This window comes from Chiloscyllium plagiosum, unplaced genomic scaffold (assembly GCF_037043375.1).
Source record: "Chiloscyllium plagiosum isolate Xiang-an unplaced genomic scaffold, Cpla_swu_hap1 HiC_scaffold_29, whole genome shotgun sequence".
Lineage (NCBI taxonomy): Eukaryota > Metazoa > Chordata > Chondrichthyes > Orectolobiformes > Hemiscylliidae > Chiloscyllium > Chiloscyllium plagiosum.
In genome coordinates, this window is record NW_028270167.1 from 46,213,087 (window position 1) to 46,285,175 (window position 72,089).

Here is a 72,089-nt window from a genome sequence, read left to right on the forward strand (position 1 = left end):
TTAGCTGCTTCATTCACTGAGTCAGAAACACAAATCTGCAAAGGATATCCCTGCATTCCTCAAACCCAGTAATGTGCAGTAATGTTAATGTTCAGGCCAAGTTACTTGTGATAGGATCCAGTTCACAAGATGGAGCCACCACACATGCTAGGACCCGCTTTTATTACCCATCCCTACTTGCCCTCTTAAGGCAGTTAAGAGTCAACCAGATCACTACAGTTAAGGTATACATTATAGAGACATACAGCACAGAAACAGACCCTTTGATCCAACTCAGCCATACCAAACAGGTTTCCTAAACTGAACGAGTCCCCTTTGCCTACAATTGACCCAAATTCCTCTAAACCTTTCCTATTCATGTATCTGTCCAAATGTCTTTTAAATATTGTAATTGTACCTGCCTCCACCAGCTCTTCTGGCATCCTATCATCTAGGGAAAAATGTCCCAGCCCATCCAGCCTCCCCTGATAAACATCCATCCTAGAGCAGGGTAAAATTGTATGGAGTATTCTAAAGAGGCTCTTACCAATATCTTGTAAAGCCTCAGCATGACGTCCCAACACCTGTACTCAGTGTCGTGACTGATGGAGGCAAACACATCAAATGCCTTCTTCACCATCCTGTCTACCTGCAACACCACTTTCAAGGAACCGGGCACCTGCACCTCTCGGTCTCTCTGATCATCAATGTTCCCCGGGGCCCTACAATAAGCTGCATAACTCCTGCCCTGACTTGCCTTGACATAATGCAATACCTCGCATTTATCTAAATTAAACGTCATCTATCACACACTGGTCCAATGGCTCATCTGATCAAGATCCCATTGCACTCTTAGAAAACCTTCTTCACTGTCCATGACACCATATCTCCGATATTCTTATCTAAACCATTTATATAAATAGTGAAGAACAGTAGAGGATGTTTTGCATGTTTTTTTTTTGTTCAGCAACATATAACTTCCAGTGACTTCAATCTTACTTTGTTCAGTTGCTCCATTAGCTACCATTCATCTACTTCTCTGTGCTATAAGAGGTGGGAACAGCGTCTCTTATGGCACAACATCTTGAGTCCGCCGCACCACTCAACAGGACTGTGGTTGATTCCACATTCCTCACATCCACTTTCCCTTGATTCCCTTGAATCTTATCTATTTTGGCCTTCAATATACAAAAGAACTCTGCCCCCACACAGACATCTCTATGGCAAGAAGTTCCAATAACTTACAACTCTCTGAGAGAAGAAATTCCTCCTCATCTCAGTCTGAAATTAGCACTCCTTTGTTCTGAGACTTCTTCAAAAATTCATTGACAGGATGTAGGCATCATTGGCCAGGACAGCGTTTATTACCCATTGCCCAGAGGGGAGTTAAGTGTCAGTTACAGTTGTGAGTCTGGAGTCACTCATAGGCCAGACCAGGTAAGGATGGCAACTTCCATCCCTGAAGGGTATTAATGATGGTTTTTATCTGACAATCGATTCATGGTCATTGATAGAAAATTCCAGATATTGACTGAATTCAAATTCAACAATCTGCCGTAGCAGGATGTGACCCCAGGTTCTCTGAACATTACCAGGGTCTCTGGATTAATAGTCTGGCAATAATACTAGTAGGCTGACAACTCCCCTTGTGTGTCTTCTAGTCCTAGACTCACCCATGAGGGGAAAGCATCACATCAGCATTGAACATGTCAAGCCCCTATATGTTTCAATGAGATCTCATTCTTTCGAAGCCCAGTGAGTAGAGTCCCAACCTCGAGCCATACAGCACGGAAACAGAACCTTCGATCCAACCCGTCTGACCAGAACATAACCCCAAGCTAAACCAGTCCCACCTGCCTGGTCCTAAACCTTTCCTATTTATGTATCCATCCAAATGTCTTTTAAACATTGTAATTATACCCGCATCCACCATTGTCAGGCAGTTCATTCCACACGCGAAACATCTTCTGTTTAAAATATTTTCTTCTCATGTCTTTTTAAAATCTGTCTCCTCTCACCTTAAAAACTTGCCCCCTCATGTTGAAATTCCCCATTAGGGAAAAGCCAACTACCATCAACTCCCTCTATCCTGTCATTATTTTATAAACTTCTATTAGGTCACCTCTCAACTCCTACACTCCGATGAAATAGGTCCCGGCCTATCCAACCTTTCTTTATAACTCAAACCTTTCATACCCGGCAACATTCTGATAAAACTCTTCCGAACCCTCTCCAGGTTGATAATATCCTTCCTATACCTGGGTGACTGGAATTGGGAGTAGCATTCTGGAAGAGGCCTCACCAATGTCCTGTACAACCTCGACATAACATCCCAACTCCCATACACAAAGGACTGAGCAATGAAGGCAACGCTGCCAAATGCCTTTCCAACCATCCTGTCTATATGTGATGCAAACTTTAAATTGATGTACCTGAACCTCTCGGCTCCCCCGGTTCTATAACAGTACCCAAGGCCCTGTCATTAATTAAATAAGCTCTACCTTTGTTTATTGTAACATAATGCAATGCCTTGCACTTATCCAAAACAAACTTCATCTCCCATTTTCCAGCCCATTGACCCATTTGATCAAGAACCTTTTGTCATCTTGAAAATCCTTCTTCACTGAATACTATGGCAACAATTTTGGTGTCATCCATAAACTTACTAATCATACCTTCTATGTTCTCAGCCAAATCATTTCTATAAATGATAGACAAAGAGGACCCAGAGCTGATCCGTGTGGAACCCTACTCCAGTCTGAAGGCCTCCAGTCTGAAAAGCATCCCTCTGCCATCACACTCTGTCTCTGGCAATTAAGCCAATTATTTATCCAGTTTGCAAACTCCCCTGAATCCCATGTGACCTAACTTTATCAATTAGCCTACTTTGTAAAACCTTGTCAAAGGCTTTACGAAAATCCAAATAAACAGCGTTTACTGCTCTGCCATAAAAACCTCCTCAATCAAGTTTGTGAGACAGTTTTCCTCACACAAAACCATGCTGACTATCCCTAATCAATTTTTGCCTCTCTAAATGTCCTATCTCTTATAATCACCTCCAACAATTTACCAACAACCAAAGTCAGACTCATAGATCCACATTCCCCGGTATCTCCTTACAGTCTTTCTTAAACAAAGGTATAACATTAGCCACACCCTCCAGTCATTAGGCACCTCATTGATGATGCAAATGTTTCTTAAGGGGTCTTGTATTTTCCTCCTTTACTTCCGACAACGTTCTGGGATACATTAGATCAGGTCCCGAACATTTATCCACCTTTATATTCTCCAAGGTCTCCTGAACTTCCTCTTCTGTCATGTGAACTGTTTTTAAAACATCAAATCTTATTTTCTGCATTCTCTACATTTAATTTCCTTCTCTGCAGTAAAAACTCTTGCAAAATATTGATTTAGTATCTCTCCCATCTCCTGGGATTCTACACAAAGACTCTTCAACACAACGAGGCCCTACCCTCTTGCTCAAGACAATCCTTCCATCTTGGAGACCGTCCTCGTGAATATTCTCCAAATCACCTCCAAGGAAATGATGTGTTTCCTTAAATAAGGGGAGCAAAACTATCCACAGTGCTCTGATGTGGCCTCCCCCCTCCCTTGAAATAAGAGCCAGTATTCCATTAACCCTTCCTGATTACCTACTGTCCCTATAGGGTAGCTTTCTGCATTTCGTGCACAAGTCCCCCTCCCAAGTCCCTTTGCATTGCATCTTTGTGCAGTTTCTCTCCAATTAATTAATACTTTTGTCCTTCCTTCACATTTCCCCATCATGGGGCTACACCTGACAATGTTTTGCCCACTTACTTAATCAAGCTCAATCAATAACTGAAAGTTATTGCGAATGAGGACCCTCTCTCAGGATAGAACCACATCAGCCACGAACTGATCTGATGTTGTCATTTATGCTCCCCAAACATTGCACAGTTTCCCTTCTGTCTCTCGCCCATGAAGGAGTCTGTGCTTTTCAAAGATTGGCCAATTTGTTGTGCGTTAACAGTAATGTGTTCTTTTTTCTTGTCTCCCTGTGAATTTCTCCAGCTGTTTGCCCAGAACACGGAAGAGATTACGGTAAGTTTCTGTCACTGTTACTACACTGAATGGCTCCTTGATTAAAAATAATTGAAATGATTTCTGTAGATGTCATCTTTTTGATTGGATGAGGAAAACAAGGCTTTTGCCTCTCTCTGATGGCCAACTCCTTCCTGTTCATCTGCTGTTTACAGAACATGGGTTAGTCCAGCCTAGGAACCAGCCCTTCAGCCCACCATATCTGTGCTGACCATGATGCCTTTCTATCCTAGTCCCATCGGCCTGCATACGGTCTGTATTCCTCTATTTCCTGCCTCTTCATGTGGCTATCCAAATGCCTCTTGAATATTGTTGTTGTATCTGCTTCTACCACCTCCCCTGGCAATGTGTTCCAAGCATTTGCTATCTTCTGTTTCAAAAAAGCTTGCTTGAATACCTCCTTTAAACTAGGGCGGCACGGTGGCTCAGTGGTTAGCACTGCTGCCTCACAGCGCCAGACACCTGGGTTTGATTCCCACCTTGGGTGACTGTCTGTGTGGAGTTTGCACATTCACTCTGTGCTTGTATGGGTTTCCTCCCACAATCCAAAGATATGCAGGTGAGGGTGAATTGGCCATGCTAAATTGCTCAAAGGGTTAGGCGCATTAGTGAGCAATAAATATGGGGTGGGAGAATGGGTCTGGGTGGGTTATTTTTCAGAGGGTCAGCATGGACTTGTTGCGCTGAAGGGCCTGTTTCCATACTGTGGAGAAGCTAATCGAAACTATGCCCCCTGTTATGACACAGAGTTCAAACCTCTCTGTTAATTAAAATCCCCAGAAAAACTTACCTTGTCTTGTAATCTGTTAGAAGTGTGAGAGAACTCGTACCATCCACTATTTAAAGAAAAATAATGGTTTATTTTTCTAACAGAACATTAACCAAAACTATTAACAAACTGAACACTCTTTCCCCTAACTGAACACAATCCTATTAACATACTATTCCAATCACACAATTATTAAATATTACATTAACTTAATCTCAAGTCCACGCGGTCTCTGTCTTCTCTGCTGTCTTCAATCTTCCATCTGCTGATCTCTCTGGTCATTTTCTTTCTTTTTACTGTGAGTATGTTTTACAGGAAAAGGTACAGGAAATCAAGTCAAACTCAATTGGGTTTTAGAATTCTCGGCACAATTTAAAGTAATTAGTTAAATTTGAATTGTTGTAAAAGCAGCAACCAGGTAATCCTTTAACAGCCAATTGTTCCATGCATTTATTTTGGAGTAGCCCATCTCCCACATTCCAAAGATGTGCAGGTGAGGGTGAATTGGCCACACTAAATTGCCCATAGTGTTAGGTGCATTAGTCAGAGGGAAATGGGTCTGGGTGGGTTACTCTTAGAAGGGTCGGTGTGGACTTGTTGGGCCGAAGGGCCTATTTCTACACTTAGGGAATCTAATCTAATCTAGTTATGGCTTGCTTTTCTAACGCTATGAGTTGATCAATATTATGTCGGGTCCTCTCATGACACTGAATCAACAAGTTAATTTGAAATATCATGAGCAGTTTTGGGCACCCCGTACCTAAGGAAGGGCATGTTGAAGGGAGCCAAGAATAGGTTTACAAGAAGGATCCCAGGCATGAGGGACTTCTCATATGAGGAGAGATTGATAACTCTGGATCTGTACTCGATGGAGTTTAGGAGGAAGAGGGAAGATCTGACTGAAACTTACTGAATACTGAAAGCCCTGGATTGGACATAGAGAAGAAGTTTCCACTCGTAGGAGTGGAAAGACACAGTGAAGGAATGATCCCATAGAACTGAGGGGAGGAGGGATTTTTTCAGCCAGAAGATGGTGAATCTGAGGAACTCATTGCCACAGAGGACTGTGGAGTCCAAGTCATTGAGTGTCTTTAAGACAGAGATAGATAGGTTCATGATTGATGAGGGTACAGGGAGAAGGAAAGAGAATGGGATTGAGAAACATATCAATCATCACTGAATGCTAGAATAGGCTCATTGGACTGAAGGACCTCATTCTGCTCCTATTTCTTGTGGTTTAATAGTCTTCTGGCTTCAGAGACTTCAAGATCTACAGCACAGAGAAGAAGCCTCTTCAATCTATTGCATCCCCATTGGTTAGAAGCAATGACCTCTCTAATGTTGGGTTGAGAAATTTTGGAAGTCGTTGCCACAGAGAGGTCTAGGGACAGTCCTTGTCAATATCTAAGGCTGAGATAGGTAGATTCTTGATCAGTCAGGGAGTCAGCAATGATGAGATAAAGTGGACATGAGGATTGTAGAATCAGTTATGATCCTATCAAAGGGCAGAGCAGTCTTGAGGGACCGAATAGCCTACTCCTGCTCCAATTTCTCATGTCCTCAAGGTCTTATAGAAGATGGGATGCACTTAGCAGAATGACCCTTGAAAACATTGGAGTGATTCAAATTCATCTCACCATTTTGCAAAATGTCTATGTAGCCAAGGAGAAGCTTTGAGGCATTTCTGCTCACAAGTCAAAGACAACAGAATGATTGAATTCTTTACACTTAACAGGAAACTTTCCAAACCCGACAATAACATTGGAACCAGTGACTGGCCTGGCCCTATAGGGTGGGGTTGTCATTGTCAAGTGTGAAACGCACACTGAAGATCCGAAAATTGTCTATCTGTTTCGAAATGACAAGGTCATTTACAATGTTACATCTATCTTGAGCTCGCCTGTGGTCTACACCATCATCAACATAACTTCCCAACATCTTGGGAATTACTGTTGCTTGTATGCAAACATTTCCAATCGCCGTCAGAGATCAAGGCCGAGTACTCCTGTTCGATTGTCCATATTGGGTGAGCAGCACTTATTTATTTTACACTATCTTATATCATGTATGTACATATGAGATAGAGAGCTTAGTGACCTGGTGCAAAGACAACAATCTCTCCATCAATGTCAGCAAAATGAAGGAGCTAGTGATCAACATCAGGAAGTGGAGTGGAGTACACACCTGTGTCTTCATCAATGATGCTGAGATGGAGGTGGTCATTAGATTCTTGTTTCGGAGGAGTAAATATTATCAACTCTCCTGGTCCATTCACATCAATCCTACAGTCAAGGAAGCACACTCTACTTCCTCAGGATGACCTACAGAAATTTGACATGTCTGCAATGACTCGCACCAATTTTTATATATGCACTGTAGAAAGCATCCTATCCAGATGCATCACAGCTCAGTATGGCAACTGTTCGGCATAAGACCACAAGAAATTAACTTGCCCCTTTCATCTCGAGAAACAATTTATTCCAGGCAGAGTTATTGCTGCTTTTTTCCCGCGTGCAACAGGTTATTTTTTGTTGATTTGTCCAAACCATGAACAGTTGTTCAAGCACAGAAGTTTACATTGTCACAGTACTGGCACATGGTGTGCCTGATTTGTTTTCTCTCTGTCTCCCAGGTAGAATCAAGGCACCTTTGAGTGTCCTCCAATTATATCCAGCAGCTGAGGTCACAGAAGGCGAAACTTTCACAATGACTTGCCTCGCTGCCACCAGCAGTCGATGTTTCATCTTCAAGGGGGGTCACAAACAAAATGAGCATTTCCAAATTAAGGAAGAGAAGAGCAACATGACTATCACGATAGGGAATGTGACCTATTGTGATGAGGGGAATTACTCATGTTACTGCCTCATTGATGTCAGTGGTAAAACAGTCTTCATTGCCCAGAGTGACTGGTTGCAAGTAACTGTGATGGGTGAGTTTATTGTTGGTAAGCTCTGCTGTGTGATATTTCATGTGGAAAATGGCAGACCAATAGACTTCCACAGTTAATGGTAGGGGGTTTTGTCGAACAGAGAATCCTTGGAGTTGAGGTACTCAGTTTGTTATAAATTACATTTCAAGTAGACAAGGTGGTGAAGAGGGCGTTGGGCATGCTTGCCTTCCCTTGGATCACAGCCTTGAGTATAGGAGTTGGGAGGTCATGTTGTGGTTGAAAAGGACATTAGTGAGGCCACTTTTGGAGTACTGTGTACAGTTCTGGTCGTCTGACTATAGGAAGGACATTATTAAATTGGAAAGGGGGCAGAAAAGATTTACAAGGGGGTTACCAGATCTGGAGGGTTCGAAGTTATAAGGCTGAATAAGATGGGATTTTTCTCACTGGAGCAGGGGAGGTTGAGCAATGATCTTATAGAGGTTTATGTAATTATCAGGGGCACAGGTAAGATGAATAGACAACACCTTTTCCCCAGGGTATGCAAGTCCAAACCTAGGCAGTACAATTTTAAGGTGAGAGAAGAAAGTTTTAGCAGTGACATGAGGGGCAACGTTTTCACACAGAGGGTGGTGCGTGTATGGGACGAGCTACCAAAGGAAGTGGGAGGCGCAGTTACAATTACAACATTTAAAAGACATTTACACAGGTACATAAATAGGAATGGTTTAGAGCGAAATGGGTCAAATGCAGGGAAATGGGACTAGTTTAGTTTGGGAAACTTGGTCAGTGTGGATGAGTTGAACTGTAGAATCTGTTGCCATGATTCTGTGGATTGGGATGATATTTAAACAGAATTTTTGACATGCGGTATTGAGCTTACCTGAATGTGTGCATTGTTGGTTGATTTGAGCATTTATCGTCCCTGTCCCTAATTGCCCTCTTGGGATGGTAAGGGTGAGCTACCTTCTTGAACCGCTGCAGTCCATGTGCTGTAGGTTGACCCACAATGCCCTTAGGGATGGGATTTCAGGATTCCAGCAACACTGGAATCTATTTCAGCCAATAAATTTCCAAGTTAGTTTTTTTTTAAGATTCCCTACAGTGTGGAAACAAACCCTTTAGCCCAACCAATCCACACCGACTCTCCGAAGAGCAACCCACCCAGACCCATTCCCCTTCATTTACCCCTTCACCTAACACTATGGGCAATTTAACATGGCCAATTCACCTAACCTGCACATTTTTGGACTGTGGGAGGAAACCGGAGCACCCGGAAGAAACCCACGCAGACCCGGGGAGAATGTGCAAACTCCACACAGACAGTCACCTGAGGCCGGAATTGAACCTGGTGAGTGGCTCCACTTGTAGGAGTGGTAATCCCATGTATCTGCTGCCCATATCCTTCAAGATGGAAATGGTCAAACCTCAAGGAATTAAAGTTTAGGTATGGGGCAACTGAGTCTTTAACTCTGATTTTGTGAATTAAAAATCAAGGCTTTTCAATTTCTTGTTTCAGATCATGAAGAACAAATCAATGAAGCTGTGGCAGCAGAGATAAGTAAGTCAAGTATTAACCTAGCTCTGACAGTGTACTGTAATGTCTTGTCTTGTTGGAAACAGTATGTTATTTTTATAGTTTAAGGATGGCTGAAACAAGACACAGTTTTCCCGGGGTTTTATGATTACAGCTATCCAGGTAAATTACTCAATCAGTAATTTATTCAGTTCGCATATTTGTCTACAGCTTCTTAAAGTATAATTGTCAATGATGACTGGCAAACTACAGATAGATGATGCAGGTGATTTCTATTGTTGTAAAGCTAATGTCACTGTACTGGGGCAGGAGCTCTTGTAGTGCAGTGGTAGTGCCAATTCCCTGGGCTAGGAGATTGAGGAGCAGGGACCCCCTTCTCCGGAGGTGTGTGATATCATCTGTGAACAGATTGATCAGAAAAATATGTTCAATTAAAAAAGAAAGTCACTGTACTGGGGCCCTTTTGTGCTACAGTAGTAGTATCCTTCCCCCTGGACCAGGTGGCAGGATTGAAGTCCCACCTGCTCCAGCAGTGTATCACAACATCTCCAAACAGAGTGGTTAGAAAAGTGGATGAAATTTTTAAAATACGCAGCTATACTGGGGCCCTCTTGTGGTGCAATGGTAGTATCCCTATCGCTGGACTGGGAGGCCCTTGCTCCAAAGATGTGTAATAACATCTCTGAACAAGTTATCTCTGGTCCCTCCACCTCATCCCACATCTAACCCTTCAACTCTGCACCGCCCTACCTGTCCATCTTCCTTCCCACTTATTAGCTCCATCCATCCCTCTGACCTTCACTATAACCCCCCTCCCCCACCTGCATCTACCTAATACCTTCCCAGCTACCTTTCCCTCATCCCCATCCTCCTATTTATCTCTCAGCCCCCTTCCCTTGCCCTCCCCCCTCATTCCTGATGAAAGCCTTTTGCCCGAAACGTTGATTTCCCTGCTCATCAATGTTGTCTGATCTGCTGTGCTTTTCCAGCACCACACTCTTCGGAAAGAAAATCACTGTACTGGGCGGGGGGCTATCATAGTCCACTGTTAATGCCCCTAGCTCTGGGCAAGGAGATGTATGTTCACATCATACCTACCTGCTCCAGGGGTGGGTGATCTGGTCGATTCTGAAGAAAGTGGGTTAATAAAAACAAATATCATTATGCTGGGCCCCTCTTGCGGTGCAGTGATTTGGTCACTACCGCGGTACTTGGAGACATGGTTCATAACTCACCTGGACCTGAAATGTATAATACCATGCTGATTCGGTAAAATAGATGTCTAAAACAAAATTTAAAAACATTTTTCATTCCACAGGGCAGAGGTTCATATGCTGCAGAAGCAGTATTTGCACCCCTCGACCAGGAGGCCAGGGTTGAAATTCCAACTGCTCCAGAGGTGCGTTATAACATCTCTGAGAAAACCGGGTTAATTAACAAAAGTTGCCGCAATATTGGGTCACTTTTATGGGGCAGTGGTAGTGTTCTCACCCAGTGAGCCAGGAGATCAAGATTCTTCCTCATATCTGAACAGGTTGATTAAAAATACTGATCGCTATACTGTGCGGGGCTCCAGTGGCACGGTGGATATGTCCTAACCTCTGGGTCAGGTGATCTAGATTCAAGTTGCACCTGCTCCAGAAACGGTGTAAACTTATCATCATTTCTGATGCAGGTTAATGAGAAAATGCTGAAGTGTTATGCTGATTGAAGATTATTGCCTTTTTTTGTCAGATTCCAGTCCTATATTGTCAATAGCATTGGCTTCTACAACTTTCATAGTACTTAATCTGATGTGTGCCTTTTTGGCAGTCTGTCTGTCCACGAAAAGTAAGTACACACCTTATAATATTTAAATGAATACTTTTTAAAATTTGACTTGATTTATTATTGTCACATGCACCAAGATACAGTGATAGTTATTGTTTTGCATGTTGCACATGTGTACCTTACATAAGTACCCAGTACATCAGAGTAATAGACCAGAATGCAGAGTATAGCGTTACAGCTACAGACAAGGTGCAGAAAAAGATCAACTCAAATGTATGAAAGGTACAAACATAAATCTGATTACAGTAGGGAAGAAGCTGTTCTTGAATCAGTTTGTTTCTTAAAAGTGGCTGTGCTAACACCTTAGCTCTCGTCTCCCTTGGAGAACATAGGCGCACGGCTGGAGGTTCTCGCTCCCTGGATGAGTCATTCAGCAAAGCGAGCTCCACTTCTTTAGCTTTTGTCATGGCACGTCACCTAATGGATAGGGATACTTGGGATTATGGTGGGATGTTTATTGATTTCCTGACCTGTTATTAAGTTTGCTCTCCTCCTCTAAGGTAAGATATTATTTGATTGCAGGTAGTTCAGAGAAAGGAAATGTTCAATGAGACCTGTGAGTTCCTCCTGCACCAGTCGCTGAAAGTGAGCATTGCAGGATCAGCAGATGGTGAAGAAGGCAAATGGGATGATAGCCTTCGTAGCGAGAGGATTTGAATCCTGGAATAGGGATGTCTCGCTATGATATTACAGGCTGAGACCACACCCAGGAATATAGAGTATAGAACATAGAAATGTACAGCACAGAACAGGCCCTTCGGCTCACGAAGTTGTGCTGAGAATTAATCCTAATGTAAAAGAAACTTACGCACCCCTCAATTCACTGCTGGCCATGTGCATGTCCAGCAGTCGCTAATGACTCTGCTTCCACCACCACAGCTGGCAACGCATTCAATGCATTCACAACTCTCTGCGTAAACACATGTCCCATCTCTAACTTGCTCCTAAAATCTTAAAACTATGACCCCTCGTGCCAGTCATGGAGTCATAGAGATGCACAGCATAGAAACAGACCCTTTGGTCCAACCCGTCCATGCCGACCAGATATCCCAACCCAATCTAGTCCCACCTGCCAGCACCCGGCCCATATCCCTCCAAACCCTTCCTATTAATATACCCATCCAAATGCCTCTTAAATGTTACAATTGTACCAGCCTCCATCACATCCTCTGGCAGCTTATTCCATACACGTACCACCCTCTGTGTGAAAAAGTTGTCCCTTAGGTCTCTTTTATATCTTTGCCCTCTCACCCTAAACCTATGCCCTCTAGTTCTGGACTCCCCAACCCCAGGGAAAAGACTTTGTCTATTTATCCTATCCATGCCCCTCATAATTTTGTAAACCTCTATAAGGTCACCCCTCAGCCCCCGACGCTCCAGGGAAAACAGCCCCAGCCTGTTCAGCCTCTCCGTGTAGCTCAGATCCTAATCCTATATTCAGCATTCAAGTTTGAGCTTCCAAAATGCATCACTTCGATTTATCCAGGTTGAACTCCATCTGCCATTTCTCAGCCCAGCTCTGCATCCTGTATCCTCTGCACTGCAGCCTGCAATAGCCCTCGGTACTATCAATGGCACCTTCAACCTTTATGTCATCGGCAAATTTACTAAACCACCTCTCAATCTCCTCATCCAAGTAATTTAAAAAACAGCAAAGAGCAGAGGCCCAAGAACAGAACCCTGCGGGACCCCACTCAACACTGTCCTCCAGGCAGAATACTTTCCATCTATAACCACTCTCTGCCTTCTGTCAGCCAAACAATTCTGAAACCAGACAGCCAAATCTCCCTCTTTCACATACCTCCTGACTTTATGAATGAGCCTACCATGAGGATCCTTATCAAATGCCTTGCTGAAGTCCAGATACACCACATCCACTGCTTGACTTTCATCGACCTGTCTTGTCACTTCCTCAAAGAACTCAATAAGATTTGTGAGGCATGACCTATCCCTCACAAAGCCATGCTGACTGCCTTTAATCACACAATGCTTTGGCAAATAGTCATAAATCCTATCCCTCAGAATTCTTTCCAAAACTTTGCTGACCACAGACATAGACTGACTGGTCTGTAATTGCCAGGGATTTCCCTACTCCCCTTCTTGAAAAGAGGAACAACATTTGCCTTCTTCCAATCCTCCGGTATGACTCCCATGGAGACCGAGGTGGCAAATACCCTCGCCAACGGCTTACCAACCTCCTTTCTCGCTTCCTGGAGCAGCCTAGGATAAACCTGGTCTGGCCCTGGGGACTTATCAATCTTAATGTTTGCCAAACTTTCCAGCACATCAATTTCATCAATCTTGATCTGGTCAAGCCTGTATCCCAGCTCCTCAAAGTTCTCATTCACAACAAGGTCCCTTTCCTTAGTGAAAATTGAAGCAAAAAACTCACTTATCTGCTCAGGCTCCATGCACAAGTTCCCTATGCTATCCCTGACCGGCCCTACCTTCTCCCTGATCATTCTCTTATTCCTCACGTATGAATAAAATGCCTTTGGGTTCTCCCTAATCCTTCTTGCCAAGCCTTTTTCGTGCCCTCACCTGGCTCTCCTCAGTCCATTTAGAACATAGCACATAGAACAGTACAGCACAGAACAGGCCTTCAGCCCACAATGTTGTGCCAACCACTGATCCTCATGTATGCACCCTCAAATTTCTGTGACATATGCATGTCCAGTAGTCTCTTAAATGTCCCCAATAACCTCGCTTCCACAACTGCTGCTGGCAACGCATTCCATGCTCTCACAACTCTCTGTGTAAAGAACCCGCCTCTGATATCCCCTCTATACTTTCCTCCAACCCACTTAAAACTATGACCCCTCATGTTAGTCATTTCTGCCCTGGGAAATAGTCTCTGGCTATCGACTCTATCTATGCCTCTCATTATCTTGTATACCTCAATTAGGTCCCCTCTCCTCCTCCTTTTTCCAATGAAAAAAGTCCGATCTCAGTCAACCTCTCTTCATAAGGTAAGCCCTCCAGTTCAGGCAGCATCCTGGTAAACCTCCTCTGAACCCTCTCCAAAGCATCCATATCTTTCCTATAATAGGGTGACCAGAACTGGACACAGTATTCCAAGTGCGGTCTCACCAAAGTTTTATAGAGCTGCAACATTATCTCACAACTCTTAAACTCAGTACCCCTGATAATGAAAGCCAAAACACCATATGCTTTCTTAACAACCCTGTCCACTTGGGTGGCCATTTTAAGGGATTATGTACCTGCACACCAAGATCCCTCTATTCCTCCACACTGCCAAGAATCCTATCCTTAATCCTGTACTCAGCTTTCAAATTCGACCTTCCAAAATGCATAACCTCGCATTTATCCAGGTTGAATTCTATCTGCCACCTCTCAGCCCATCTCTGCATCCTGTCAATGTCCCATTGCAGCCTACAACAGCCCTCTGTACTGTCAACGACACCTCCATCCTTTGTGTCATCTGCAAACTTGCTGACCCATCCTTCAATCCCCTCACCCAAGTCATTAATAAAAATTACAAACAGTAGAGGCCCAAGAAGAGAGCCCTGTGGAACACCACTCACCACAGACTTCCAGGCAGAATATTTTCCTTCTACTACCACTCGCTGTCTTCAGTTGGCCAGCCAATTCTGTATCCAGACAGCTATGTTCCTTTGTATCCGATTCCTCCTGACCTTCTGAATGAGCCTGCCATGGGGAACCTTATCAAATGCCTTACTGAAGTCCATATATACCACATCCACAGCCAGACCCTCATCAAAGTTTGTTTCTTTCGTAAAGACAGAAGCAAAAAACTCATTTAGGGCTTCCCCTACCTCCTCAGACTCCACACACAAATTCCCTATGCTATCCCTAATCAGCCCTACCCTTTCTTTGACCATTCTCTTATTCGCCACAATCCATACTGCCAATCCTTTCTCGTGCCCCCTCCTGGCTCTCCTCAGACCATTTTTAAGCTCCTTCCTCACCTGCCTGTAATCCTGTAGAGCTGACCTTGATCCTAGCTTCCTCCACCTTATGTAAGCTACCTTTTTCCTTTTGACAAGAAGCTCCACTGCTCTCATCATCCAAGGTTCCTTTATCTTACCACTTCTTGCCTGTCTCAGAGGGACATATTTATTCATCACTTGCAACAACTGTTCCTTAAACAGTCTCCACATGTCTCTAGTGCCTTAGCAATGGAACAATTGCTCCCAGTCCATGCTTCCTAACTCATGTCTAATCGCATCATAGTTTCCTCTTCCCCAATTAAATATCCTCCCATTTTGCCTAATCCTCTCCCTCTCCATAGCTATGTAGAATGTGAGGCAGTTGTGGTCACTATCACCAAATGGTCTCCCACCACAAGATCTGATACCTGCCCCGGCTCGTTTCCGAGCACTAAGTCTAGAATGGCCTCTCCTCTCGGCGGCCTGTCAACGTACTGAGTTAGGAAACCCTCCTGAACACACTTTACAAAAACAGCTCCATTCAAATCTTCTGCTCGAAGGAGGTTCCAATCAATATTGGGAAAGTTAAAGTCACCTATTACAACAACCCTACTACATCCACACTTTTACAAAATCTGCTGACCTATGCTTTCTTTAATCTCCCTGCTGCTATGGGGGGCCTGTAGTAAACCCCTAAAGAGGTGACTGCTCCCTTGCTGTTCCTAATTCCCACCCATACTGACTCGGTAGGCAGATCTTCCTCGACAATGGAAGCTTCTGTAGCTGTGATACCCTCTCTGATTAGTAGTGCTACACCCCCTCCTCTTTTACCCCCTCCCTATTCTTTTTAAATGCTCTAAACCCTGGAACATTTCTGCCCCTGAGAAACCCATGTCCCTGTTGTGGCCACAACATTTCTGAGCTCCTTTCTAGCAAGCCTGTAATCCTCTAAAGCTGTGCTAGATCCTTGCTTCCTCCACCTTACGTAAACTGCCTTCTTCCTTTTGACGAGAAGCTCCTCTGTTCTCATCATCCAAGGCTCCTTAATCTTACCCCTTCTTACCTGTCTCAGAGGAACAAATTCATGCATCACTCACAACAACTGCTCCTTAAAGATTAGATTACTTACAGTGTGGAAACAGGCCCTTCGGCCCAACAAGTCCACACCGACCCGCCGAAGCGCAACCCACCCATACCCCTACATTTACCCCTTTAACCTAACACTACGGGCAATTTAGCATGGCCAATTCACCTGACCCGCACATTTTTGGATTGTGGGAGGAAACCGGAGCACCCGGAGGAAACCCACGCAGACACGGGGAGAACGTGCAAACTCCACACAGTCAGTCGCCTGAGGCGGGAATTGAACCCGGGTCTCTGGCGCTGTGAGGCAGCAGTGCTAACCACTGTGCCACCGTGCCACCCATTAAATAATCTCCACATGTCAGCTGTGCCCATTCTGTGGAACAATTGCTCCCAGTCTGTACTTCCCAACTCCTGTCTGATAGCATCATAATTTCCTGTTCCCCAATTAAATATCTTCCCTTGGTAACTGCTCCTTTCCCTCTCCAAGGCTATGGTGAATGTGAGGCAGTTGTGATCACTGTCACCAAAGTACTCTCCCACCGCGAGATCTGACACCTGTCCTGGCTCATTGCCAGCACCAAATCCAAAACGGCCTCTCCCCTCGTCGGCCTGTCGACATACTGAATAAGGAAACTCTCCTGAATACACCTGACAAAAACGGCTCCATCCAAACCATCGGTACTTAGGAGGTTCCAGTCAATATTGGGAAAGTTGAAATCACCCATGACAACAACCCTGCTACTTCTGCATTTTTCCAAAAAACATGAGTTCTTCAATCTCTCTACTGCTATTAGGGGGTCTGTAAAAACCCCCCAATGAGGTGGCTGCTACCTTGCTGTTCCTAACTTCCACCCTTACGGACTCAGTAGACAAACCTTCTTCAACAACTTCCATTTCTGTAGCTATGATGCACTCTCTGATTAGCAACGCTACACCCCCTCCTCTTTTTCCACCCTTCTTGTTCTTTTTAAGTGTTCTCAACCCTGGAACATCCAGCAACCATTCCTGCCCCTGTGAAACCCACGTCTCCGTTATGGCCACAACATCGTAGCCCCAAGTGCTGATGCATATTCTAAGTTCGTCACTCTTATTTCTGACACTCGTTGCATTTAAGCAGACACACACTTTAACCAATCTCTTTGTTTCATCGTGTGAGAAACATTCCTGATAGATTCACTGCCCCATCTGGAACAGCCCCCCTCTCAGATATGTAGCTCTGCTTCCCACCCCCTGCCAAACTAGTTTAAACCCTCCCGAACCACACGAGCAAATCTCCCACCCAGGACATTTGTACCCCTCCAGTTCAGGTGCAACCCGCCCTTCCTGTACAGGTCCCACTTTCTCCAGAAGGTCTCCCAATGATCAGGGTTTCTGAAGCTCTCCCTCCTGCACCAGCTTTGCAGCCAAGTGTTTCGCTGCATTCGCTGCCTGTTCCTCACCTCACTATCTCGTGGCACCAGTAGCAAACCTGAGGTCACTACTGTACTCGTCCTGCTCTTCAGCTTCCAACCTAACTCTCTGTTGTCACTTTTGAGATCCTCAATCCCTTTCCTGACTATATCATTGGTGCCAATATGTACCACGATTTCTGGCTACTCCCCCTCCCCCTTCAGAATCCAGTAAACCCAATCAGTGACATCCCGGACCCTGACACCGGGGAGGCAACGTACCTTCTTGGCGTTCTACTCCTGACCACAAAATCTCCTGTCAATCCGTCTAACTATTGAATCCCCTACCACAGCGCTTTTCTATTCTTCCCCCTTCCCTTCTGACCACAGTGACAGGCTCAGTGACAGAGACCTGACAACTAGCGCTTCCCCCTGGTAGGCTGTCCCCACCTGTAGTATCCACTATTGCTGAGGGGAACAGCCACAGGGGATCCCTGCTTTGTCTGTTGGTTCCCTTTCCTCCCCCTGACAGTAACACAACTGTCCTTACCTTGTGCCTGGGGAGTGACCACCTCCCTGTACATCCTCTCAATTTCCCCCTCAGCCTCCCGGATGATCCGTAGTCCATCCAGCTCCAGCTCCAGCTCCAGTTCCCTAACTCAGTTTTCGAGGAGCTGGAGTTAGGTGTACTTCCCGCAGATGTAGTCGCAGAGACATGTGAAGTGTCTCTCACCTGCCACATTCTGCAGGAGGAACATGCAACTGCCCTAACATCCATATCCCGCTACTCTGAAAGCCCGCACAGGACGAAACAAAGGGAGAGAAGAAAAGAAAAAGAAAATGAGAAAACCATGTTTAAAGACTCTTCGTAAGGTTAGAGGAGGTAGGTGGGAGGGAGGCCCTACGGTGTACGGTTTCAGATTTAGCTTTCACCCACTTAAATATTTCCTGGCAACCCACGTTTTTGCCTTCTCTCCTCACCGCTCTGTTCAAAACATGTTTTTTACTCACCTTCCCAGCAGTCCTCCGCTCCTCTCTTGCACCTCTCTACAAATGGAATACTGTGTTTGTAGTTTTGGGGTCTTCTTATCTGAGGAAGGCAACTGTGGCTGTGGAAGGATTACAGCAAAGGTTTCCCAGACTGATTCCTGGGATGACGGGATGGACAGACGTTGAGAAACTGCATTGATTAGAACAATATTAACTGGATTTTAGAAGATTGACAGGTGGAATCTCATAGAAACCTGTAGAATTCCAACAGGACTAGATAGGATAAACACAGGAAGGATGATCCTGGTGATCAGGGCAGTCCTGAACTGGGGTCACAGCTTAAGGATAAGAGGTAAACCTTTCAGGACTGAGATGAAAAGAAATGTCTTCACCCAGAGAGTGTCGTGCCTATGGGAATCGTTATCACAGAATATGGTTCAGGCCAAAATATTAAAGGGATGTGTTTTCAAGAAGCTTTTGGGGCCTTTAAATGCAGGTGCTCCAATGCTTAGCTTGCCCTGGACGAGAGACCTCACCTTGTATTCTCCCCCACAAAGCTATGAATGTGACCATTCCACAAAATGCTTACTTCCGAGCTCATGATGAGTCAAACCTTCGATGGGGCTGACTGAGACATTTCGGAGATATTATCAGAACAGAGATGTGAGAATTATTTCTTTACGCAGGCTGCACTTGTCAAGATATTCCATTAACACCTTGCTCAAACTAATTCAAAATTCACTTCCATTATTTAGTCGCTGTGAGGAGGATAGGATAAAATCCACAGCATTATTGTATTATCTTTTAGTCAACAGGCCTTGCTTATTTATCAGTAGATTATCATTGTGAAGACAAGGTGATTTTATGAACATTGTGTAACCTTCAATGTTAATTAATTGCAGAAAGTGAAATAATTATCACTGAGAATGTGGGAGAAACTGAGCAGAACTGGCAGCATCTGTGGAGAGAGAGAGAGAGAGAGGCACAGAGTTAACATTTCCAATATGACTTCTCTTTGGAACTCACCGAAGAAGAGTGACAGAGGTCTCACAACGTTCGCTCTCTTTCTCTCTCTGTCTCCCCAGATGTATTCTCTGTGCTAGTTTCTGATCTGCAGAATCTGTCGTGTTTCAGTTTTCCTCATGCATTCTCCTATTTCAGAAGGAACTACACTGCATCCAGCTCACCATGGAGAGACGGTGAGTACTGAGCCTTTTAATTTGATATTGGCACTTTAACGCTTGTCCTGCACTTCCATCCTGTTAAGCTCTTAAAGGGTAGACAGGGTGGTGAAGAAGGTGTTTGTATTGGTCAGAGCATTAAGTGCAGGAGTTGGAATACTGTGTACAATTCTGATTGCCCTTCTATAGGAAGGATATTATTAAACTGGAAAAGGTGCAGAAAAGATACAAGGACGTCAGCGAGACTGAAGGTAGATAAGTTGGGACACTCTTTTCCATTGGAGCATAGGAGCCTGAAAGAATTACCTTACAGACGTTTATAAAATCATGAGGACCATAGACAAGGTGAACAGCCAAAGTCATTTGACAGAATGGGGGAGTCGAAAAACTGGACGGTATAGACTTAAGGAAAGGGCAGAGAGGTTTAAAAGAGATCTGAGGGGTCATTTTATCATACAGAAGGTGGTGCGTGCACAGAACGAGCTATCAGAGGAAGTGGTAGAGACAGGGACAATTCCAACATTTAAAAGATGTTCGGACAGGCTCGTGGATAGGAAAGTTTTAGAGGGATATGAGTTAAACACGGGCATATGGGATAAGTCCAGTTCAGCAAACCTGATCAGCATGGATGAGTTGGGCCAAAGGGTCTGTTTCCATGCTGCATGAATGTATGATATTCAATGTTAAACTGTCACACTAATCTATTGGTTTATAATATTGTACTAATCGTGGTTTCAGTGAGGATTTGTATTCATGTCAGACAATTTAACTTGAACAAAACCACAGTGAAAACCAAAACTGAGCATGTGTATTCACTGGAGAATGGGGGCAGCAGGGGGGAATGGAATCTCATAGAAACCTACAAGATTAGCCAGGGTAAACACAGGAAGCGTGTTCCTGATGACTGAGGGATGCTGGGAGTCCAGAACCAGGGGGTTCACAATCTAAAGGAGACTGGGTAGGACTGAGATGTGGAGAAATGTCTTCACCCAGAGAGTGGGCATCCTGTGGAAGCCTCAGTCACAGAAAGCAGTCAGATCCAACGTTGAATGTTGTTCCAGACAGAGTTGGATCTAATCTTAGGGGCTAAAGTGACCAATGAGAGAAAGTTGGGGGGAAGCAGTGCAAAGGGACTGAGTTGAGTGATCAGCCACAATCCTATTGACTGAGTGGAGCAGGCCTGTGGGGCTGAATAGTCTTACTCCTGTTTTGTATTTTCTGTGTTGCCATGTGGCAATTTTACAGAACACAAGTGACTGTGTGAAACATTCCCAGACAATTGAAATAAATCCGTGGGCAGTCTCTGCCACTGAGTGTAAAAAGTTTGATGACATTGAGCAGTATTGTATATCACATTGTTTGACCAAGTAACAGCAAATTTATTTTTGATCCCTTTCAGGAACTACAGGACTGTAACCAACGAACAACATCAACAGTTTCGAAGAGAAGAGTGGATGTTATTTGATGACCTGCAGGCAACCTGCTGAAACTAGAATGGGGAAAAGGGGGTTTTGAAATGGTACATGCTCAGAAAAGGAAGCGAATGCTTTAGACAATGCCTTAGAGTTGTGAACGCAGCTCAGTCCATCATACAAACCAACCTTTCTTCCATCGACTCTGTCCGTACTTCCTACTGCTTCAGGAAAACATCCAACATAAACAAGGGTCTTCCCACGCCAATAATACCCTCTTCCATCGGGCAGAAGGTACAAAAAGTTGAAACATGGATTAAAATAACAGCTTCTTTCCTGTTGTTATCAGGATTGTGAAAGTATCTCTGATATATTCCAGTTAACCTTTCTCTGCACTTTCTATGTAGCTATCACAATATATTCTGCATTTTGTTCGATTACCCTGATGCACATGTAATTTATCTGGTTAGCATGTCAATATCTCAATATTAAATTGAACCAATTCAAAATCAAATCAAACGTTTTGTGAAGGGCAAACATGAGGGGAAGTAGGTCAGAGAGAAGTCTGCAAGAAATGGAAACATTTGCCGCCAAGACTACATACAGTTTGCTTTCCCACGCAGGACCCTCATGACCTACGCCGGACACTCAATGACCCACGCAGGACACTCATGACCCACGCAGGACACTCAATGACCCACGCAGGACACTCATGATCCACGCAGGACACTCAATGACCATGCAGGATACGCATGACCAATGCAGGACACTCATATTCCACGCAGGACACTCATGACCCACGCAGGACACTCATGACCCACGCAGGACACTCATGACCCACGCAGGACACTCAATGACCCACGCAGGACACTCATGACATACGCAGGACACTCAATGACCCACGCAGGACACTCATGACCCACGCAGGACACTCAATGACCCACGCAGGACACTCATGACCCACACACCACACTCAATGACCCACGCAGGACACTCAATGACCCATGCAGGACACTCATGACCCACATAGGACACTCAATGACCCACGCAGGACACTCAATGACCCATGCAGGACACTCAATGACCCATGCAGGACACGCATTACCCACGCAGGACACTCATGACCCACGCAGGACACTCAATGACCCATGCAAGACACTCAATGACCCACGCAGGACATTCATGACCCACGCAGGACACTCATGACACACGCAGGACACTCAATGACCCACGCAGGACACTCATGACCCATGCAGTACACTCAAAGACGCACGCAGGACACTCAATGACCCACGCAGGACACTCATGACCCACGCAGGACATTCAATGACCCACGCAGGACACGCATGACCCACGCAGGACACTCAATGACCCATGCAGGACACTCAATGACCCATGCAGGACACTCAATGACCCACGCAGGACACTCATGACCCACGCAGGACACTCACTGACCCAAAAATGACACTCATGACACACGCAGGACACTCAATGACCCACGCAGGACACTCATGAACCGTTCAGGACACTCAATGACCCACGCAGGACACTCAATGACCCACGCAGGACACTCATGATCCACGCAGGACACTCAATGACCCATGCAGGACACTCATGACCCACGCAGGACACTCAATTACCCACGCAGGACACTCATGACACACGCAGACATTCAATGACCCACGCAGGACACCCATGACACACGCAGGACACTCAATGACCCACGCAGGACACTCAATGACCCACGCAGGACACACAATGACCCATTCAGGACACTCAATGACACACGCAGGACAGTCAATGACCCACGCAGGACACACATGACCCACGCAGGACACCCAATGACCCACGCAGGACACGCATGACCCAAGCAGGACACTCAATGACACACGCAGGACACTCAATGACCCACGCAGGACACTCATGACCCACGCAGGACACTCACTGACCCACATAGGACACTCATGACAGAAGCAGGATACTCAATGACCCACGCAGGACACTCATGACCCATGCAGGACACTCAATGACCCACGCAAAACGCTCATGACCCACGCAGGACACTCAATGACCCACGCAGGACACTCATGACCCACGCAGGACACTCAATGACCCACGCAGGACACTCATGACCCACGCAGGACACTCATGACGCACGCAGGACACTCAATGACCCATGCAGGACACGCATGACCCACGCAGGACACTCATGACCCACGCAGGACACTCATGACCCACGCAAGACACTCAATGACCCACGCAGGACACTCATGACCCACGCAGGACACTCATGACACACGCAGGACACACAATGACCCACGCAGGACACTCATGACCCACGCAGGACACTCAATGACCCACGCAGGACACTCAATGACCCACGCAGTACACTCAATGACCCACGCAGGGCACTCATGACCCACGCAGGACACTCAATGACCCACACAGGACACGCATGACCCACACAGGACACTCAATGACCCATGCAGGACACTCAATGATCCATGCAGGACACTCATGACCCCCGCAGGACACTCATGACCCACGCAGGACACTCAATGACCCACACAGGACACTCAATGACCCACACAGGTCACTCATGACCTACACAGGACACTCAATGACCCACGCAGGACACTCATGACCCACACAGGACACTCAATGACCCATGCAGGACACTCAATTACACACACAGGACACACAATGACCCACGCAGGACACTCATGACCCAAGCAGGACACTGAATGACCCACGCAGGACTCTCAATGACCCACGCAGGACACTCAATGACCCACGCGGGACTCTCAATGACCCACGCAGGACACTCATGACCAAAGCAGGACACTCAATAACCCATGCAGGACACTCAATTACCCACACAGGACACACAATGACCCACGCAGGACACTCATGACCCACTCAGGACACTCAATGACCCACGCAGGACACTCAGGACCCACGCAGGACACTCGATGACCCACGCATGACACTCATGACCCACACAGGACACACAATGACCCACATAGGATACTCATGACCCATGCAGGACACTCAATGACCCACGCAGGACATTCATGACCCACGCAGGACACTGAATCACCCACGCAGGACACCCATGACCCATGCAGGACACTCAATGACCCACGCAGGACACTCAATGACCCATGCAGGACACTCATGACCCATGCAGGACACTCATGACCCACGCAGGACACTCAATGATCCACACAGGACACTCAATGACCCACGCACGACACTCAATGACCCACGCAGGATACTCAATGACCCACGCAGGACACTCAATGACCAACACAGGACACTCAATGACCCACGCAGGACACTCAATGACCCACGCTGGACACTCATGACCCAAGCAGGACACTCAATGACCCATGCAGGATACTCATGACCCAAGCAGGACACTCAATGACCCACGCAGGACACTCATGACCCACGCAGGACACTCAATGACGCACGCAGGACACTGAATGACCCACGCAGGACACTCAATGACCCACGCAGGACACTCATGACCCACGCAGGGCACTCAATGACCCACGCAGCACACTCATGACCCACGCAGGACACTGAATCACCTACGCAGGACACTCAATGACCCACGCAGGACACTCAATGATCCACACAGGACACTCAATGACCCACGCACGACACTCAATGACCCACGCAGGATACTCAATGACCCACGCAGGACACTCAATGACCAACACAGGACACTCAATGACCCACGCAGGACACTCAATGACCCACGCTGGACACTCATGACCCAAGCAGGACACTCAATGACCCATGCAGGACACTCAATGACCCACGCAGGACACTCATGACCCACACAGGACACTCAAAGACCCACGCAGTACACTCAATGACCAAGCAGGGCACTCAATGACCGACACAGGGCACTCAATGACCAACACAGGACACTCATGACCCACACAGGACACTCATGACCCACGCAGGACACTCAATGTCCCATACAGGACACTCATGACCCACGCAGGACACTCATGACCCACGCAGGACACTCAATGACCCACACAGGGCACTCACTGACCCACGCAGGAAACTCAATGACCCACACAGGACATTTACTGACCCACACAGGACACTCAGGACCCACGCAGGACACTCATGTCCCACGCAGGACACTCAATGACCCACGCAGGACACTCATGACCCACGCAGGACACTCAATGACCCACGCAGGACACTCAATGACCCACGCAGGACACTCAATGACCCACGCAGGACACTCATGACCCACACAGGACACTCAATGACCCAAGCAGGACACTCATGACCCATGCAGGACATTCAATGACCCACGCAGGACATTCATGACCCACGCAGGACACTGAATCACCCACGCAGGACACCCATGACCCATGCAGGACACGCAATGACCCACGCAGGACACTCAATGACCCACGCAGGACACTCAATGACCCATGCAGGACACTCAAGACCCAAGCAGGACACTCAATGACCCACGCAGGACACTCATGACCCACGCAGGACACTCAATGACGCACGCAGGACACTGAATGACCCACGCAGGACTCTCATGACCCACACAGGACACTCAATGACCCAAGCAGGACACTCATGACCCACGCAGGACACTCAATGACCCACGCAGCACACTCATGTCCCACGCAGGACACTGAATCACCTACGCAGGACACTCAATGACCCACGCAGGACACTCAATGATCCACACAGGACACTCAATGACCCACGCACGACACTCAATGACCCACGCAGGATACTCAATGACCCACGCAGGACACTCAATGACCAACACAGGACACTCAATGACCCACGCAGGACACTCAATGACCCACGCTGGACACTCATGACCCAAGCAGGACAATCAATGACCCATGCAGGACACTCAATGACCCACGCAGGACACTCATGACCCACACAGGACACTCAATGACCCACGCAGTACACTCAATGACCCACGCAGGGCACTCAATGACCGACACAGGGCACTCAATGACCATCACAGGACACTCATGACCCACACAGGACACTCATGACCCACGCAGGACACTCAATGTCCCATACAGTTCACCCATGATCCACGCAGGACACTCATGACCCACGCAGGACACTCAATGACCCACACAGGACATTTACTGACCCACACAGGACACTCAGGACCCACGCAGGACACTCATGTCCCACGCAGGACACTCAATGACCCACGCAGGACACTCATGACCCACGCAGGACACTCAGTGACCCACGCAGGACACTCAATGACCCACGCAGGACACTCAATGAACCACGCAGGACACTCATGACCCACACAGGACACTCAATGACCCAAGCAGGACACTCATGACCCATGCAGGACATTCAATGACCCACGCAGGACATTCATGACCCACGCAGGACACTGAATCAACCACGCAGGACACCCATGACCCATGCAGGACACGCAATGACCCACGCAGGACACTCAATGACCCACGCAGGACACTCAATGACCCATGCAGGACACTCATGACCCATGCAGGACACTCATGACCCACGCAGGACACTCAATGATCCACACAGGACACTCAATGACCCACGCACGACACTCAATGACCCACGCAGGATACTCAATGACCCACGCAGGACACTCAATGATAAACACAGGACACTCAATGACCCACGCTGGACACTCATGACCCATGCAGGACACTCAATGACCCACGCAGGACACTCATGACCCACGCAGGACACTCAATGACCCACGCAGGACACTCATGACCCACGCAGGACACTCAATGACCCACACAGGACACGCATGACCCACACAGGACACTCAATGACCCATGCAGGACACTCAATGATCCATGCAGGACACTCATGACCCACGCAGGACACTCATGACCCACGCAGGACACTCAATGACCCACACAGGTCACTCATGACCTACACAGGACACTCAATGACCCACGCAGGACACTCATGACCCACACAGGACACTCAATGACCCATGCAGGACACTCAATTACCCACACAGGACACACAATGACCCACGCAGGACACTCTTGACCCAAGCAGGACACTGAATGACCCACGCAGGACTCTCAATGACCCACGCAGGACACTCAATGACCCACGCGGGACTCTCAATGACCCACGCAGGACACTCATGACCAAAGCAGGACACTCAATACCCCATGCAGGACACTCATGACCCACTCAGGACACTCAATGACCCACGCAGGACACTCAGGACCCACGCAGGACACTCAGTGACCCACATAGGATACTCATGACCCATGCAGGACACTCAATGACCCACGCAGGACATTGATGACCCACGCAGGACACTGAATCACCCACGCAGGACACCCATGACCCATGCAGGACACTCAATGACCCACGCAGGACGCTCATTGACCCATGCAGGACACTCATGACCCATGCAGGACACTCATGACCCACGCAGGACACTCAATGATCCACACAGGACACTCAATGACCCACGCACGACACTCAATGACCCACGCAGGATACTCAATGACCCACGCTGGACACTCATGACCCAAGCAGGACACTCAATGACCCATGCAGGACACTCATGACCCAAGCAGGACACTCAATGACCCACGCAGGACACTCATGACCCACGCAGGACACTCAATGACCCACGCAGGACACTCATGACCCACGCAGGACACTCAATGACGCACGCAGGACACTCAATGACCCACGCTGGACACTCATGACCCAAGCAGGACACTCAATGACCCATGCAGGACACTCATGACCCAAGCAGGACACTCAATGACCCACGCAGGACACTCATGACCCACGCAGGACACTCAATGACCCACGCAGGACACTCAATGACCCACGCTGGACACTCATGACCCAAGCAGGACACTCAATGACCCATGCAGGACACTCATGACCCAAGCAGGACACTCAATGACCCACGCAGGACACTCATGACCCACGCAGGACACTCAATGACGCACGCAGGACACTGAATGACCCACGCAGGACACTCAATGACCCACGCAGGACACCCAATGATCCACGCAGGACACACATGACCCACAAAGGACACACATTGACCAACGCATGACACTCAATCACCCACGCAGGACACTCAATAACCCACGCAGGACACTCATGACCCACGCAGTACACTCAATGACCCACGCAGGACACTCATGACCCACGCAGGACACTCAATGACCCACACAGCACACGCATGACCCACACAGGACACTCAATGACCCATGCAGGACACTCAATGATCCATGCAGGACACTCATGACCCACGCAGGACACTCATGACCCACGCAGGACACTCAATGACCCACACAGGACACGCATGACCCACACAGGACACTCAATGACCCATGCAGGACACTCAATGATCCATGCAGGACACTCATGACCCACGCAGGACACTCATGACCCACGCAGGACACTCAATGACCCACACAGGACACTCAATGACCCACACAGGTCACTCATGACCTACACAGGACACTCAATGACCCACGCAGGACACTCATGACCCACACAGGACACTCAATGACCCACACAGGACACTCAGGACCCATGCAGGACACTAGATGACCCACGCAGGACACTCATGACCCACACAGGACACTCAATGACCCACATAGGATACTCATGACCCATGCAGGACACTCAATGACCCACGCAGGACATTCATGACCCACGCAGGACACTGAATCACCCACGCAGGACACCCATGACCCATGCAGGACACTCAATGACCCACGCAGGACACTCAATGACCCACGCAGGACACTCATGATCCACGCAGGACACTCAATGACCCACGCAGGACACTCATGACCCACGCAGGACACTCAATGACCCACGCAGGACACTCATGACACACGCAGACACTCAATGACCCACGCAGGACACCCATGACACACGCAGGACACTCAATGACCCACGCAGGACACTCAATAACCCACGCAGGACACACAATGACCCATTCAGGACACTCAATGACACACGCAGGACAGTCAATGACCCACGCAGGACACACATGACCCACGCAGGACACCCAATGACCCACGCAGGACACGCATGACCCACGCAGGACACTCAATGACACACGCAGGACACTCAATGACCCACATAGGACACTCATGATCCACGCAGGACACTCATGACCCACGCAGGACACTCATGACCCATGCAGGACACTCAATGACCCACGCAGTACACTCATGACCCACGCAGGACACTCAATGACCCACGCAGGACACTCATGACCCACGCAGGACACTCAATGACCCACGCAGGACACTCATGACCCACGCAGGACACTCATGACCCACGCAGGACACTCAATGACCCATGCAGGACACGCATGACCCACGCAGGACACTCATGACCCACGCAGGACACTCATGACCCACGCAAGACACTCAATGACCCACGCAGGACACTCATGACCCACGCAGGACACTCATGACCCACGCAAGACACTCAATGACCCACGTAGGGCACTCATGATCCACGCAGGACACTCAATGACCCACGCAGGACACTCATGACACACGCAGGACACTCAATGACCCACGCAGGACACTCATGACCCACGCAGGACACTCAATGACCCACGCAGGACACTCAATGACCCACGCAGTACACTCAATGACCCACGCAGGACACTCATGACCCACGCAGGACACTCAATGACCCACACAGGACACGCATGACCCACACAGAGCACTCAATGACCCATGCAGGACACTCAATGATCCATGCAGGACACTCATGACCCACGCAGGACACTCATGACCAACGCAGGACACTCAATGACCCACACAGGACACTCAATGACCCACACAGGTCACTCATGACCTACACAGGACACTCAATGACCCACACAGGACACCAATGACCCACACAGGACACTCAATCACCCATGCAGGACACTCAATTACACACACAGGACACACAATGACCCACGCAGGACACTCATGACCCAAGCAGGACACTGAATGACCCACGCAGGACTCTCAATGACCCACGCAGGACAATCAATGACCCACGCGGGACTCTCAATGACCCACGCAGGACACTCATGACCAAAGCAGGACACTCAATAACCCATGCAGGTCACTCAATTACCCACACAGGACACACAATGACCCACGCAGGACACTCATGACCCACTCAGGACACTCAATGACACACGCAGGACTCTCAGGACCCACGCAGGACACTCGATGACCCACGCAGGACACTCATGACCCACACAGGACACTCAATGACCCACATAGGATACTCATGACCCATGCAGGACACTCAATGACCCACGCAGGACATTCATGACCCACGCAGGACACTGAATCACCCACGCAGGACACCCATGACCCATGCAGGACACTCAAAAACCCACGCAGGACACTCAATGACCCATGCAGGACACTCATGACCCATGCAGGACACTCATGACCCACGCAGGACACTCAATGATCCACACAGGACACTCAATGACCCACGCACGACACTCAATGACCCACGCAGGATACTCAATGACCCACGCAGGACACTCAATGACCAACACAGGACACTCAATGACCCACGCAGGACACTCAATGACCCACGCTGGACACTCATGACCCAAGCAGGACACTCAATGACCCATGCAGGATACTCATGACCCAAGCAGGACACTCAATGACCCACGCAGGACACTCATGACCCACGCAGGACACTCAATGACGCACGCAGGACACTGAATGACCCACGCAAAACACTCAATGACCCACGCCGGACACTCAATGATCCACGCAGGACACACATGACCCACAAAGGACACACATTGACCAACGCAGGACACTCAATCACCCACGCAGGACACTCAATGACCCACGCAGGACTCTCATGAAAAAAAGGACACTCAATGACCCAAGCAGGACACTCATGACCCACGCAGGACACTCAATGACCCACGCAGCACACTCATGACCCACGCAGGACACTGAATCACCTACGCAGGACACTCAATGACCCACGCAGGACACTCAATGATCCACACAGGACACTCAATGACCCACGCACGACACTCAATGACCCACGCAGGATACTCAATGACCCACGCAGGACACTCAATGACCAACACAGGACACTCAATGACCCACGCAGGACACTCAATGACCCACGCTGGACACTCATGATCCAAGCAGGACACTCAATGACCCATGCAGGACACTCAATGACCCACGCAGGACACTCATGACCCACACAGGACACTCAATGACCCACGCAGTACACTCAATGACCCACGCAGGGCACTCAATGACCGACACAGGGCACTCAATGACCAACACAGGACACTCATGACCCACACAGGACACTCATGACCCACGCAGGACACTCAATGTCCCACGCAGGACACTCATGACCCACGCAGGACACTCATGACCCACGCAGGACACACAATGACCCACACAGGGCACTCACTGACCCACGCAGGAAACTCAATGACCCACACAGGACACTCAATGACCCACGCAGGACACTCAATGACCCACGCAGGACACTCATGACCCACACAGGACACTCAATGACCCAAGCAGGACACTCATGACCCATGCAGGACATTCAATGACCCACGCAGGACATTCATGACCCACGCAGGACACTGAATCACCCACGCAGGACACCCATGACCCATGCAGGACACGCAATGACCCACGCAGGACACTCAATGACCCACGCAGGACACTCAATGACCCATGCAGGACACTCAAGACCCAAGCAGGACACTCAATGACCCACGCAGGACACTCATGACCCACGCAGGACACTCAATGACGCACGCAGGACACTGAATGACACACGCAGGACACTCAATGACCCACGCAGGACTCTCATGACCCACACAGGACACTCAATGACCCAAGCAGGACACTCATGACCCACGCAGGACACTCAATGACCCACGCAGGACACTGAATCACCTACGCAGGACACTCAATGACCCACGCAGGACACTCAATGATCCACACAGGACACTCAATGACCCACGCACGACACTCAATGACCCACGCAGGACACTCATGACCCACGCAGGACACTGAATCACCTACGCAGGACACTCAATGACCCACGCAGGACACTCAATGATCCACACAGGACACTCAATGACCAACGCACGACACTCAATGACCCACGCAGGATACTTAATGACCCACGCAGGACACTCAATGACCAACACAGGACACTCAATGACCCACGCAGGACACTCAATGACCCACGCTGGACACTCATGACCCAAGCAGGACACTCAATGACCCATGCAGGACACTCAATGACCCACGCAGGACACTCATGACCAACACAGGACACTCAATGACCCACGCAGTACACTCAATGACCCACGCAGGGCACTCAATGACCGACACAGGGCACTCAATGACCAACACAGGACACTCATGACCCACACAGGACACTCATGACCCACGCAGGACACTCATGACCCACGCAGGACACTCATGACCCACACAGGACACGCATGACCCATACAGGACACTCAATGACCCATGCAGGACACTCAATGATCCATGCAGGACACTCATGACCCACGCAGGACACTCATGACCCACGCAGTACACTCAATGACCCACACAGGACACTCAATGACCCACACAGGTCACTCATGACCTACACAGGACACTCAATGACCCACGCAGGACACTCATGACCCACACAGGACAATCAATGACCCATGCAGGACACTCAATTACCCACACAGGACACACAATGACCCACGCAGGACACTCATGACCCAAGCAGGACACTGAATGACCCACGCAGGACTCTCAATGACCCACGCAGGACACTCAATGACCCACGCGGGACTCTCAATGACCCACGCAGGACACTCATGACCAAAGCAGGACACTCAATAACCCATGCAGGACACTCAATTACCCACACAGGACACACAATGACCCACGCAGGACATTCATGACCCACTCAGGACACTCAATGACCCATGCAGGACACTCAATGATCCATGCAGGACACTCATGACCCACGCAGGACACTCATGACCCACGCAGGACACTCAATGACCCACACAGGACACTCAATGACCCACACAGGTCACTCATGACCTACACAGGACACTCAATGACCCACGCAGGACACTCATGACCCACACAGGACACTCAATGACCCACGCAGGACACTCAGGACCCACGCAGGACACTCGATGACCCACGCAGGACACTCATGACCCACACAGGACACTCAATGACCCACATAGGATACTCATGACCCATGCAGGACACTCAATGACCCACGCAGGACATTCATGACCCACGCAGGACACTGAATCACCCACGCAGGACACCCATGACCCATGCAGGACACTCAATGACCCACGCAGGACACTCAATGACCCACGCAGGACACTCATGATCCACGCAGGACACTCAATGACCCACGCAGGACACTCATGACCCACGCAGGACACTCAATGACCTACGCCGGACACTCATGACACACGCAGACACTCAATGACCAACGCAGGACACCCATGACACACGCAGGACACTCAATGACCCACGCAGGACACTCAATGACCCACGCAGGACACACAATGACCCATTCAGGACACTCAATGACACACGCAGGACAGTCAATGACCCACGCAGGACACACATGACCCACGCACGACACCCAATGACCCACGCAGGACACGCATGACCCACGCAGGACACTCAATGACACACGCAGGACACTCAATGACCCACGCAGGACACTCATGACCCACGCAGGACACTCACTGACCCACATAGGACACTCATGACAGAAGCAGAATACTCAATGACCCACGCAGGACACTCATGACCCATGCAGGACACTCAATGACCCACGCAGAACACTCATGACCCACGCAGGACACTCAATGACCCACGCAGGACACTCATGACCCACGCAGGACACTCAATGACCCACGCAGGACACTCATGACCCACGCAGGACACTCATGACCCACGCAGGACACTCAATGACCCATGCAGGACACGCATGACCCACGCAGGACACTAATGACCTACGCAGGACACTCATGACCCACGTAAGACACTCAATGACCCACGCAGGACACTCATGACCCACGCAGGACACTCATGACCCACGCAAGACACTCAATGACCCACGCAGGACACTCATGATCCACGCAGGACACTCAATGACCAATGCAGGACACTCATGACACACGCAGGACACTCAATGACCCACGCAGGACACTCATGACCCACGCAGGACACTCAATGACCCACGCAGGACACTCAATGACCCACGCAGTACACTCAATGACCCACGCAGGACACACAATGACCCACGCAGGACACTCATGACCCACGCAGGACACTCAATGACCCACACAGGACACGCATGACCCACACAGGACACTCAATGACCCACGCAGGACACTCATGACCCACACAGGACACTCAATGACCCAAGCAGGACACTCATGACCCATGCAGGACATTCAATGACCCACGCAGGACATTCATGACCCACGCAGGACATTGAATCAACCACGCAGGACACCCATGACCCATGCAGGACACGCAATGAACAACGCAGGACACTCAATGACCCACGGAGGACACTCAATGACCCATGCAGGACACTCATGACCCATGCAGGACACTCATGACCCACGCAGGACACTCAATGATCCACACAGGACACTCAATGACCCACGCACGACACTCAATGACCCACGCAGGATACTCAATGACCCACGCAGGACACTCAATGACAAACACAGGACACTCAATGACCCACGCTGGACACTCATGACCCAAGCAGGACACTCAATGACCCACGCAGGACACTCAATGATCCACACAGGACACTCAATGACCAACGCACGACACTCAATGACCCACGCAGGATACTTAATGACCCACGCAGGACACTCAATGACCAACACAGGACACTCAATGACCCACGCAGGACACTCAATGACCCACGCTGGACACTCATGACCCAAGCAGGACACTCAATGACCCATGCAGGACACTCAATGACCCACGCAGGACACTCATGACCCACACAGGACACTCAATGACCCACGCAGTACACTCAATGACCCACGCAGGGCACTCAATGACCGACACAGGGCACTCAATGACCAACACAGGACACTCATGACCCACACAGGACACTCATGACCCACGCAGGACACTCATGACCCACGCAGGACACTCATGACCCACACAGGACACGCATGACCCATACAGGACACTCAATGACCCATGCAGGACACTCAATGATCCATGCAGGACACTCATGACCCACGCAGGACACTCATGACCCACGCAGTACACTCAATGACCCACACAGGACACTCAATGACCCACACAGGTCACTCATGACCTACACAGGACACTCAATGACCCACGCAGGACACTCATGACCCACACAGGACACTCAATGACCCATGCAGGACACTCAATTACCCACACAGGACACACAATGACCCACGCAGGACACTCATGACCCAAGCAGGACACTGAATGACCCACGCAGGACTCTCAATGACCCACGCAGGACACTCAATGACCCACGCGGGACTCTCAATGACCCACGCAGGACACTCATGACCAAAGCAGGACACTCAATAACCCATGCAGGACACTCAATTACCCACACAGGACACACAATGACCCACGCAGGACACTCATGACCCACTCAGGACACTCAATGACCCATGCAGGACACTCAATGATCCATGCAGGACACTCATGACCCACGCAGGACACTCATGACCCACGCAGGACACTCAATGACCCACACAGGACACTCAATGACCCACACAGGTCACTCATGACCTACACAGGACACTCAATGACCCACGCAGGACACTCATGACCCACACAGGACACTCAATGACCCACGCAGGACACTCAGGACCCACGCAGGACACTCGATGACCCACGCAGGACACTCATGACCCACACAGGACACTCAATGACCCACATAGGATACTCATGACCCATGCAGGACACTCAATGACCCACGCAGGACATTCATGACCCACGCAGGACACTGAATCACCCACGCAGGACACCCATGACCCATGCAGGACACTCAATGACCCACGCAGGACACTCAATGACCCACGCAGGACACTCATGATCCACGCAGGACACTCAATGACCCACGCAGGACACTCATGACCCACGCAGGACACTCAATGACCTACGCCGGACACTCATGACACACGCAGACACTCAATGACCAACGCAGGACACCCATGACACACGCAGGACACTCAATGACCCACGCAGGACACTCAATGACCCACGCAGGACACACAATGACCCATTCAGGACACTCAATGACACACGCAGGACAGTCAATGACCCACGCAGGACACACATGACCCACGCAGGACACCCAATGACCCACGCAGGACACGCATGACCCACGCAGGACACTCAATGACACACGCAGGACACTCAATGACCCACGCAGGACACTCATGACCCACGCAGGACACTCACTGACCCACATAGGACACTCATGACAGAAGCAGGATACTCAATGACCCACGCAGGACACTCATGACCCATGCAGGACACTCAATGACCCACGCAGAACACTCATGACCCACGCAGGACACTCAATGACCCACGCAGGACACTCATGACCCACGCAGGACACTCAATGACCCACGCAGGACACTCATGACCCACGCAGGACACTCATGACCCACGCAGGACACTCAATGACCCATGCAGGACACGCATGACCCACGCAGGACACTCATGACCTACGCAGGACACTCATGACCCACGTAAGACACTCAATGACCCACGCAGGACACTCATGACCCACGCAGGACACTCATGACCCACGCAAGACACTCAATGACCCACGCAGGACACTCATGATCCACGCAGGACACTCAATGACCAATGCAGGACACTCATGACACACGCAGGACACTCAATGACCCACGCAGGACACTCATGACCCACGCAGGACACTCAATGACCCACGCAGGACACTCAATGACCCACGCAGTACACTCAATGACCCACGCAGGACACACAATGACCCACGCAGGACACTCATGACCCACGCAGGACACTCAATGACCCACACAGGACACGCATGACCCACACAGGACACTCAATGACCCACGCAGGACACTCATGACCCACACAGGACACTCAATGACCCAAGCAGGACACTCATGACCCATGCAGGACATTCAATGACCCACGCAGGACATTCATGACCCACGCAGGACATTGAATCAACCACGCAGGACACCCATGACCCATGCAGGACACGCAATGAACAGCGCAGGACACTCAATGACCCACGCAGGACACTCAATGACCCATGCAGGACACTCATGACCCATGCAGGACACTCATGACCCACGCAGGACACTCAATGATCCACACAGGACACTCAATGACCCACGCACGACACTCAATGACCCACGCAGGATACTCAATGACCCACGCAGGACACTCAATGACAAACACAGGACACTCAATGACCCACGCTGGACACTCATGACCCAAGCAGGACACTCAATGACCCATGCAGGACACTCATGACCCACGCAGGACACTCAATGACCCACGCAGGACACTCATGACCCACGCAGGACACTCATGACCCACGCAAGACACTCAATGACCCACGCAGGACACTCAATGACCCACGCAGGACACTCATGACCCACGCAGGACATTGAATCAACCACGCAGGACACCCATGACCCATGCAGGACACGCAATGAACAACGCAGGACACTCAATGACCCACGCAGGACACTCAATGACCCATGCAGGACACTCATGACCCATGCAGGACACTCATGACCCACGCAGGACACTCAATGATCCACACAGGACACTCAATGACCCACGCACGACACTCAATGACCCACGCAGGATACTCAATGACCCACGCAGGACACTCAATGACAAACACAGGACACTCAATGACCCACGCTGGACACTCATGACCCAAGCAGGACACTCAATGACCCATGCAGGACACTCATGACCCACGCAGGACACTCAATGACCCACGCAGGACACTCATGACCCACGCAGGACACTCATGACCCACGCAAGACACTCAATGACCCACGCAGGACACTCAATGACCCACGCAGGACACTCATGACCCACGCAAGACACTCAATGACCCACGCAGGACACTCATGACCCACGCAGGACACTCAATGACCCACGCAGGACACTCATGACACACGCAGGACACTCAATGACTCACGCAGGACTCTCATGACCCACACAGGACACTCAATGACCCACGCAGGACACTCATGACCCACGCAGTACACTCAATGACCCACGCAGGACACTCATGACCCACGCAGGACACTCAATGACCCACACAGGATACTCATGACCCACACAGGACACGCATGACCCACACAGGACACTCAATGACCCATGCAGGACACTCAATGATCCATGCAGGACACTCATGACCCACGCAGGACACTCATGACCCACGAAGGACACTCAATGACCCACACAGGTCACTCATGACCTACACAGGACACTCAATGACCCACGCAGGACACTCATGACCCACACAGGACACTCAGTGACCCATGCAGGACACTCAATTACCCACACAGGACACACAATGACCCACGCAGGACACTCATGACCCAAGCAGGACACTGAATGACCCACGCAGGACTCACAATGACCCATGCAATACACTCAATGACCCACGCGGGACTCTCAATGACCCACGCAGGACACTCATGACCAAAGCAGGACACTCAATAACCCATGCAGGACACTCGTGACCCACTCAGGACACTCAATGACCCACGCAGGACACTCAATGACCCACATAGGATAGTCATTACCCATGCAGGACTCTCAATGACCCACGCAGGACATTCATGACCCACGCAGGACACTGAATCACCCACGCAGGACACCCATGACCCATGCAGGACACTCAATGACCCACGCAGGACACTCAATGACCCATGCAGGACACTCATGACCCATGCAGGACACTCATGACCCACGCAGGACATTCATGACCCACGCAGGACACTGAATCACCCACGCAGGACACCCATGACCCATGCAGGACACTCAATGACCCACGCAGGACACTCAATGACCCACGCAGGACACTCATGATCCACGCAGGACACCCAATGACCCACGCAGGACACTCATGACCCACGCAGGACACTCAATGACCTACGCAGGACACTCATGACACACGCAGACACTCAATGACCCACGCAGGACACCCATGACACACGCAGGACACTAAATGACCCACGCAGGACACTCAATGACCCACGCAGGACACACAATGACCCATTCAGGACACTCAATGACACACTCAGGACAGTCAATGACCCACGCAGGACATACATGACCCACGCAGGACACCCAATGACCCACGCAGGACACGCATGACCCACGCAGGACACTCAATGACACATGCAGGACACTCAATGACCCACGCAGGACACTCATGACCCACGCAGGACACTCACTGACCCACATAGGACACTCATGACAGAAGCAGGATACTCAATGACCCACGCAGGACACTCATGACCCATGCAGGACACTCAATGACCCACGCAGAACACTCATGACCCACGCAGGACACTCAATGACCCACGCAGGACACTCATGACCCACGCAGGACACTCAATGACCCACGCAGGACACTCATGACCCACGCAGGACACTCATGACCCACGCAGGACACTCAATGACCCATGCAGGACACGCATGACCCACGCAGGACACTCATGACCCACGCAGGACACTCATGACCCACGCAAGACACTCAATGACCCACGCAGGACACTCATGACCCACGCAGGACACTCATGACCCACGCAAGACACTCAATGACCCACGCAGGACACTCATGATCCACGCAGGACACTCAATGACCCACGCAGGACACTCAATGACACACGCAGGACACTCAATGACCCACGCAGGACACTCATGACCCACGCAGGACACTCAATGACCCACGCAGGACACTCAATGACCCACGCAGTACACTCAATGACCCACGCAGGACACTCAATGACCCACGCAGGACACTCATGACCCACGCAGGACACTCAATGACCCACACAGGACACGCATGACCCACACAGGACACTCAATGACCCATGCAGGACACTCAATGACCCACGCAGGACACTCAATGACCCACGCAGGACACTCATGACCCACACAGGACACTCAATGACCCAAGCAGGACACTCATGACCCATGCAGGACATTCAATGACCCACGCAGGACATTCATGACCCACGCACGACACTGAATCAACCACGCAGGACACCCATGACCCATGCAGGACACGCAATGACCCACGCAGGACACTCAATGACCCACGCAGGACACTCAATGACCCATGCAGGACACTCATGACCCATGCAGGACACTCATGACCCACGCAGGACACTCAATGATCCACACAGGACACTCAATGACCCACGCATGACACTCAATGACCCACGCAGGATACTCAATGACCCACGCAGGACACTCAATGACAAACACAGGACACTCAATGACCCACGCTGGACACTCATGACCCAAGCAGGACACTCAATGACCCACACAGGACACGCATGACCCACACAGGACACTCAATGACCCATGCAGGACACTCAATGATCCATGCAGGACACTCATGACCCACGCAGGACACTCATGACCCACGCAGGACACTCAATGACCCACACAGGACACGCACGACCCACACAGGACACTCAATGACCCATGCAGGACACTCAATGACCCACGCAGGACACTCAATGACCCACGCAGGACACTCATGACCCACGCAGGACACTCAATGACCCACGCAGGACACTCATGACCCACGCAGATCACTCAATAACCCACACAGGACTCTAAATGACCCACGCAGGACTCTCAACGAACCACACAGGACACTCATGACCTTCGCTTGACACTCAATGTCCCACGCAGGACACTCAATGACCGACACAGGACACTCATGAACCACACAGGACACTCGATGACCCACGCAGGACACGCAATGACCCACGCAGGACACTCATGACCCACGCAGGACACTCAATGACCCACGCAGGACACTCAATGATCCACACAGGACACTCAATGACCCACGCACGACACTCAATGACCCACGCAGGATACTCAATGACCCACGCAGGACACTCAATGACCAACACAGGACACTCAATGACCCACGCAGGACACTCAATGACCCACGCTGGACACTCATGATCCAAGCAGGACACTCAATGACCCATGCAGGACACTCAATGACCCACGCAGGACACTCATGACCCACACAGGACACTCAATGACCCACGCAGTACACTCAATGACCCACGCAGGGCACTCAATGACCGACACAGGGCACTCAATGACCAACACAGGACACTCATGACCCACACAGGACACTCATGACCCACGCAGGACACTCAATGTCCCACGCAGGACACTCATGACCCACGCAGGACACTCATGACCCACGCAGGACACACAATGACCCACACAGGGCACTCACTGACCCACGCAGGAAACTCAATGACCCACACAGGACACTCAATGACCCACGCAGGACACTCAATGACCCACGCAGGACACTCATGACCCACACAGGACACTCAATGACCCAAGCAGGACACTCATGACCCATGCAGGACATTCAATGACCCACGCAGGACATTCATGACCCACGCAGGACACTGAATCACCCACGCAGGACACCCATGACCCATGCAGGACACGCAATGACCCACGCAGGACACTCAATGACCCACGCAGGACACTCAATGACCCATGCAGGACACTCAAGACCCAAGCAGGACACTCAATGACCCACGCAGGACACTCATGACCCACGCAGGACACTCAATGACGCACGCAGGACACTGAATGACACACGCAGGACACTCAATGACCCACGCAGGACTCTCATGACCCACACAGGACACTCAATGACCCAAGCAGGACACTCATGACCCACGCAGGACACTCAATGACCCACGCAGGACACTGAATCACCTACGCAGGACACTCAATGACCCACGCAGGACACTCAATGATCCACACAGGACACTCAATGACCCACGCACGACACTCAATGACCCACGCAGGACACTCATGACCCACGCAGGACACTGAATCACCTACGCAGGACACTCAATGACCCACGCAGGACACTCAATGATCCACACAGGACACTCAATGACCAACGCACGACACTCAATGACCCACGCAGGATACTTAATGACCCACGCAGGACACTCAATGACCAACACAGGACACTCAATGACCCACGCAGGACACTCAATGACCCACGCTGGACACTCATGACCCAAGCAGGACACTCAATGACCCATGCAGGACACTCAATGACCCACGCAGGACACTCATGACCAACACAGGACACTCAATGACCCACGCAGTACACTCAATGACCCACGCAGGGCACTCAATGACCGACACAGGGCACTCAATGACCAACACAGGACACTCATGACCCACACAGGACACTCATGACCCACGCAGGACACTCATGACCCACGCAGGACACTCATGACCCACACAGGACACGCATGACCCATACAGGACACTCAATGACCCATGCAGGACACTCAATGATCCATGCAGGACACTCATGACCCACGCAGGACACTCATGACCCACGCAGTACACTCAATGACCCACACAGGACACTCAATGACCCACACAGGTCACTCATGACCTACACAGGACACTCAATGACCCACGCAGGACACTCATGACCCACACAGGACAATCAATGACCCATGCAGGACACTCAATTACCCACACAGGACACACAATGACCCACGCAGGACACTCATGACCCAAGCAGGACACTGAATGACCCACGCAGGACTCTCAATGACCCACGCAGGACACTCAATGACCCACGCGGGACTCTCAATGACCCACGCAGGACACTCATGACCAAAGCAGGACACTCAATAACCCATGCAGGACACTCAATTACCCACACAGGACACACAATGACCCACGCAGGACATTCATGACCCACTCAGGACACTCAATGACCCATGCAGGACACTCAATGATCCATGCAGGACACTCATGACCCACGCAGGACACTCATGACCCACGCAGGACACTCAATGACCCACACAGGACACTCAATGACCCACACAGGTCACTCATGACCTACACAGGACACTCAATGACCCACGCAGGACACTCATGACCCACACAGGACACTCAATGACCCACGCAGGACACTCAGGACCCACGCAGGACACTCGATGACCCACGCAGGACACTCATGACCCACACAGGACACTCAATGACCCACATAGGATACTCATGACCCATGCAGGACACTCAATGACCCACGCAGGACATTCATGACCCACGCAGGACACTGAATCACCCACGCAGGACACCCATGACCCATGCAGGACACTCAATGACCCACGCAGGACACTCAATGACCCACGCAGGACACTCATGATCCACGCAGGACACTCAATGACCCACGCAGGACACTCATGACCCACGCAGGACACTCAATGACCTACGCCGGACACTCATGACACACGCAGACACTCAATGACCAACGCAGGACACCCATGACACACGCAGGACACTCAATGACCCACGCAGGACACTCAATGACCCACGCAGGACACACAATGACCCATTCAGGACACTCAATGACACACGCAGGACAGTCAATGACCCACGCAGGACACACATGACCCACGCAGGACACCCAATGACCCACGCAGGACACGCATGACCCACGCAGGACACTCAATGACACACGCAGGACACTCAATGACCCACGCAGGACACTCATGACCCACGCAGGACACTCACTGACCCACATAGGACACTCATGACAGAAGCAGAATACTCAATGACCCACGCAGGACACTCATGACCCACACAGGACACTCAATGACCCACGCAGAACACTCATGACCCACGCAGGACACTCAATGACCCACGCAGGACACTCATGACCCACGCAGGACACTCAATGACCCACGCAGGACACTCATGACCCACGCAGGACACTCATGACCCACGCAGGACACTCAATGACCCATGCAGGACACGCATGACCCACGCAGGACACTAATGACCTACGCAGGACACTCATGACCCACGTAAGACACTCAATGACCCACGCAGGACACTCATGACCCACGCAGGACACTCATGACCCACGCAAGACACTCAATGACCCACGCAGGACACTCATGATCCACGCAGGACACTCAATGACCAATGCAGGACACTCATGACACACGCAGGACACTCAATGACCCACGCAGGACACTCATGACCCACGCAGGACACTCAATGACCCACGCAGGACACTCAATGACCCACGCAGTACACTCAATGACCCACGCAGGACACACAATGACCCACGCAGGACACTCATGACCCACGCAGGACACTCAATGACCCACACAGGACACGCATGACCCACACAGGACACTCAATGACCCACGCAGGACACTCATGACCCACACAGGACACTCAATGACCCAAGCAGGACACTCATGACCCATGCAGGACATTCAATGACCCACGCAGGACATTCATGACCCACGCAGGACATTGAATCAACCACGCAGGACACCCATGACCCATGCAGGACACGCAATGAACAACGCAGGACACTCAATGACCCACGGAGGACACTCAATGACCCATGCAGGACACTCATGACCCATGCAGGACACTCATGACCCACGCAGGACACTCAATGATCCACACAGGACACTCAATGACCCACGCACGACACTCAATGACCCACGCAGGATACTCAATGACCCACGCAGGACACTCAATGACAAACACAGGACACTCAATGACCCACGCTGGACACTCATGACCCAAGCAGGACACTCAATGACCCACGCAGGACACTCAATGATCCACACAGGACACTCAATGACCAACGCACGACACTCAATGACCCACGCAGGATACTTAATGACCCACGCAGGACACTCAATGACCAACACAGGACACTCAATGACCCACGCAGGACACTCAATGACCCACGCTGGACACTCATGACCCAAGCAGGACACTCAATGACCCATGCAGGACACTCAATGACCCACGCAGGACACTCATGACCCACACAGGACACTCAATGACCCACGCAGTACACTCAATGACCCACGCAGGGCACTCAATGACCGACACAGGGCACTCAATGACCAACACAGGACACTCATGACCCACACAGGACACTCATGACCCACGCAGGACACTCATGACCCACGCAGGACACTCATGACCCACACAGGACACGCATGACCCATACAGGACACTCAATGACCCATGCAGGACACTCAATGATCCATGCAGGACACTCATGACCCACGCAGGACACTCATGACCCACGCAGTACACTCAATGACCCACACAGGACACTCAATGACCCACACAGGTCACTCATGACCTACACAGGACACTCAATGACCCACGCAGGACACTCATGACCCACACAGGACACTCAATGACCCATGCAGGACACTCAATTACCCACACAGGACACACAATGACCCACGCAGGACACTCATGACCCAAGCAGGACACTGAATGACCCACGCAGGACTCTCAATGACCCACGCAGGACACTCAATGACCCACGCGGGACTCTCAATGACCCACGCAGGACACTCATGACCAAAGCAGGACACTCAATAACCCATGCAGGACACTCAATTACCCACACAGGACACACAATGACCCACGCAGGACACTCATGACCCACTCAGGACACTCAATGACCCATGCAGGACACTCAATGATCCATGCAGGACACTCATGACCCACGCAGGACACTCATGACCCACGCAGGACACTCAATGACCCACACAGGACACTCAATGACCCACACAGGTCACTCATGACCTACACAGGACACTCAATGACCCACGCAGGACACTCATGACCCACACAGGACACTCAATGACCCACGCAGGACACTCAGGACCCACGCAGGACACTCGATGACCCACGCAGGACACTCATGACCCACACAGGACACTCAATGACCCACATAGGATACTCATGACCCATGCAGGACACTCAATGACCCACGCAGGACATTCATGACCCACGCAGGACACTGAATCACCCACGCAGGACACCCATGACCCATGCAGGACACTCAATGACCCACGCAGGACACTCAATGACCCACGCAGGACACTCATGATCCACGCAGGACACTCAATGACCCACGCAGGACACTCATGACCCACGCAGGACACTCAATGACCTACGCCGGACACTCATGACACACGCAGACACTCAATGACCAACGCAGGACACCCATGACACACGCAGGACACTCAATGACCCACGCAGGACACTCAATGACCCACGCAGGACACACAATGACCCATTCAGGACACTCAATGACACACGCAGGACAGTCAATGACCCACGCAGGACACACATGACCCACGCAGGACACCCAATGACCCACGCAGGACACGCATGACCCACGCAGGACACTCAATGACACACGCAGGACACTCAATGACCCACGCAGGACACTCATGACCCACGCAGGACACTCACTGACCCACATAGGACACTCATGACAGAAGCAGGATACTCAATGACCCACGCAGGACACTCATGACCCATGCAGGACACTCAATGACCCACGCAGAACACTCATGACCCACGCAGGACACTCAATGACCCACGCAGGACACTCATGACCCACGCAGGACACTCAATGACCCACGCAGGACACTCATGACCCACGCAGGACACTCATGACCCACGCAGGACACTCAATGACCCATGCAGGACACGCATGACCCACGCAGGACACTCATGACCTACGCAGGACACTCATGACCCACGTAAGACACTCAATGACCCACGCAGGACACTCATGACCCACGCAGGACACTCATGACCCACGCAAGACACTCAATGACCCACGCAGGACACTCATGATCCACGCAGGACACTCAATGACCAATGCAGGACACTCATGACACACGCAGGACACTCAATGACCCACGCAGGACACTCATGACCCACGCAGGACACTCAATGACCCACGCAGGACACTCAATGACCCACGCAGTACACTCAATGACCCACGCAGGACACACAATGACCCACGCAGGACACTCATGACCCACGCAGGACACTCAATGACCCACACAGGACACGCATGACCCACACAGGACACTCAATGACCCACGCAGGACACTCATGACCCACACAGGACACTCAATGACCCAAGCAGGACACTCATGACCCATGCAGGACATTCAATGACCCACGCAGGACATTCATGACCCACGCAGGACATTGAATCAACCACGCAGGACACCCATGACCCATGCAGGACACGCAATGAACAGCGCAGGACACTCAATGACCCACGCAGGACACTCAATGACCCATGCAGGACACTCATGACCCATGCAGGACACTCATGACCCACGCAGGACACTCAATGATCCACACAGGACACTCAATGACCCACGCACGACACTCAATGACCCACGCAGGATACTCAATGACCCACGCAGGACACTCAATGACAAACACAGGACACTCAATGACCCACGCTGGACACTCATGACCCAAGCAGGACACTCAATGACCCATGCAGGACACTCATGACCCACGCAGGACACTCAATGACCCACGCAGGACACTCATGACCCACGCAGGACACTCATGACCCACGCAAGACACTCAATGACCCACGCAGGACACTCAATGACCCACGCAGGACACTCATGACCCACGCAGGACATTGAATCAACCACGCAGGACACCCATGACCCATGCAGGACACGCAATGAACAACGCAGGACACTCAATGACCCACGCAGGACACTCAATGACCCATGCAGGACACTCATGACCCATGCAGGACACTCATGACCCACGCAGGACACTCAATGATCCACACAGGACACTCAATGACCCACGCACGACACTCAATGACCCACGCAGGATACTCAATGACCCACGCAGGACACTCAATGACAAACACAGGACACTCAATGACCCACGCTGGACACTCATGACCCAAGCAGGACACTCAATGACCCATGCAGGACACTCATGACCCACGCAGGACACTCAATGACCCACGCAGGACACTCATGACCCACGCAGGACACTCATGACCCACGCAAGACACTCAATGACCCACGCAGGACACTCAATGACCCACGCAGGACACTCATGACCCACGCAAGACACTCAATGACCCACGCAGGACACTCATGACCCACGCAGGACACTCAATGACCCACGCAGGACACTCATGACACACGCAGGACACTCAATGACTCACGCAGGACTCTCATGACCCACACAGGACACTCAATGACCCACGCAGGACACTCATGACCCACGCAGTACACTCAATGACCCACGCAGGACACTCATGACCCACGCAGGACACTCAATGACCCACACAGGATACTCATGACCCACACAGGACACGCATGACCCACACAGGACACTCAATGACCCATGCAGGACACTCAATGATCCATGCAGGACACTCATGACCCACGCAGGACACTCATGACCCACGAAGGACACTCAATGACCCACACAGGTCACTCATGACCTACACAGGACACTCAATGACCCACGCAGGACACTCATGACCCACACAGGACACTCAGTGACCCATGCAGGACACTCAATTACCCACACAGGACACACAATGACCCACGCAGGACACTCATGACCCAAGCAGGACACTGAATGACCCACGCAGGACTCACAATGACCCATGCAATACACTCAATGACCCACGCGGGACTCTCAATGACCCACGCAGGACACTCATGACCAAAGCAGGACACTCAATAACCCATGCAGGACACTCGTGACCCACTCAGGACACTCAATGACCCACGCAGGACACTCAATGACCCACATAGGATAGTCATTACCCATGCAGGACTCTCAATGACCCACGCAGGACATTCATGACCCACGCAGGACACTGAATCACCCACGCAGGACACCCATGACCCATGCAGGACACTCAATGACCCACGCAGGACACTCAATGACCCATGCAGGACACTCATGACCCATGCAGGACACTCATGACCCACGCAGGACATTCATGACCCACGCAGGACACTGAATCACCCACGCAGGACACCCATGACCCATGCAGGACACTCAATGACCCACGCAGGACACTCAATGACCCACGCAGGACACTCATGATCCACGCAGGACACCCAATGACCCACGCAGGACACTCATGACCCACGCAGGACACTCAATGACCTACGCAGGACACTCATGACACACGCAGACACTCAATGACCCACGCAGGACACCCATGACACACGCAGGACACTAAATGACCCACGCAGGACACTCAATGACCCACGCAGGACACACAATGACCCATTCAGGACACTCAATGACACACTCAGGACAGTCAATGACCCACGCAGGACATACATGACCCACGCAGGACACCCAATGACCCACGCAGGACACGCATGACCCACGCAGGACACTCAATGACACATGCAGGACACTCAATGACCCACGCAGGACACTCATGACCCACGCAGGACACTCACTGACCCACATAGGACACTCATGACAGAAGCAGGATACTCAATGACCCACGCAGGACACTCATGACCCATGCAGGACACTCAATGACCCACGCAGAACACTCATGACCCACGCAGGACACTCAATGACCCACGCAGGACACTCATGACCCACGCAGGACACTCAATGACCCACGCAGGACACTCATGACCCACGCAGGACACTCATGACCCACGCAGGACACTCAATGACCCATGCAGGACACGCATGACCCACGCAGGACACTCATGACCCACGCAGGACACTCATGACCCACGCAAGACACTCAATGACCCACGCAGGACACTCATGACCCACGCAGGACACTCATGACCCACGCAAGACACTCAATGACCCACGCAGGACACTCATGATCCACGCAGGACACTCAATGACCCACGCAGGACACTCAATGACACACGCAGGACACTCAATGACCCACGCAGGACACTCATGACCCACGCAGGACACTCAATGACCCACGCAGGACACTCAATGACCCACGCAGTACACTCAATGACCCACGCAGGACACTCAATGACCCACGCAGGACACTCATGACCCACGCAGGACACTCAATGACCCACACAGGACACGCATGACCCACACAGGACACTCAATGACCCATGCAGGACACTCAATGACCCACGCAGGACACTCAATGACCCACGCAGGACACTCATGACCCACACAGGACACTCAATGACCCAAGCAGGACACTCATGACCCATGCAGGACATTCAATGACCCACGCAGGACATTCATGACCCACGCACGACACTGAATCAACCACGCAGGACACCCATGACCCATGCAGGACACGCAATGACCCACGCAGGACACTCAATGACCCACGCAGGACACTCAATGACCCATGCAGGACACTCATGACCCATGCAGGACACTCATGACCCACGCAGGACACTCAATGATCCACACAGGACACTCAATGACCCACGCATGACACTCAATGACCCACGCAGGATACTCAATGACCCACGCAGGACACTCAATGACAAACACAGGACACTCAATGACCCACGCTGGACACTCATGACCCAAGCAGGACACTCAATGACCCACACAGGACACGCATGACCCACACAGGACACTCAATGACCCATGCAGGACACTCAATGATCCATGCAGGACACTCATGACCCACGCAGGACACTCATGACCCACGCAGGACACTCAATGACCCACACAGGACACGCACGACCCACACAGGACACTCAATGACCCATGCAGGACACTCAATGACCCACGCAGGACACTCAATGACCCACGCAGGACACTCATGACCCACGCAGGACACTCAATGACCCACGCAGGACACTCATGACCCACGCAGATCACTCAATAACCCACACAGGACTCTAAATGACCCACGCAGGACTCTCAACGAACCACACAGGACACTCATGACCTTCGCTTGACACTCAATGTCCCACGCAGGACACTCAATGACCGACACAGGACACTCATGAACCACACAGGACACTCGATGACCCACGCAGGACACGCAATGACCCACGCAGGACACTCATGACCCACGCAGGACACTCAATGACCCACGCAGGACACTCATGACACACGCAGGACACTCATGACCCACGCAGGACACTCAATGACCCACGCAGGACACTCAATGACCCACGCAGTACACTCAATGACCCACGCAGGACACTCAATGACCCACGCAGGACACTCATGACCCACGCAGGACACTCAATGACCCACACAGGACACGCATGACCCACACAGGACACTCAATGACCCATGCAGGACACTCAATGACCCACGCAGGACACTCAATGACCCACGCAGGACACTCATGACCCACACAGGACACTCAATGACCCAAGCAGGACACTCATGACCCATGCAGGACATTCAATGACCCACGCAGGACATTCATGACCCACGCAGGACACTGAATCAACCACGCAGGACACCCATGACCCATGCAGGACACGCAATGACCCACGCAGGACACTCAATGACCCACGCAGGACACTCAATGACCCATGCAGGACACTCATGACCCATGCAGGACACTCATGACCCACGCAGGACACTCAATGATCCACACAGGACACTCAATGACCCACGCATGACACTCAATGACCCACGCAGGATACTCAATGACCCACGCAGGACACTCAATGACAAACACAGGACACTCAATGACCCACGCTGGACACTCATGACCCAAGCAGGACACTCAATGACCCACACAGGACACGCATGACCCACACAGGACACTCAATGACCCATGCAGGACACTCAATGATCCATGCAGGACACTCATGACCCACGCAGGACACTCATGACCCACGCAGGACACTCAATGACCCACACAGGACACGCATGACCCACACAGGACACTCAATGACCCATGCAGGACACTCAATGACCCACGCAGGACACTCAATGACCCACGCAGGACACTCATGACCCACGCAGGACACTCAATGACCCACGCAGGACACTCATGACCCACGCAGATCACTCAATGACCCACGCAGGACTCTAAATGACCCACGCAGGACTCTCAACGAACCACACAGGACACTCATGACCTTCGCATGACACTCAATGTCCCACGCAGGACACTCAATGACCGACACAGGACACTCATGAACCACACAGGACACTCGATGACCCACGCAGGACACGCAATGACCCACGCAGGACACTCATGACCCACGCAGGACACTCAATGACCCACGCAGGACACTCATGACCCACGCAGATCACTCAATGACCCACGCAGGACTCTAATTGACCCACGCAGGACACTCAATGACCCACACAGGACACTCATGAACCACACAGGACACTCAATGACCCACGCAGGACACTCATGACCCACCCAGGACACACAATGACCCACGCAGGAAACTCAATGACTCATGCAGGAAACTCATGGCCCACACAGGACGCTCAACGACCCACGCAGGACACTCATGACCCACACAGCACGCTCAATGACCAACACAGGACACTCAATGACCCACGCAGGACACACAATGACCCATGCAGGACACTCAATGAGCCACGCAGGACACTCATGACCCACGCTGGACACTCATGACCCACGCAGGACACTCAACGAGCCACACAGGACACTCATGACCTTCGCAGGACACTCAATGACCCAGGCAGGACACTCAATGACCGACACAGGACACTCATGAACCACACAGGACACTCAATGACCCACGCAGGACACTCATGACCCACGCAGGACACTCAATGACCCACGCAGGACACTCATGACCCACGCTGGACACTCATGACCCACGCAGGACACTCAACGAACCACACAGGCCACTCATGACCTTCGCTGGACACTCAATGTCCCACGCAGGACACTCAATGACCGACACAGGACACTCATGACCCACACAGGACACTCAATGACACACGCAGGACACTCATGACCCACGCAGGACACACAATGATCCACGCAGGACACACAATGACCGACACAGGACACTCAATGACCCAGGCAGGACACTCAATGACACACGCAGGACACTCAATGACCCACACAAGACACTCATGAACCACGCAGGACACTCATGACCCACGCAGGACACTCAATGACCCACGCAGGACACTCATGACGCACGCAGGACACACAATGACCCACGCAGGACACTCAATGACCCACGCTGGACTCTCAATGACCCACGCAGGACACTGAATGACCCACGCAGGACACTCAATGACACACACAGGACACTCACTGACCCACGCAGGAAACTCAATGACCCACACAGGACATTTACTGACCCATATAGGACACTCAGGACCCACGCAGGACACTCATGCCCCACGCAGGACACTCAATGACCCACGCAGGACACTCATGACCCACGCAGGACACTCAATGACCCACGCAGGACACTCATGACCCACGCAGATCACTCAATGACCCACGCAGGACTCTAAATGACCCACGCAGGACTCTCAACGAACCACACAGGACACTCATGACCTTCGCATGACACTCAATGTCCCACGCAGGACACTCAATGACCGACACAGGACACTCATGAACCACACAGGACACTCGATGACCCACGCAGGACACGCAATGACCCACGCAGGACACTCATGACCCACGCAGGACACTCAATGACCCACGCAGGACACTCATGACCCACGCAGGACACTCATGACCCACGCATGACACTCAATGACCCACGCAGGACACTCAATGACCCACGCAGGACACTCATGACCCACGCAAGACACTCAATGACCCACGCAGGACACTCATGACCCACGCAGGACACTCAATGACCCACGCAGGACACTCATGACACACGCAGGACACTCAATGACCCACGCAGGACTCTCATGACCCACTCAGGACACTCAATGACCCACGCAGGTCACTCATGACCCACGCAGTACACTCAATGACCCACGCAGGACACTCATGACCCACGCAGGACACTCAATGACCCACACAGGACACGCATGACCCACACAGGACACTCAATGACCCATGCAGGACACTCAATGATCCATGCAGGACACTCATGACCCACGCAGGACACTCATGACCCACACAGGTCACTCATGACCTACACAGGACACTCAATGACCCACGCAGGACACTCATGACCCACACAGGACACTCAGTGACCCATGCAGGACACTCAATTACCCACACAGGACACACAATGACCCACGCAGGACACTCATGACCCAAGCAGGACACTGAATGACCCACGCAGGACTCTCAATGACCCACGCAGGACACTCAATGACCCACGCGGGACTCTCAATGACCCACGCAGGACACTCATGACCAAAGCAGGACACTCAATAACCCATGCAGGACACTCGTGACCCACTCAGGACACTCAATGACCCACGCAGGACACTCAGGACCCACACAGGACACTCGATGACCCACGCAGGACACTCATGACCCACACAGGACACTCAATGTCCCACATAGGATACTCATGACCCATGCAGGACACTCAATGACCCACGCAGGACATTCATGACCCACGCAGGACACTGAATCACCCACGCAGGACACCCATGACCCATGCTGGACACTCAATGACCCACGCAGGACACTCAATGACCCATGCAGGACACTCATGACCCATGCAGGACACTCATGACCCACGCAGGACACTCAATGATCCACACAGGACACTCAATGACCCACGCACGACACTCAATGACCCACGCAGGATACTCAATGACCCACGCAGGACACTCAATCACTGTTTTAAAAAATTCTCAAGGTCAAGGACCAGGCTCGCAGGAAAGTAGTCTGACACAGAACAAACAGCCAAGAGGCGAGTCTGCTAGAATATAAGTGTTTTATTCCCCGCAGTGTCACCACAACCAGTCTCGTACTTACAACGGGTCTGGCTTATACTCACTCTACATGTTACCAAAACTGGGAGCCGTCAGTTCTCGTAGAGCGGTTGCCAACAACCCACGCTCGGCGGTTAAACGTAACCCCGGAGCAGACTCTACCGAACTGGAGACTTCTCCAGCTGATATACCCTTTTCCAGATATAAACATTCATGTGAACAGCAGAGCAAGGCTAAAAAACACATTCCATTCTGGTTACATACAGATAAGAAGATTCACACGGGAAGGTGTATAACAAGATTCACACGGGACTAAGCGACACCTTCCATTTTCGGTTAGATTCACACATGTATTGGGACACAATTTTAACCCTTTCACCACATTCCACTGCTTGGCCCAATACATGTGTTGCATAATGATTCACACATGTATTGGGACATAATTTTACACCACATTCCACTGCTTGACCCAATACATGTGTTACATTATGCCCATATGTATTCTTTCTAACAAGCGCCTACGTACACGCCAAATATACAAGCAAGTCAGGACATTACAGCATGTTAAAATCACCAGGACCGCTACCAGGATCGACAAGGGTGGGAACAGGATTGTCCCCGCAGTGGAGGACATACCACTCAATATGTCCCACCAATGATGAACTGACTCCACGTCCACTACACGGGCAGCATGTACTACCTCCTGTCCATGTATAAAGGTAGACACCGTAACCTTGGTGACATTGGTTTGATGCTTTCGTAATATCTGCTTAAGCTCCTCGGATCGGTCCAATGCCCGCTTAAACCGATCCAGGGAAATGTTCCAGGGATTCCTCAGCACTTTCCACTGCACCTTGGTAAAGTGGCGAGCACTGCTATAAGTGGTCAACAAATAGGTGTGATTCTGCCAGTGCCACTGATAGACATTTGAGAGGCATCCCGAGAACGGTGCTGAGGGAAGCATAGGATGTGGATTATTGGTAGCCACACAGAGCGTGTGTGGCCCAATCTGCCACATCATGTCCCTTGGAGTCTCAACAGTCCATTCGCACAGGGCCGTTCCCTTAGTCAAGCAAGGGTCCCGATACCTGTCCATCAGTAGGCAAGTTTTCCCCTGATCAGTCTGTTCACAAGCGGACAGATCATAGGTAATATTGGTATCTGGGCTAAACCACTGTCCCCTTGTCTTCAGAAAATAATATCCAGAAGATGTAATCACTGGTAATACATAATATCGACAGACCGTAACAGTGTGGGTTACATTCATGGTAACAAAGTATCCGTTACACATAGTTGCGTTACACCATGTTCGTTCTGGATGGGTTATCATCCACAATTTCTCAGATACATTCCATAGTCCCCTCCACGCTTGTACATTGGGGGATGTTACCACACGCAAAAAGCGTTCTTTCTGTATTTGAGCATGCAACATTTGAATATGACAGGCAGTCCAATTTAACTGAGCCGTAATGTTCTCAAACAGTTCCTGAGTGGCGCCCCAGACATCCAGTTCCCATTGCAGAGATCGTATCATTATTTCAGCTGTCTCTCCTTGAGTCATCATTACGGATGGCATCCACCTTCCAATAGTATGTAGTCCTTGTGAGGTGGCCTGTCCCGTGTTAGATAATTTAGTACGGGTTACCTCAGAGTCAATGGCATTCGAGATACCCATAACAGTTCCTGCGCCTCCCAGCAGGGTGTCGTACCACGCTCGTCGCCGCCTCTTGGTATGACACTCGGGTATGAGGGGCAACTGTACCCGCCAATGAACATCAGTGTGCAGTACCGCCCGGGCCATCTGTTGACAAGTTGACATAATAGGGGCCAACTGTGTTCGATGCGACCGCACGTCCCCCGTGGCACCCCTCTTCGGTGCTGGCCCGCCCCGCGTGGGGTTTAATAACGCCTCAGACGGGGCGTTCGTCGAGGGCAGTACCATTATTAACCACATGAATCGATGACGATTCCGAATATCGGTGGCATTGCGCAGCCACAGATCTTCCCCCCGAGCTGTGACGCTCCAATGAGTCCCCGTTGTCCCGCATGTCTGGGTGCGTCGGTCCCACAAACACGTCTTGACTTGGGCATTTACCACCAGGGTGCAATTAGGCGGTATGAACGATATGTCATATTTTTCCCCATCCCGGCGCATGTAGCACTGTGCACACGTGTACAATTGACAGTCGCTGGTGAGAGTCAGAACAACGCACTGCTGACCGGGTTCACATGTAAAGTCGTCCTGCGTCCGTCGCTGGCTACTGGCCTCCCACCGCACCTCATGGCGGGCGACCGGTACCAGCGTCCAGGCCGTGATACCGATGCCCTGGAGTGGCCATCCGATCGCGAACATCGCCAATAGGAGTCGCAATCCCCATGACCACCCCATGTTCAAGGCGGAGGGTCAGCCTGCGGGTGCATAGCAATTACAACATTATTTAGGTCTCACGTAAGTAGCACTGGTTCGCCGGGACGTTTGCCCAGGTCGGGTCTCCGGGGTACATAATGGTGACCAGACTGTCCTTCCCCTGTGCTATGATTTCGGCCGGCCTGGGGGGGCCGGTCGTCTGGCGCACCCATACCTTGGACCCCTTAGTGTCAGTAGACCCAAATCCCCCCGTCCCACGCTCAGTAACCGTAACGGGAGCTCCCATCTCTTACATGGCTTAATGACCAATTGCGCTATTCTGTCCCCCTTCTGTATCACGTAAGGTTCAGCGGTGATGTTGACCAGGATCACCCCCAACTCCCCTTGGTAGTCTGCGTCAATTACGCCTGCCATCACATCAATCCCCTTTAGTGACAGTCCCGACCGCGGGAGGATATGCCCATAGGTTCCAGGGGGACAAATCAACCCTAACCTTAATCACCGTAGGTTTCTGTTGGATCAAAGTCTGGGCAGTTAGTGCTCGTAGGTCCAGTCCAGCCGAAGCCGGCGTGGCCCTTACGGGAATATCAGCTTCCTCAGCGAACTTCCACATTTTAATAGGCTGAGTCTTTGGGGTATCACATACTCGTATCATCCTATTCAAGGGTGTTACCCCATTTCCTAATGGGCGGTTATTAATTTGTTTCACCACCCGAATTAGTTGCTTCCTCCAACCCGTTAAGTCATTGCAACCTCCTGCTTTTCGTAGTGAGGACTTCAGAAGCCCATTCATTCGTTCTATAAGTCCCGCAGCTTGTGGGTGATAGGGTACATGATAAACCCATTCCACGTGGTTATCGTGACACCACTGCTTTACCACCCTTCCTGTGAAATGGGAGCCATTGTCACTCTGGACCTGTATGGGCAATCCATAGAATTGTTCAATCAAATCTAAACATCGCAAGGTAGCCTGTTGATTGTTGTGACGACAGGGATGGGCTACCAAAACCCCAGACATAGTGTCCACAGCTGTACATATGTGGTTACATCCTTGTGAGGAGGGTAAGGGACCCACAAAGTCCATTTGCCAGCTCTGTCCCGGACCATCCCCCCGATGGATATGTCCCATCATGTGTTGGGGCACTCCCTGCCGCTGATGTTGACACTGCTCACACTGGTTTACTGCAGTCTTAACATCATCTACCATAAGATCTATTCCTCGGTCTCGAGCCCAGTGCAAGGTTCCTTGCACTCCCCAGTGCCCAGCCTTAAGGTGTGCCCATCTAGCTAGGTCCACTGAGGTGCCCCTTTGCACCATCATGGTTCGGACGATACCATCCACATATCGGTTATGTAGAGCTTCCACATCATTTCGAGAGGTATGGGCATCTACGTGGGTGATGTATATGACCAGGTATTGAGCTTTCTCCCATATATCCTCCCATAACTGTTTACCCCATACTTCCCTATTCTGGATCATCCACTGATTGGCCTGCCAAGTTGGCATCCATTGTGTCATGCCGTTAACCACTGACCACGAGTCAGAGAACAAACAAACTCCCATGACCCCTGCTTGCATGACTACCATATGCACTGCCTTTAATTCTGCCCACTGACTACTTTTTCCCTCCCCTAATTCTTCTAGGGTAGTGCCTTGTTTTGGGTTAAAGGCGGCAGCTTTCCATCTACGCTGTCCCGCTTTCCATTGGGCTGACCCATCTACGAACCAAGCCGTGGCTTGTTCATCCGGGGTCAGTTCATCATACCGTTTTCCCATCTTAACGGGTGATTCCTTGTATTCAATCACCTCAAACCGCTTTTCCCCTTCCTCAGGGGCCTCCGCCACTTGCTCATGTAGGACTGACACTCCTTTCTGTCCAGTCCGCACTCTCTCCGACACATACCATTTCCATTTAATGATGCTGCTCTCTTGGGCAGTTCCTATTCGGTGGGTAGTGGGGTCACTAAGTACCCACGGAAGAATAGGGATAGCTGTTCTCATGATCACTTCATGTCCAATGGTCAGGGCTTCGGTTTCCACCAAGCCCCAGTAGCATGCTAATAACTGTTTCTCAAAGGGGGTATACCGTTCCCCTGCCGGGGGTAATTTTCGGGACCAAAATCCCAGTGGCTTACGGGTCCTTTCCTGTTTTTGCCATAAGCTCCAATTGGCATAATCCCCCTGTGCTGAGACTTGCAGTTCTACAGGTCCTGACTGTATCTTTCCCAAGGACACAGCTTGCTGTATCGCTTGCTTGGCCATTTCAAATGCAGTTTGATGGACCTCCGTCCATTCGAACGCTGCCTTTTTCCTCGTAACTCGATACAAAGGTTTTAAAATTTGTCCTAAATGGGGAATATGCTGTCTCCAGAATCCGAATAACCCAATAAATTGCTGCACGTCCTTCTGGGTGTGAGGGACGGCAAAGACCTGAATCTTATTTTTAGCTTTCGCAGTGATTTCCCTTTCCCCCTTGTTCCACACGATTCCTAAGAATTTTACCGTTTGTGAGGGACCCTGGATTTTGGCTGGGTTGATCTCCCACCCATATCCTCGCATATGTTGAACCAGTTGGTCCAGCAATTCCTGAACCTGCTTCTGACTTGTCCCCTGTATCATCATATCGTCAATATAGTGCGAGATCATCACTTCGTCAGGCACTTTAAAGGCAGCCAAGTGTTCTGCAACTATCCGGTGGCAGATAGTAGGGCTATGCAGATATCCTTGGGGCAATCGCGTGAACGTGAATTGTCTACCCTCCCAAGTGAATGCGAACTGTTCCTGCCTATCTTCGGGAATAGGAATTGTGAAGAAGGCATTGGCCAAATCAATTACTCCGTACCACACCCCTGGATGATGTTGGATTCGTCCTATAATAGTGACGGCATCCGGGACCGCTGCCGTCAAGGCCGGAGTGTGACGGTTTAGTTGCCGATAATCTACCGTCATCCGCCATGACCCATCGGCTTTATGTACGGGCCATAAGGGGTTATTCCACGCCGTGGTGCATGTCCTAAGCACTCCCGCTTCCAAATAATCCTTAATTGTGGCGGATATTTCTTTATGTCCGCCGGGAATCCTATACTGTCTAAGACTTATTACGCGATCGGCGATCGGGATGGGGAAGGGGTCCATCTTAACCTTTCCCACTAACACCGTCCTACAGCGCAAAGCCATTTTCGTGATTCCAAATTCAAACTTCCCTTGTTGGAGGTGAAGTGTTAAACCGGCCAGAATGTCCATTCCCAGGATCCATTCTCTAACCGGTGTAATGATAATTGAATAAGTTTTAATGGGCATTGTACCTATCTTTAGGGGCAATTGTACTGTTCTTCCTTCAATCAGATTACCTCCCAGCCCAACCAGCGTGACTGGGGTTCCTTTAAACTTATGGGGCGTCCCATAGATTAAGGTGGCCTCCGCCCCTGTGTCCACTAGAGCCATAACGGTTTGGACGGATTTGCGCCAATAGATAGTCAATGATACATGAGGTCGAATGTCGTCTGCTGACCATTGGCTCGTTCGTGGGCAAACCCTTGGCGCTTGGCCCGATTCCTATTGTTCCTCCCATTCATCTTCCCCAGACAGCACTGGGTAAAGACGTTTGCCTCGCCCTTCTTTGTTCTTGCCTTTCTTACTAGGTTTCCGGCCACGCCTATCCACTTTATAACACTCTCGGAGGGGAGGCCGTACCTCCTCCTCCTCCTCGTCCTCCGAGGATTCCCACCGCTGGGAAGTGGAAGTTCTACCCCTTCGAGGCTCATTAACAACCGGACCCCGTGTCTGACATTTTTGTGTTAGTAATTCCACTAGGTCTTCCATAGTGGGTCGGGACTCCGTCTCTACCTTCAGTCCCTTTCGTCTGCATAAGTCTTTTAATTCCGGTGTAGGTAGGCCATCAATCTCCGATGCTGGGACCTGCGCCCGTATCAAAGCTTGCCACAAAGCACGCCGTGAGGGGCCTTGGTTACTTCCTTGATTAGGGTTTACTTTTCCCCCTGCCCGAGCCTCAGGGTGACGCCCCTCCGTGCCCCCCTGAGAAGCACGGGTTGTGGGTCCCCAATCCCCCAAACCACCCATCTCCCTCATCATACTACGGGCATCTCCTAGGGTTTCTCCCCGTCCACTCAACATTATGGTTAATAACAGTGGTTTATAATGGGGGGGGGCAGTCTTCACTAGATGGTCTCTAGTCTGTCTACTAACATTTGTGTTATCTACCTCGTCCAGCACTCCCAGCAACAGGGCATCCCGCACACACAAACGGGTTAGCCTCTGAACCCCTTCCTTAATCGTTGTCCAAGTTCCTTCCAAGGGGGGCCAATCGGACGGGAAGGGATACTGTTCGGCCACTGCCCTGGCATACATCCCAAATAGGGTCCCCATACTGCGATCTATTACCATATCCTTGGCTTGGTTGCGGTACCCCAGGTCTATGGCAGCATCCTTTGCTAATCCACCAAACTTGGGAGCATCCTGATAGTCTACCTGCACTTGTTGCCCCCCTTGTTTCCTCCCACAATCCAAAAGATGTGCAGGTCAGGTGAATTGGCTATGCTAAATTGCCCGTAGTGTTAGGTTAGGGGTAAATGTAGGGGTAGGGGTATGGGTGGGTTGCGCTTCGGCGGGGCGGTGTGGACTTGTTGGGCCGAAGGGCCTGTTTCCACACTGTAAGTAATCTAATCTAATCTAATCTAAAAAAATTCCTCGAGGAGCCGAATTAGCCATAGCTCTAACGGCTCCCCAGGATTACGTCGGGTTTTCTGGGTGATAAACAGCACCTCATCGGTAGTGAAGTCTTCCGTTAATTCAGAGAATTCTGCGGGAGGCTGAGCCCGCGGTAATTCATGCATAATTGCCTCCCCTTGTTCATTCCGTATAGGGTTTCCTTTCTCATCTAACATTACCTCCCGTTGCACTGGGAGACGTCTCTGAACCTGCTTTCTCCTAACCACTGGTTTAGCTTGGAGTACGGGTGGGTCCTCTTCGTACTGATCATCTAAATCTCCCCAAATGTTCCCATCCCAATGATCGATATCCCACCGATCCCCGTTATTTAACTGGGCTACAAACGCCCGTACTTGTACCGGGTCCGGGGTTCGAGGGACCTTCCTTTTCTCTTTCCGTTTCTTAGCAGACAAATACATAATAGTTCGTCCTGCTAGTTCAGTTAATGCTGTCAATTCAGCTTTTAACTTCATAATTTCCTGCCTCAACATAGAGGCATCTCCCGAACTGAGTCCCTGCTCATGTTTCAGGAGGGCTAATTCTGCTTCAGCTTTTTGGCGCTTGTCTGACTGTTGTCTACAAGCCGCCGCACAGGCCCACATCCTCCGCTGTACCCCAGGCAATGGGTTCTTCGGCAGGACTGGGATCCTCTCAAGGGTGGACAGCAGCGACCCTGGGGTTCCTACGCCCTCGGCCTCCCAGTCCTCCGGTCGCCCCCCACCATTTCTCAAACAAACTGCCACGCCATGCCACGGCCCATGCCATCCCGGGACGGTCAGGACCTCCACAGTTTGTTCCTCTGGTTTCTTAGCCTTTTTCCAAAACATTGTTCTGTATCAAAATCTTTCCTCAATTGCGATTGATCCTGCCGACTACGCCAAAATGTTTTAAAAATTCTCAAGGTCAAGGACCAGGCTCGCAGGAAAGTAGTCTGACACAGAACAAACAGCCAAGAGGCGAGTCTGCTAGAATATAAGTGTTTTATTCCCCGCAGTGTCCCCACAACCAGTCTCGTACTTACAACGGGTCTGGCTTATACTCACTCTACATGTTACCAAAACTGGGAGCCGTCAGTTCTCGTAGAGCGGTTGCCAACAACCCACGCTCGGCGGTTAAACGTAACCCCGGAGCAGACTCTACCGAACTGGAGACTTCTCCAGCTGATATACCCTTTTCCAGATATAAACATTCATGTGAACAGCAGAGCAAGGCTAAAAAACACATTCCATTCTGGTTACATACAGATAAGAAGATTCACACGGGAAGGTGTATAACAAGATTCACACGGGACTAAGCGACACCTTCCATTTTCGGTTAGAGCAGAGCAAGGCTAAAAAACACATTCCATTCTGGTTATTCACACGGGAAGGTGTATAACAAGATTCACACGGGACCAAGCGACACCTTCCATTTTCGGTTAGATTCACACATGTATTGGGACACAATTTTAACCCTTTCACCACAATGACCCACACAGGACACTCATGACCCACACAGGACACTCAATGACCCACGCAGGACACTCATGACCCATGTAGGACACACAATGACCCACGCAGGACACTCAATGACCCACGCTGGACACTCAATGACCCACGCAGGATACTCAATGACCCCCACAGGACACTCACTGAACCACGCAGGAAACTCAATGACCCACACAGGACATTTACTGACCCACACAGGACACTCAGGACCAAGCAGGACACTCTTGACCCACGCAGGACACTCAATGACCCACGCAGGACACTCATGACCCACACAGGACACTCAATGACCCACGCAGGACACTCATGACCCATGCAGGACACTCAATGACCCACGCAGGACTCTAAATGACTCACGCAGGACACTCAATGACGCACACGGGACACTCAATGACCCACGCAGGACACTCAATGTCCCAGACAGGACACTCATGAACCATGCAGAACAATCAATGACCCACGCAGGAAACCCATGACCCACGCAGGAAACTCATGACCCACACAGGACACTCAATGGCCCACGCAGGACACTCAGGACCCACGCAGGACACTCAATGACCCACGCAGAACACTCAATGACCCACGCAGGACACTCATGACCCACGCAGGACACTCAATGACCCACGCAGGACACTCATGACCCATGCAGGACACTCAATGACCCACGCAGGACACTCAATGACCCACGGAGTACACTCATGACACATGCAGGACACTCATGACCCACGCAGGACACTCAATTACCCACGCAGGACACTCATGACCCACGCAGGAAACTCAATGACCCACGCAGGACTCTCAATGACCCACGCTGGACACTCATGACCCAAGCAGGACACTCAATGACCGATGCAGAACTCTCCTTACACACGCAGGACACACAATAACCCACGCAGGACACTCATGACCCACACAGGACACTCAATGGCCCACGCAGGACACTCAGGACCCACGCAGGACACTCAATGACCCAAGCAGGACACTCATGACCCACACAGGACACTCAATGACCCACGCAGGACACTCATGACGCACGCAGGACACTCAATGACCCACGCAGGACACTCATGACCCACGCAGGACACTGAATCACCCACGCAGGACACCCATGACCCACGCAGGACACATAATGAACCTCGCAGGACACTCAATGACCAACACAGGACTCTCAATGACACACGCAGGATACTCAATGACCCACGCATGACACACAATGACCAACACAGGACACTCAATGACACACGCAGGACTCTCAATGACCCACGCTGGACACTCATGACCCAAGCAGGACACTCAATGACCCATGCAGGACACTCATGACCCACGCAGGACACTCAATGACCCACGCAGGACACTCATGACCCACGCAGGACACTCATGACCCACGCAGGACACTCAATGACACACGCAGGACACTGAATGTCCCACGCAGGACACTCAATGACCCACGCAGAACTCTCCTTACCCACGCAGGACACTCAATGACCCACACAGGACACTCAATGACCAACGCACGACTCTCAATGACCCACGCAGGATAATCAATGACCCACGCAGGACACTCAATGACCAACACAGGACACTCAATGACCCATGCAGGACTCTCAATGACCCACGCTGGACACTCATGACCAAAGCAGGACACTCAATGACCCATGCAGGAACTCATGACCCACGCAGGACACTCAATGACCCACGCAGGACACTCATGACCCACGCAGGACACTCAAAGACACACGCAGGACACTGAATGTCCCACGCAGGACACTCAATGACCCACGCAGGACACTCAATGTTCCACGCAGGACTCTCCTTACCACGCAGGACACTCAATGACCCACGCAGGACACTCATGACCCACGCAGGACACTCAATGACCCACGCAGTACACTCAATGACCCACGCAGGACACTCAATGACCCACACAGGGCACTCAATGACCCACACAGGACACTCATGACCCACGCAGGACACTCATGACCCACGCAGGACACTCAATGTCCCATACAGGACACTCATGACCCACGCAGGACACTCATGACCCACGCAGAACACTCAATGACCCACACAGGACACTCATGACCCACACAGGACACTCAATGACCCACGCAGGACACTCATGACCCATGTAGGACACACAATGACCCACGCAGGACACTCAATGACCCACGCTGGACACTCAATGACCCACGCAGGATACTCAATGACCCACACAGGACACTCACTGAACCACGCAGGAAACTCAATGACCCACACAGGACATTTACTGACCCACACAGGACACTCAGGACCAAGCAGGACACTCTTGACCCACGCAGGACACTCAATGACCCACGCAGGACACTCATGACCCACACAGGACACTCAATGACCCACGCAGGACACTCAATGACCCACGCAGGACACTCAATGACCGACACAGGACACGCATGACCCACGCAGGACACTGAATGGCCCATGCAGGACTCTCAATGAGCCACGCAGGACACACAATCACCCACACGGGACTCTCAATGACCCACGCAGGACACTCAATGACCCACACAGGACACTCAATGACCCAAGCAGGACACTCATGACCCACGCAGGACACACAATGACCCACGCAGGACACTCAATGACCCACGCTGGGCTCTCAATGACCCACGCAGGACACTGAATGACCCACGCAGGACACTGAATCACCCATGCAGGACACCCATGACCCAGGCAGGACACTCAATGTCCCATGCAGGACACTCAATGATCCAGGACACTCATGACCGACACAGGACACTCATGACCCACACAGGACACTCAATGACCCACGCAGGACACTCAATGACCCACGCAGGATAATCAATGGCCCACGCAGGATACTCAATGGCCCATGCAGGACACTCAATGGCCCACGCAGGACACGCTTGACCCACGCAGGACACTCAATGACCCACGCAGGACACTCATGACCCACACAGGACACTCAATGACCCACGCAGGACACTCATGACCCATGCAGGACACTCAATGACCCACGCAGGACTCTAAATGACCCACGCAGGACACTCAATGACCCACGCTGGACACTCAATGACCCACGCAGGACACTCAATGTCCCAGACAGGGCACTCATGACCCATGCAGGACACTCAATGACCCACGCAGGAAACCCATGACCCACGCAGGACACTCATGACCCACGCAGGACATTCATGACCCACGCAGAACACTCAATGACCCACACAGGACACTCATGACCCACACAGGACACTCAATGACCCACGCAGGACACTCAATGACCAACACAGGGCACTCAATGACCCACGCACGACTCTCAATGACCCAAGCAGGACACTCAATGACCCATGCAGGACCCTCAATGACCCACGGAGTACACTCATGACCCATGCAGGACACTCATGACCCACGCAGGACACTCAATGACCCACACAGGACACTCAATGATCCACGCACGACTCTCAATGACCCACGCAGGACACTCATGACCCACGCAGGACACTCAATGACCAACGCAGGACACTCATGACCCACGCTGGACACTCATGACCCACGCAGGACACTCAACGAACCACACAGGACACTCATGACCCTCGCAGGACATTCAATGACCCACGCAGGACACTCAATGACCAACACAGGACACAGATTACCCATGCAGGACACTCAATGACCCATGCAGGACACTCATGACCCACGCAGGACACTCAATGACCCACACAGGACACTCAATGACCCACGCAGGACACTCATGACCCACACAGGACACACAATGACCCACGCAGGACACTCATGACCCACACAGGACACACAATGAACCACGCAGGACACTCATGACCCACACAGGACACTCAATGACCCACGCAGGACACTATTGACCCCCGCAGGACACTCAATGACCCACGCAGGATACTCATGACCCACGCAGGACACTGAATCACCCACGCAGGACACCCATGACCCACGCAGGTCACTCAATGAACCACGCAGGACATTCAATGACGCACGGAGTACACTCATGACCCATGCAGGACACTCATGACCCACGCAGGACACTCAATGACCCACACAGGGCACTCAATGACCCACGCACGACTCTCAATGACCCAAGCAGGACACTCAATGACCCACGCAGGACACTCAATGACCAACACAGGACACTCAATGACCCACGCAGGACTCTCAATGACCCACGCTGGACACTCATGACCCAAGCAGGACACTCAATGACCCATGCAGGACACTCATGACCCACGCAGGACACTCAATGACCCACGCAGAACTCTCCTTACCCACACAGGACACTCAATAACCCACGCAGAACACTCCTGACCCACACAGGCCACACAATGGCACACGCACGACACTCAGGACCCACGCAGGACACTCAATGACCCAAGCAGGACACTCATGACCCACACAGGACACTCAATGACCCACGCAGGATACTCATGACCCACGCAGGACACTCAATGACCCACGCAGGACACTCATGACCCACGCAGGACACTGAATCACCCACGCAGGGCACCCATGACCCACGCAGGACACATATTGAACCTCGCAGGACACTCAATGACCAACACAGGACTCTCAATGACCCACGCAGGATACTCAATGAGCCACGCATGACACACAATGACCAACACAGGACACTCAATGACCAATGCAGGACTCTCAATGACCCACGCTGGACACTCATGACCCACGCAGGACACTCAATGACCCACACAGGACACTCAATGATCCACGCACGAGTCTCAATGACCCACGCAGGACACTCATGACCCACGCAGGACACTCAATGACCAACGCAGGACACTCATGACCCACGCTGGACACTCATGACCCACGCAGGACACTCAACGAACCACACAGGACACTCATGACCCTCGCAGGACATTCAATGACCCACGCAGGACACTCAATGACCAACACAGGACACAGATTACCCATGCAGGACACTCAATGACCCATGCAGGACACTCATGACCCACGCAGGACACTCAATGACCCACACAGGACACTCAATGACCCACGCAGGACACTCATGACCCACACAGGACACACAATGACCCACGCAGGACACTCATGACCCACACAGGACACTCAATGACCCACGCAGGACACTATTGACCCCCGCAGGACACTCAATGACCCACGCAGGATACTCATGACCCACGCAGGACACTGAATCACCCACGCAGGACACCCATGACCCACGCAGGTCACTCAATGAACCACGCAGGACATTCAATGACGCACGGAGTACACTCATGACCCATGCAGGACACTCATGACCCACGCAGGACACTCAATGACCAACACAGGGCACTCAATGACCCACGCACGACTCTCAATGACCCAAGCAGGACACTCAATGACCCATGCAGGACCCTCAATGACCCACGGAGTACACTCATGACCCATGCAGGACACTCATGACCCACGCAGGACACTCAATGACCCACACAGGACACTCAATGATCCACGCACGACTCTCAATGACCCACGCAGGACACTCATGACCCACGCAGGACACTCAATGACCAACGCAGGACACTCATGACCCACGCTGGACACTCATGACCCACGCAGGACACTCAACGAACCACACAGGACACTCATGACCCTCGCAGGACATTCAATGACCCACGCAGGACACTCAATGACCAACACAGGACACAGATTACCCATGCAGGACACTCAATGACCCATGCAGGACACTCATGACCCACGCAGGACACTCAATGACCCACACAGGACACTCAATGACCCACGCAGGACACTCATGACCCACACAGGACACACAATGACCCACGCAGGACACTCATGACCCACACAGGACACTCAATGACCCACGCAGGACACTATTGACCCCCGCAGGACACTCAATGACCCACGCAGGATACTCATGACCCACGCAGGACACTGAATCACCCACGCAGGACACCCATGACCCACGCAGGTCACTCAATGAACCACGCAGGACATTCAATGACGCACGGAGTACACTCATGACCCATGCAGGACACTCATGACCCACGCAGGACACTCAATGACCAACACAGGGCACTCAATGACCCACGCACGACTCTCAATGACCCAAGCAGGACACTCAATGACCCATGCAGGACCCTCAATGACCCACGGAGTACACTCATGACCCATGCAGGACACTCATGACCCACGCAGGACACTCAACGAACCACACAGGACACTCATGACCCTCGCAGGACATTCAATGACCCACGCAGGACACTCAATGACCAACACAGGACACAGATTACCCATGCAGGACACTCAATGACCCATGCAGGACACTCATGACCCACGCAGGACACTCAATGACCCACACAGGACACTCAATGACCCACGCAGGACACTCATGACGCACGCAGGACACTCAATGACCCACGCAGGACACTCATGACCCACGCAGGACACTGAATCACCCACGCAGGACACCCATGACCCACGCAGGACACATAATGAACCTCGCAGGACACTCAATGACCAACACAGGACTCTCAATGACACACGCAGGATACTCAATGACCCACGCATGACACACAATGACCAACACAGGACACTCAATGACACACGCAGGACTCTCAATGACCCACGCTGGACACTCATGACCCAAGCAGGACACTCAATGACCCATGCAGGACACTCATGACCCACGCAGGACACTCAATGACCCACGCAGGACACTCATGACCCACGCAGGACACTCATGACCCACGCAGGACACTCAATGACACACGCAGGACACTGAATGTCCCACGCAGGACACTCAATGACCCACGCAGAACTCTCCTTACCCACGCAGGACACTCAATGACCCACACAGGACACTCAATGACCAACGCACGACTCTCAATGACCCACGCAGGATAATCAATGACCCACGCAGGACACTCAATGACCAACACAGGACACTCAATGACCCATGCAGGACTCTCAATGACCCACGCTGGACACTCATGACCAAAGCAGGACACTCAATGACCCATGCAGGAACTCATGACCCACGCAGGACACTCAATGACCCACGCAGGACACTCATGACCCACGCAGGACACTCAAAGACACACGCAGGACACTGAATGTCCCACGCAGGACACTCAATGACCCACGCAGGACACTCAATGTTCCACGCAGGACTCTCCTTACCACGCAGGACACTCAATGACCCACGCAGGACACTCATGACCCACGCAGGACACTCAATGACCCACGCAGTACACTCAATGACCCACGCAGGACACTCAATGACCCACACAGGGCACTCAATGACCCACACAGGACACTCATGACCCACGCAGGACACTCATGACCCACGCAGGACACTCAATGTCCCATACAGGACACTCATGACCCACGCAGGACACTCATGACCCACGCAGAACACTCAATGACCCACACAGGACACTCATGACCCACACAGGACACTCAATGACCCACGCAGGACACTCATGACCCATGTAGGACACACAATGACCCACGCAGGACACTCAATGACCCACGCTGGACACTCAATGACCCACGCAGGATACTCAATGACCCACACAGGACACTCACTGAACCACGCAGGAAACTCAATGACCCACACAGGACATTTACTGACCCACACAGGACACTCAGGACCAAGCAGGACACTCTTGACCCACGCAGGACACTCAATGACCCACGCAGGACACTCATGACCCACACAGGACACTCAATGACCCACGCAGGACACTCAATGACCCACGCAGGACACTCAATGACCGACACAGGACACGCATGACCCACGCAGGACACTGAATGGCCCATGCAGGACTCTCAATGAGCCACGCAGGACACACAATCACCCACACGGGACTCTCAATGACCCACGCAGGACACTCAATGACCCACACAGGACACTCAATGACCCAAGCAGGACACTCATGACCCACGCAGGACACACAATGACCCACGCAGGACACTCAATGACCCACGCTGGGCTCTCAATGACCCACGCAGGACACTGAATGACCCACGCAGGACACTGAATCACCCATGCAGGACACCCATGACCCAGGCAGGACACTCAATGTCCCATGCAGGACACTCAATGATCCAGGACACTCATGACCGACACAGGACACTCATGACCCACACAGGACACTCAATGACCCACGCAGGACACTCAATGACCCACGCAGGATAATCAATGGCCCACGCAGGATACTCAATGGCCCATGCAGGACACTCAATGGCCCACGCAGGACACGCTTGACCCACGCAGGACACTCAATGACCCACGCAGGACACTCATGACCCACACAGGACACTCAATGACCCACGCAGGACACT

At 51.4% G+C, this 72,089-nt stretch overlaps 1 protein-coding gene across 1 annotated transcript; it reads left to right on the forward strand.

The window, feature by feature from the left end:
- Positions 1-2,686: 2,686 nt before the first annotated feature.
- On the forward strand, positions 2,687-21,564 carry LOC148142293 (leukocyte immunoglobulin-like receptor subfamily A member 3). Its single transcript, XM_087976566.1, is given in 8 exon segments — positions 2,687-2,750; positions 4,033-4,062; positions 6,567-6,857; positions 7,464-7,760; positions 9,241-9,282; positions 10,993-11,088; positions 19,625-19,662; positions 21,044-21,564. Coding segments are annotated over 8 exon segments (924 nt in total). The 3' UTR covers positions 21,110-21,564.
- The last annotated feature ends 50,525 nt before the right edge of the window (positions 21,565-72,089 follow it).